Source organism: Gobio gobio (assembly GCF_949357685.1).
Source record: "Gobio gobio genome assembly, chromosome: 5".
Taxonomy (NCBI): domain Eukaryota; kingdom Metazoa; phylum Chordata; class Actinopteri; order Cypriniformes; family Gobionidae; genus Gobio; species Gobio gobio.
In genome coordinates, this window is record NC_137101.1 from 39,748,894 (window position 1) to 39,820,982 (window position 72,089).

At 39.8% G+C, this 72,089-nt stretch overlaps 3 protein-coding genes across 3 annotated transcripts in view; all 3 read left to right on the forward strand.

Moving 5' to 3' along the window:
- Positions 1-22,485: 22,485 nt before the first annotated feature.
- Positions 22,486-25,494, forward strand: LOC307126212 (uncharacterized protein). The gene is made up of 4 exons (XM_079816640.1): positions 22,486-22,519; positions 23,657-23,906; positions 24,619-24,669; positions 24,759-25,494. The coding sequence occupies exons 2-4, from the start codon at positions 23,705-23,707 to the stop codon at positions 25,316-25,318; spliced, it is 813 nt and encodes a 270-aa protein (XP_079672766.1). The 5' UTR covers positions 22,486-22,519; positions 23,657-23,704; the 3' UTR covers positions 25,319-25,494.
- An 8,053-nt stretch (positions 25,495-33,547) lies between these two features.
- Positions 33,548-52,487, forward strand: LOC307127219 (uncharacterized protein). Its single transcript, XM_079818333.1, has 3 exons — positions 33,548-33,628; positions 40,203-40,325; positions 47,716-52,487. Exons 2-3 carry the CDS (start codon positions 40,241-40,243, stop codon positions 49,170-49,172), a joined length of 1,542 nt encoding a protein of 513 aa, XP_079674459.1. The 5' UTR covers positions 33,548-33,628; positions 40,203-40,240; the 3' UTR covers positions 49,173-52,487.
- An 18,234-nt stretch (positions 52,488-70,721) lies between these two features.
- The window catches only part of LOC307126205 (uncharacterized protein), a 14,307-nt gene continuing 12,939 nt past the window's right edge, over positions 70,722-72,089 (forward strand). Inside the window, exons 1-2 of the mRNA XM_079816633.1 lie at positions 70,722-70,778; positions 71,328-71,564. Coding sequence (XP_079672759.1) covers positions 71,393-71,564 — 172 coding nt within the window. The 5' untranslated portion in view covers positions 70,722-70,778; positions 71,328-71,392. The remainder of the gene's footprint in view (positions 70,779-71,327; positions 71,565-72,089) is intronic.

Consider the following 72,089-nt stretch of genomic DNA (forward strand, 5'->3'; position numbering starts at 1 on the left):
CCTGTCTATGTCTGGCCTAACGTGGCTATATCTGTCCGGTCTATCGAGGCCTGTCTATGTCTGGCCTAACGTGGCTATATCTGTCCGGTCTATCGAGGCCATCTATGTCTGGTCTAACGTGGCTATATCTGTCGGCCTATCGAGGCCTGTCTATGTCTGGCCTAACGTGGCTATATCTGTCGGTCTATCGAGGCCTGTCCAGGGTTTTTCCTGGGTCAAAAATGGTCTTCGGTGGTGGCTGACAGACATGGTCATCCACACACAGTAAAAAGTACCATAGTACCCACATGATCTGAAATACTGACAATACATTTAAAATAAATACAAAGAAACAGTTTGTGATTGTTTTGCTTATCCTATTTATTCATGAAAAAAACAACAACAATCACTGTCAGGACAGATAATAAAAGAAAGTGATTACAACTTATTTTACATAAACGCCACCATTACCAAAGTATAGTCAAAACATTTAGAACCGAAATGTCAAACATGTCACAATTTGTCTATTTACAAATATCACAGCCTGGAGATGAGCATTTAACTCGTCTCTTTTTATTAACACTGTAGAACCTTTTTACAAGGTCTCTGTAGTCAATTTCATCCTGATGGGGCCCATCCACAGCCACCTTGCAGCATACATCCAAATGCTGGTCCTTCAGCCTGTTCCTCAGAGCTGTTTTCACCTGTAAAGGTATACAATTACACAGATCTCTCACAAATATTTAACACTTAAATCAGCAACATTTTAACAAGTTTAAATACCAATTTCAGGGATGAGAAAAGCCTCTCTACATCCACAGTCTGGACAGGTGCTGTCAGGGCTATAGCTGCAGCTAAACTCAGGGATGGGTAAATGTCCTTGATATCTTCAGAAACAAGCCACAGAAATGTCTCCTCTAGTGATTTCATCTGTAAAAAGCATGGTAAAGCATGGGTTATTTCCTCAAATACACTGCAAAGGTGGCAAACTGCAATTGTTACCGTAAAAAACTATTTGTACTTGATATAAAATAATTTATTGGTATAAAGACTGTATTTAGGTTGATTTCAGTGATATAAGAATGTGATGGTACTTGATAGTACTTTGACCTGAGTAAAACTAGCTCATGTAAGTAGTGTATTATTTTACACCTACCTTCAAATCTGGACTTTGAACTCTCTGTTTGAAGGTATCCCACTCAGAAAGTAGTGGCTCCTCAGACAACCTAGGAATCTCTTTTGCAAGAGCTTTCATATCCTCATCACCATAATTTGGTTCAAGGCTAGTGAGGATAGACCTTGGTGTCATGACAGAGAAATGATTGAGACTGCCCATATTTGGAAATCTCTCACTGACATTTTCAATCAGCATGTCAATGAATGGGTTCATAACCTATGACAACATACAAACTGTATTATTTAGTAAATAATGTTTTAGTGTTATATATTAAGTTATTTATAGATCATTTGTTTAAAATTGTAATTTTTATTGATCTCACAGTCTTTTGAAATCTTTCCCAGATACCATCCTGGAAATATGAAGGGATTTCCTCCTTCATTGGCTTTAGGCCTGTCTCTGAAGTGAGCCAAGACTCCCACCTATCCTTCACTGTGCTTTTGATTTTGAGATCCCCAAGGGATGACTGAAGTGCTGTCACCTAAATACAGAAAAATAGCACAGCTCTAAATAGGCTATACAATTTTTAAATGAGCAAGTCTGTGGTATTGTGTTCAGACCTCCTGTTCAACTTGAGAAAAGAAGAGGTTGCGTCTTTGGAACACTTGAAACTGTCTGTGCAGCTTCTCATGCACAATCTGCATGAGGCAAAGTGCTGGAGGGAAGAACTCTGCCTTGGCAAAGTTGTAAAGGCCTTGGGCTGTTGGTTCTGTTCTAGCCTGAAGTGACAGGTCTGCCAGAAGGGCTGGGAGGATCTTTCGGACTACATCAGTGGACTCTTTGTTACTCTCCCATCTAGTTTGGTTACCACCCTATTTTAAATAACAAAATTTACTTCAAAATGTATTTATATTACTGTTCTACAATTCAAATATTGCTTACATTTCTCAAATGACTTTTTATTTATTTTTAGTCTTTTTATTCTATAATTCAGATTCATACCTGCAGTTTTAGTTGTGGAAGCTCAAATAATTTCTCCATCTCTCTGAGACTGCTAGTTCTTGTACTGCTTGCTTGATAGAACCAAAACATTGTTGACATGGTTCTGCAGTATTTGGTTAGGTAAGACACCCCCTTTTTGTTCATGCAATCTGACACTGCAAGATTGAGGCGATGGGCAACACAGTGGACAGAGATAAGTCCAGGGAAATGGTCTTTAAGCCTCTTACTCACTCCAGATTTCTTTCCTTGAAATTAAATTCAAAAGTTAAAATGTATAACATTAAATGTATTCTAATAGAACTATCAACACTTACCAATCATAACAGAAGCACCATCACTGGCAAATGATGCAAAAGTGGCCGTAGGAAGGCATTTTTCTGCTATGATGTTGAGTATGGTTTCTGTTATGGTCGCAGCATCTCCAGCCTTAACCTTAGCCACCTGTAAAACTTTTGATTTTGGCACTGTCTGACCAACATCATCTAAACCAAGAAAACTGAAAAGATTATTAGTTTGTGCATAAATTAAAAGTGAATTGACAAAGAAAAACTGACAAAGAAAACGTTCTTTGTCAGTTAAGATGACTAAAACAAATCATACTTGATTACAACACCAAGTTGTTTTTCAACGGAGATGTCTGTGGTCTCATCCACCATAAGGCCCCAGGCAGATGACTTTGCTACTTCAGTCAGTAGCTGGTCATCCATCCACTTCCCTATGATCTCTAACTGCTCATCAATAATGTGGCTGCTAGTGTATGTTGTGTTTGAACTAGCCTAAAAGAAGTGCATTCGATTCATATTAAATTATACACTGATTAAAAATAGAGGTCTCAAGTTAAAAATACCTGCAGTCCCTGAAAGTAAGTGCATCCAAGTCTTTTGCTCAGATGAATAAGTGGTTCATAACTTGCATGATGGGGCCATTTACGCTTCAAACACTCATACATTATTTTAAAACAACCTTCGAGTGCTTTGTGCTCCATATCAACTTGTGGTGCAAAGGCCTTTTCTAAAGTTTTCCCTTTTAAAAGAAAAAAAATATAGATGAGATCTAAAATGTAGAGATAGAAAGGCAATGTAATTATATAATATCACAACTCATATTTTGGTAATATTTTAAGAAATTTAATTTACATTTAAAGCCAAACAATACCTTTTTTGAGGAGCTCTTCCTTCTTTGTTGCTTCCATGTGAATTCCTGATGCTGTGTGGCTGGTCAGTGCATCTAGTCTGTAGCAAGTACTGGGTTGTTTTACCCATACACCTGTCTTGTAGTGTTTTTTGCATAAAACACAGGTCATGCCATATTCATCATGGCGAAGCCATGGATATGTTTTCAGCCACTCTGTGTCAAAGCCACTGGTACGATGTTTACTGTTAATAATAAATATATATTAGTCAGAAAACTAATAATTCAAGCTACAATCAAAGGCTTACATGCTATGTCATATAATGTAAAATCTCTTACCTTGACGTTTGTTTCTTTTGTTCTTCGTTGTTTACATTTGGTTGTTCATTCTTTTTTTTTTTTGGCCCATCATTTTCTTCCGGACTATGGCTAAGAATTATTCAGTTTTACAACCTCTTCCAAATTATATGCAGACTATGCAATTATCAGACACCGATATTACCTGTCACTCTCAGTGTCATCCTTTCTTGCCCTCTTTGCAAAAAAAGCTGTGATTTTTCCACTGGCTTTCATAGCTTTGAAAGATACGATCCTTTGATAGACCTGATAATTATTTTGGTATATATATAAATATCAATATTAAACATTAAAAAGTTTAACTAATAGTCAAATGTTCTACTATTTACAATTGAATAAAATTAGCAGCTAGCTAACAACAACTTGCTTTGTTCTGGTTTCATCTCACTCCAGTCTAAACTAAATGATTTATAAGTAATTTACTACACATTGTCAATATAAATGACCTGAAAATACTGTGGATTATTAGGCTAAATGTTACTAATCACTCTTGCTAAATGGGGTAAGCACACTTACGTTCTCATTTCAGAGATGTAAATCATTTGTTATACACCGATTCAGACGGTGACAACCCGGTTGTTTTAACCATTCATTAAAATGAATCGGTTCAAAGGAGTCATTATTGTGAACCAGACTTTAGCGGACTCGTTGTGTATAAAGCCGGCTGTAGAACATCGCAAAATATTTGTCAACAAAGAAAACACTATACCACTGGATAGGATTTTTTTTTTCGTTTATTGAAAGTGTGGTTTATATCAGATGCATGTGCGGAACGCGTGTCACAAGTTCTAAGAGAAGATAAGGTGAGGTTTTTAAGCACAATTCACACCCAGCGGCGGTAATCAGGAAAAAAATATCTTAATTCGCCGCGTGAAACATGGATTCGGTCTTCCGACCTTTTTACCATCGTGTCAGTTGATTTTGATTAATATGTGCGAGGGTGACCGCGCAAATGCAGTAGTTAGTTTGAAGACAGAGAGAGTGTGCGCGCGGTGGGAGGGGCTCTCTACTCGTTCTCTCTGTCAGTTAACGTCTACATCACTCATAATTAACAATAACTGGTCAAATAAGGCTTTGGCGGGACAAGAAATCGTTTTGGCGGCCGCCAAAAAAATTTCAATGTAGGAAAAACCCTGCTGTCTATGTCTGGCCTAACGTGGCTATATCTGTCGGCCTATCGAGGCCTGTCTATGTCTGGCCTAACGTGGCTATATCTGTCGGCCTATCGAGGCCTGTCTATGTCTGGCCTAACGTGGCTATATCTGTCGGTCTATCGAGGCCTGTCTATGTCTGGCCTAACGTGGCTATATCTGTCGGTCTATCGAGGCCTGTCTATGTCTGGCCTAACGTGGCTATATCTGTCGGCCTATCGAGGCCTGTCTATGTCTGGCCTAACGTGGCTATATCTGTCGGCCTATCGAGGCCTGTCTATGTCTGGCCTAACGTGGCTATATCTGTCGGCCTATCGAGGCCTGTCTATGTCTGGCCTAACGTGGCTATATCTGTCGGTCTATTAAGGCCTGTCTACGTCTGGCCTAACGTGGCTATATCTGTCGCCCTATCGAGGCCTGTCTATGTCTGGCCTAACGTGGCTATATCTGTCGGCCTGTCTATGTCTGGCCTAACGTGGCTATATCTGTCGGCCTATCGAGGCTTGTCTATGTCGGCCTTATGTGGCTATATCTGTCGGCCTATCGAAGTCTGTCTATGTCTGGCCTAACGTGGCTATATCTGTTCAGTCTATCAAGGATCAGTCTATATCTGGCTATATAAGGCTAAAGCAGTAGCGCTATTTAAAAAAAATAAATAAAAAAAAATACTAATTTTTTAAAATAAAACCAATTTTATTAAACCGTCATAGTAACCCCTATTTTTCCTATCTTTCAGGAACCTCAGGATCACGTCCGGCACGCATTCTTTTCATTTTGGGGGTAGGCTGGCCCCGTCCGGTGGATCTACAATCCACCTACTTTTGGGGGTCGGCTGCGCCCCTGCCTTCATCTTCAGGCAGGGATATGCTGATCCGCTACCCTCGGATTACTAACTATGGACGGGGCCTATGCCAAAACTTTATTATGCTTGCTGGGCTGTTAATAAATGTATGCTTCATTCATCATCCTATCTCTGAGTCTTTCTGGTAGAACTATTTTAACAATGTCTTTAGTACCTTTCTGGACCTCAAAAGGTGCAATGACGTTGCTGCCTATGTGCTTCAGAAATCCTTGGATTTCATCAAAAATATCTTAATTTGTGTTCTGAAGATGCACAAAGTCTTATGGTTTTGGAAAGACACGAGGGTGAGTAATTAATGACAGAATTTACATTTGGGTGAACTAACTCTTTAAAGTGACAGCTTAATCCTATTTACAGACCTGATAGTGATAGTGATACCTAATGACCTTAGAGCTTTATAAATGACTGCTCCTTTCAAAGCATTCACCTGATAAAAGGTAACATATTTAACAAACCTAAGAAAGGAAATGAAGGTACTTAATTGTCACATACACATAGCGAAATTCATTCTCTGCATTTAACTCAACCCTCTAGACCAATTCCCTTTCTCTGACTACCTACTTGCCAATAAATCTGATTCTGATGTTCCATATCAGTATACTCAAGTATACATTAAATAGAACTAGAATTCATGTTAGGTCAAACATAAGCCTTCTGACAATAAGCCACCCCACTATGCATCAGAACTCAAACATTCAACATCTATGCAAACCTACAATATTACAAATTACATGGGTAAATAATAGCTGACCATAATACTAATAATTATAACTGTTCAGGCCAATAGGTTTCAGACCTATTGTGACGACATCTTGGGTAAAACACTTCAGAACCCTAACCTCTACTATAATTGCCTAGTAGACGTCTCCATCATGACATGCTCTGATGTACACCCTTGGTTGGGTTTATTAGACAAAGCAACTGTAACGACAACACAGAAGATAAACATTTTATATAGCATAAGTCACATGTTCTTTACAAATTCCCTTTTAGTGTATATTGCTACAACTTTCCAATACGTAAAAAGTGTGTGTATGTGTGTGTGAGTGTTTGATGCTCACCCTCTAATTCAAAGACAATCTCATCTAGAGATTTTCCTTTATAAACAGAAGATCCACATTCTATCGCCATTAGCAGTTTGCTCATTTTTGCCAATTGGAGCTTGTTCTCAGTTAGGCGATAATACTCCCTATGAACATGGATATTATGTCCCATGAATTTTGCCACCTGATCCAACTCATGATCCTTTAGGTTCATTATCTGACAAAGAGTCGCAATGTGCTTCCTAAATTGAGTGGAGATCAGGGTCTCAGGAGACAGTCGGAACCTCTCATGAGAGTCTGACTTTGGTCTTGTAAAGTCATATTTGTTGGTGTCAAGAATGCCATTTTCCTGCGTCATGTGCTCAATGAGAAAATACAGTATTCTCGTCATCTTTCTGGTTAGCAGGACTGGTACTTTTCGCCCTCTTTTAGTTTAGTTTATTAATTTATAAAGCACATTTAAAACTGCAGAGGTTGTAACCAAAGTGCTGTAAAAGAAAATTTAAACAAAATCAAAACAGAATTACATATTTGATCTAAACCTTGAGGGCACATGAGAAAACATTTACACCATCAGTTAAAACATAATGAATACAAATTAGTTTTTAAAGATGATTTAAAAGTAGCAACAGAGGGGGAAGATCTAATATTAAGAGGGAGACTGTTCCAGAGTCGAGGAGCCGCCACAGAGAAAGCCCGGTCACCTGTATTCTTATAGCGAGAGCGAGGAATAGAAAGAAGAAGTTGATTAGATGAGTGTAGGGATCTTGAGGCATTGTACATGACAAGAAGATCACTGATATACTGAGGTGCGAACCCATGCAGGGCTTTAAAAACAAAAAGCAAAATTTTAAAATCAATCGGGACCTAACCGGCAGCCAGTGGAGAGAGGCCACAGCGCTATTCTGCTTATCAAAACCAAGATTCTTGATACAGTCATGAACATTTGAAGAGAGAGAACCAAGCTGATGGACTGTCCGAGGTCAGATCTGATGGGGCAAAGATAATGATTTCAGTTTTGTCATTGTTTAGCTGTAAGAAATTCATGTCCATCCAACATTTTATGTCACGCAGACAGTCAAACAGAGTAGACACAGAGCAGTTGTTATTTTTGATAGAAAGATAGAGCTGAGTGTCATCTGCATAACAGTGGTATGATAAATTGTGTCTCTGAAAAATATGCCCAAGTGGAATTATATTGAATGCAAATAGAAGAGGTCCCAAAATGGAACCCTGGGGTACACCATAAGAAATTGGAGCCTGAGATGAAAAACTATTTCCTACTTTCACTGAAAACGTTTTCCCTTTGAGGTAAGAGGCAAACCCCTTCAGCATGGGGCCGGGCCCCCGAAACTACATGTTCAAGTCTGTGTTAAAAAGACTTTTCCCTCTTATCACAATTCTTGTGAAATCATTCCGTTTCAATTTTGAGAGGCATTGCATTACATCCTCATTTAGTGCCTCATTTTTTGCTCTCATATGTTTCAAGTAGCATTTTTAAGCACTGGTTAAACAGTATGATTTGTGAGAGGATGGTTTCACTTAGCATGCTGTATTGTTTGGGATATTCTATCAGTTTCTCTCTGGCATTTTCTTCGATGGCCATCAAATATTTTTGAAGTTTAATTACGTCTGAGGTGATCTTCGGTCCCACTTTGTTTCACTTTCCCTGCATCCTGATTGGCTAGTCGGCTGGTTCGCAATTGGTCGGAGCTGTGTTCCACTTTTTGAGCTTCCCTATATGGCCATTGCGAGTAGTGTGCCATTGGTCCTTCGCAGATGTTCCACTAAGCATGCACTTCGATTGGCCAGTGGGCGGAACCACAGAGGCGCGGGCGATGTCATCACTCTTCAGTGCTCTTTGACAGCAAGCGATCGATTGTCATCATTACCATCTCACTTACTGCTATTAATTCACAGTTATCGTCATCATTTTGCTGATATTTATCCACCTGTTCGATTTTGAGAGGTAAGAGCGCATGGCTTTACTACGAGTTGCTTACTGTTCATGTGGTTCGCCGCATCTGTGCCTGTGAAGTGACATTTACTGTGCTTTTACCATGTTAAAATACGAACCCGTAGTAAAGCGTCGGTAGTTTCGTGGTTATTTTTTTATTTAACGCGTTGTCATAGTTACGTAGTTGTAGAACTGTAGCTACTGTAGTAAAACCATGGTTATAGATTGAAAACGGCCCCCAACCTGTGGCTGGGGGACACTGGTGACTATGGTGATGGCATTTGATCTTTTGCTCTTTTTGAGTAGATAAAATTGGGTATGGGTGTATATATATATATATCTATATCTATCTATCTATCTATCTATCTATCTATCTATCTATCTATCTATCTATCTATATAGATATATAGATATATAGATATATATGTATGTATGTGTATATATATTTATATGTATGTATGTGTATATATATTTATATGTATGTATCTGTATATATATTTATATACATGTAGTCATGTGTATATATATATATATATATTATATATATATATATATATATATATATATATATATATATATATATATACATATACATATACACATATACAGTGAGGAAAATAAGTATTTGAACACCCTGCTATTTTGCAAGTTCTCCCACTTAGAAATCATGGAAGGGTCTGAAATTGTCATCGTAGGTGCATGTCCACTGTGAGAGACATAATCTAAAAAAAATGATTTTTTAACTATTTATTTGTATGATACAGCTGCAAATAAGTATTTGAACACCTGTCAATCAGCTAGAATTCTGACCCTCAAAGACCTGTTAGTCTGCCTTTAAAATGTCCACCTCCACTCCATTTATTATCCTAAATTAGATGCACCTGTTTGAGGTCGTTAGCTGCATAAAGACACCTGTCCACCCCATACAATCAGTAAGAATCCAACTACTAACATGGCCAAGACCAAAGAGCTGTCCAAAGACACTAGAGACAAAATTGTACACCTCCACAAGGCTGGAAAGGGCTATGGGGAAATTGCCAAGCAGCTTGGTGAAAAAAGGTCCACTGTTGGAGCAATCATTAGAAAATGGAAGAAGCTAAAAATGACTGTCAATCGCCCTAGGAATGGGGCTCCATGCAAGATCTCACCTCGTTGGGTCTCAATGATCCTAAGAAAGGTGAGAAATCAGCCCAGAACTACATGGGAGGAGCTGGTCAATGACCCGAAAAGAGCTGGGACCACCGTTTCCAAGGTTACTGTTGGTAATACACTAAGACGTCATGGTTTGAAATCATGCATGGCACGGAAGGTTCCCCTGCTTAAACCAGCACATGTCCAGGCCCGTCTTAAGTTTGCCAATGACCATTTGGATGATCCAGAGGAGTCATGGGAGAAAGTCATGTAGTCAGATGAGACCAAAATATAACTTTTTGGTCATAATTCCACTAAACGTGTTTGGAGGAAGAAGAATGATGAGTACCATCCCAAGAACACCATCCCTACTGTGAAGCATGGGGGTGGTAGCATCATGCTTTGGGGGTGTTTTTCTGCACATGGGACAGGGTGACTGCACTGTATTAAGGAGAGGATGACCAGGGCCATGTATAGCGAGATTTTGGGGAACAACCTCCTTCCCTCAGTTAGAGCATTGTTCTCAGCGACAGGCCAGAAACCCCTCCTGCAGTGTGTGCAAATCTGGTGAAAAACTACAGGAAACGTTTGACCTCTGTAATTGCAAACAAAGGCTACTGTACCAAATATTAACATTGATTTTCTCAGGTGTTCAAATACTTATTTGCAGCTGTATCATACAAATAAATAGTTAAAAAATCATACATTGTGATTTCTGGATTTTTTTTATAGATTATGTCTCTCACAGTGGACATGCACCTATGATGACAATTTAAGACCCCTCCATGATTTCTAAGTGGGAGAACTTGCAAAATAGTAGGGTGTTCAAATACTTATTTTCCTCACTGTATGTATGTATGTATATATATATATATATATATATATATATATATATATATATATATATATATATATATATATATATATATATATATATATATATATATATATATATATATATATATATATTTATATTAAAGATTCAGGGCTTAGCCCAAATTTAGTTTGTTCAATGACATTTTAATTTGGCTTCATCAACTTTACTGACTTTGAGGAACATTGTTGTTCTAGATTGGAGTAAAGTTCACAATGATCATGATCAGTCTTTCCCACAGGATTTTGTAAAGCTACGTTGGGTGGACATCTGTCCCTCTACGGGGGTTCGGGGGAAGCCCGTTGTGTGTTGGAGAGCACCAAAAAATGTGGATGACAAATAAACCAAAAAATCTCAGGAAATTGGATCAAAACAGGTCAAATACATTAAAGAGAATTAGCAAATATGACTAAAATGCCCAGGTGGAAACTGTCAAAACGGCAATCAAGAAATTGACTAAACCCTCAGAAAAACATCATTTTCAATGTCAACCGTAAGAATAAGCTAATTTATGTGCAAAAAGTACAAATATAAGAGATCGGAAAAAACAATGTAATTCGCAGGCATTTCACACCAGGGCCATAGCCACGAGGCCCCTTCATTTACATGTCTGACCCCCCAGATTACTGATTGCTTAAAATAAAATAATGGATTGAGGTTAGTTTTTTTACTTTCACTTTGAATAATTGACTGGCGTTTAAGACCCTCACTGGCATAACTCTCGCGCAAAGTTTGCACATTGCGATATGATATCCACTGGCCTGCCCTCATGGTTTAAGATGCAAACATTTTCAATATTGACGTGGCATTTTTCTTTATGGTCACGCAAAATGGACAGACAATGATTCATATTTCGAGCGCATCATTTCCTGTGATTGAACAAAATTAAGTAGGCTAAATTATTGAATTGTATATATATATATATATATATATATATATATATATATATATATATATATATATATATATATATATATATATATATATATATATAGCGGTCCCCTATTTTTTAGATGGGACCCTTCAAAAATAAAATTATGGCTAAGCCACTGTTTCACACACGTTAATTCACACACCGCCAAAATGCGTCATGCATTGATCAGTTAAAACTGAATAATCGCTGATTCAAACCTCTTTCAGCAGCTGTGGGGGATGAGTACAGCGCAGTCTATGGTTTAAAACTTGCAGATGTCCTGGTCAGTGGTCACACGATGATGGACAGAAGTCATAGTCACTTCGTCATTCAATTAAAGCCATTCAACTGTGCTCTCAGAGTTGGTTATGTTTATAAAGAGGTGTAATCCACGCTGGATCACTCTCCCAATCTTTACTCTAATACAGATACAACTTATTTATGCAGATGTATATTTATGCCACTTTAGCATTGCGATCACTTGAATATACAAGATATTGCGCTAAAATCCCTTCAGTCATGAATGAGCGCGTCTGCCTGTTGATCGCTGATTGGCTAGAAGTGCTCGTCGGCGACGTCAATGCCAGATGACTCTGCATGTTACTCTCAAACCATTGGTAGGCGAACTCATGAACTTGAACGTGATATCAACACAGTTTTTTATTTATAGAATTTTTCTCCGCAGCCAAACGCCGCACGCCGGAGATCCAGCACGGTGCCAGAATACTTTAAGCCCTGTATATATATATATATATATATATATACACGTAACAATATTTTTTGTTGTTGTTGCCAAATAATTAATGAAATACCTCAACCAATATATTCCTTTTATTTTGATGGTTTAATTAAACTGGTTAATAAAAGCAAATGTTGTGCAAATATGCAAATGTCCCCTTGGATATCACCTTTGGCCACTACTGTAGATTTGACAAGTGTATTGTGTGAATTTTAAAAGCAATGTGGCATTTGTTTCTTTTGTGTCTTGTAGAAGATGGATTACAGTGCCCAGTTCCGTATGGAGGTCACCGGTGAGCTCACCCTAAAGCCCTCTTGCCACTGCCTACAGAAAAAACCCCACACCGGGACGCTCATGGCCTGCTGCAAGGGTCAAGGAGGAGGCCACTGCTCGTGTGGCAGCAGCGGGAGGTGATGCGTCCAATCACCAGCTGGTGCTGAGCGAAAGCGCCCTGCAGTTCGGTCAGTACCGGGGCAAAACCTTTAAATGGTTGCTCCCCAACGATGTTGGTAAAGAAGCCATGGTGCTGGCCGTATATCAGCAGGAGCGTGAGGGCGGCGACACCACCCAGTCTCCCGTCATGGGCAACAAAGATGCGTTGTTGCGGTATGCTGGCCTGTTTCCGAAAATGGTGGCTGCCATCCGCGAGCGCCGGGTCAGAGAGGGACATGGTACACCAGCCCAGGAAGACTAGGTGCTCGTTGGATTCGGCAACTTTTCCACCATGTCTTTCAAGGACATTTATGAGGCGACGGACCACGACAGAAAAGGGTATGGGTTCACATCTCTAACAGAGACAGTAGAGAATGTGTAGTGTTGGGGCTTGAGCTAATTCTGTGTCTCTCCATTTCAGCTTCATCAAGTGAGTGAGAAAGCAGATTGCCAGGCCGGGCACAAAAATGGAACTTTTGCAGAAGTACATTCGGAGACGAGACGCTGAGACGCAGTCAGAATCAGCGCCTCCAGGCATGACTTTTTGTTGTTTTTGTAGGGTTTATATTACAATTCTTGCATGAACTTAACACAGTTATTGAACTGAACCCATACTTGACTTGAGATGATAATCTTTTCAGAGGTGCTTTAAAGCAGAGTTTGTATTTGTCTCTTTAATGATTTTTGCATTATTTTTCCATCCTTCTTTGAAACAATCTGAATTGTGTTAAACATTATGTTAATAAAGACGAAGACTTAATTAACACTGTTCATCCTGATATTAACAGTGACTGCCTCCAGCTCAGCTTCTGCACTGGAACCATCAGATGAAGATCTGCTTTCTGCAGCGGCCCACATAGATATTCCAGGTGAGCGCTATCTTCTCTTTAGTGGGATTAAATCTGTGGTTGAATTTAAGAATACTGTGCGCGTATGTACACTATATGTATTATCAGCCTTCAGATGGAGGTTTTTGGAAACAGTTAAGGTAGGAGGTGTACTACACCTTCTGGCCGTACCAGCTAACGGGGCTTTCTTTGGTCTTTTTCCTGCTTTTAATAAAATGTAATGACACCTTTTAACACTCCACAGCTTTTTTTTCCCCCAACACGGCTGCCATTTTTCCAACCTGCACAGCTTTGAGCATCTATCTTTTTATCATCACATTTTCAATCATTAAATGGATGGCTACAGCTGCAATCACTAATCTTAGAACAATACTAATGTTAAATAGTAGTACTAGAAAATAACACTGATGGTGCCACTTCTATGTATCTCATTTCCTTTTTCCTTTTATGCCATGCAGCTGATGTGACTCAACAACCACCCAGTCAGCCAGAACCTCTGCCTTCTGCCATGGGATCTGCTGCGCCAGCGAAGCAGCCTCTGCCCACAGAAGAAGTAAGTAAAATGCTCAGATGGGTAGCCAAAATCAGAAAAAAACAGACACAATATTTCTCTTTTTCTTCCCCTTACAGCTGCTGCTGCCTGAAGGCTGGAGACAGACCCTGCCCAAAGAGCAGCATCTGTGGGTCAGCAAGGCTCTGGTCTGGGACAAGTCTGGGAGGCTGGCGCTGACTAAAAACTTACGTCTCTGGTGGCATCCTCCTGGGCCCCGTCCTCTGTATTCCCAGCCTCCTTCATCACCTGACTCCTTTTATCATGCCAGGCTGTGCCTGTGGGTCCCGTACCGCTTGTGGTCATACAGGCTGCTTTGCTCACAGCCCAACTGTCACCATCTTGGCTTCCCGCTGACAGCATGCGGAATGTACAAGACCGCCAGGAGGGTCTTGGCTATCAGTGGCTGGTACTTCATGGCTACAGAGTACCTTGAGTGCCGGTCCTGCAAGAAAAAGCTAACAGCCTGGTCCCAGGATATTCTTAACCAGCTAGATCCTGTCCACAGGGAAATGTTTCCTGCGGTTTTGACCTACAGGTTGGTACACAGTTTTTTTTTACGTTTTAACATGAGAATGTCTCTAATGCTCATTAGTCTGATATTGAACTGTGCTTTTTCTTTTTTTTATCGTGCAGGCTGTCCTGTGATAAGGAGATTGTCAGGTGGATGCAGGGGCGCTCATTGGGGAACAGTGCGACTTCGGCGTACCGAAACCTGTGTCTCAGGCACACGGAGCAGTGGTTTGCCCAGACAACCCATTATCTCTCTGTGATTGGACAGTTCACCCACCATGCCACAGACCCTAGCAGTCTCGCTTTCCGCTGACAGCATGCGGAATGTACAAGACCGCCAGGAGGGTCTTGGATATCAGTGGCTGGTACTTCATGGCTACAGAGTACCTTGAGTGCCGGTCCTGCAAGAAAAAGCTAGCAGCCTGGTCCCAGGATATTCTTAACCAGCTAGATCCTGTCCACAGGGAAATGTTTCCCGCGGTTTTGACCTACAGGTTGGTACACTGTTTTTTTTACGTTTTAACATGAGAATGTCTCTAATGCTCATTAGTCTGATATTGAACTGTGCTTTTTCTTTTTTTTTTATCGTGCAGGCTGTCCTGTGATAAGGAGATTGTCAGGTGGATGCAGGGGCGCTCATTGGGGAACAGTGCGACTTTGGCGTACCGAAACCTGTGTTTCAGGCACACGGAGCAGTGGTTTGCCCAGACGACCCATTATCTCTCTGTGATTGGAAAGTTCACCCACCATGCCACAGACCCTAGCAGTCTCGCTGCCCAGCTTCTTCAGATGACACCTGTGCCTTTTCCGGCATGGCTGCTGTCAGTTTACGCCAAAGACGTACTGACACGGCTGCCGGAACTAAAGGCAAGGGTGACTTCTATATATGGATCCATCCTGAAGATGGATTCCACCAAGAAGGTAAGAAGACACATGCTCATAACATCACCATTAGTAGAGCTTGGTGTAGGCTGCGTCACCTTTTTATTCTTGTGGATTTTTCTGTCACAAAATGATATTTAATTCAATGTAAACAGATGGGTCTTTCCATATTAATACTTTTTTTCTTCCCATTTCAGGCCAGGTCCTCATCTGTGTCCTCACTGAGGCGGAGGGTGATGGCGTGCTCCATATGTGCTCCAGACTCGTGGAGCGCTACCGGAGAGCTGGAGAAGCTCCTCCCCAAGTTCTCTACGTGGACCGGGACTGTTGCTCTGCCACTGGGAAAGGAAGCAGCAAAGTTTACGGAGTGAGACTGGCTAATTGTCAGGCTGGATGTGTGGCACTTCATGCGGAGGTTTGCAATAGGAGTGACCACAGACAGCCACCCGCTTTATGGCCCCTTCATGAAACGCCTCACTGCTTGCATTTTTTAATGGGATGCTTCGGATGTGGACAGGCTGAAGGAGGCCAAGCGGTCGACAGGATGCCAGCCCACCCCCAAAGAACTTGCAAATCATTGCCGTCGCCGCACTCGGGGGGCCCAGGAGACCGAGCAGCTTATTGAAAAGCTGCTTGAAGACTTCGGGGAGGCAACAGACACCATGGGCATCAAACTCCTTGACCAGGGGAGGATGCAGGAGATCTGGAAGACCCAGCAGCGCCACATAGACTGCATCCAGGACCCGTCAGGTGTACAGCTGTACAGGAAGACAGGACAGGTGACCAAGGAAGGGGTCCTTCTTCTTTCGTACCGCTGTGCACGTGGCTCAACATCTCTGGAGTCGTTCCACCTGCACCTGAACCGCTTCGTGCCAGGTTTGCATTACTCAAAAATACAGTTTGATGTTTATTTGTGTGTGTTTGCACTATATATTTTTTTCATTTCTGAATTTGTTTTTTAGGTACAAGTGCAAATGCTCTGCATTTCCAAATGTACCTGTTGGAAGGGCTGGTGCAGTGGAACAAGGCACGTGGCGTTGCTGCAGTTGAAGGCGCCAGTAGGCAGGACATCTGCTATGGCGGCCCACTGCTCCAGTACTGCAATGCACTGAGCCAGCAGCTTCTGGGTCTGAAACTGGCTCAGGATTACACCAGCCCTGGTGAATACACAGGTATTGTATTCATGCAGACATTTTACTTTAGCTATTTTTCACCCGTGTGTTATTAAAAACATGTATGTGATACTCTCTTTATTTCTACTATTTCTATTTCTATTTCTACAGGAGAACTCATTGGTGTGGAATACCTGTATTCCCAAACCAGCAGAGCTTTGCAGGAGGACTTAGGTGCTGATCCTGACATTCCGGATGGGATTCAGGATGAAGACCTGCAGGGTGATTTGGAAGGGGATGAGGGGTTTGAGGACATATGCCTTGATGAGCCCATTGAATTTATGGAGCTCGAGGGCAATGTCCTGCAGCCCCTTCAGGAACAACCTGCGTGTCTGTCTGCAGCTGAGTCTTCCTCTCCTGCCTCGTCCACTCAGAGCCAGGTAAATTAATACCCATAAACACACTGTATACACTGAGATTTTATGCTGTGTGAGGTTGTTGCTATTTTGTACAAATGAATGGCTGACTGTAGATTCTCACAGCTAAATGAGTGGATATACAGTCTTTTTTGTTTTGTTTTACATTTATAATCGAGTATATTCTTTCTTTCTTTTTTCCTGTACTGATGGAGAGTGTTGGACCAGATGGCCAAGCTGGTTATGATCACGTCATTAGGCTGGCTGACAGTCTGGTTGCCCTGCGAAAAGAGGGGTTTGTTACACAGAGTAAGGTGAACGAGATCATCATGCTCTGGAACAACCTTTCTGATCATGACAAGGGCCCTCTCATCTATACCCCCCGCCACCGTGACAGACTATTGAAGGGTCGCTTTAAGGTCAGCCATTCTAGGACCAACGTGACCCCTGGCACCGATAGTCTGAAGAGGTCCTGGTTTCTGTGTTTGTCTTACTTGCTGTCTAAGTTATCATTTGATTCTCTTGAAAGTTATATTTTGGCTATAATCATAACCAGTCTCGTAACCAATGTTATTCACTTGTTTGACCGCTATCTGTATAATAGTCTGATTAACTGTACCTTCCTCCTTTTTCACTTTGCAGATGCTTCCTTGGTGAAGGTGGGCCAGCTCAGTGCCACAGCACAAGCCGTATAGTGGAAGCCATCTGCCTGGCTCTGTGCCGGATTTACCCTGCTGGTCAGACCGTCGCCGGAGTCCGGGTCAACCGATGGGCTGCCATCCTGAGGGATTACAGGCTGATCCGTGATGTAGTCCTGGGCAGCCCCGGTATCATGGCTCAAACGAATTTAAAGCTCTTTGAGCTTAATCAACTCACAATCTCCCAGTGGTAGGTTCAGTAATTAATTGTTCATGTTTTCATAATTGTCTGTTTTCATATCCATAATAATTTTTACACACATATACTAATTATTGTCTTTTCTGTACATAGGCACAATGCACGAACAAAAAAGCAGGAGAGGGAGGTGTTGCAGCAGGACATTGAGCCTTTTACGGCTCCTTTGGTGGCCCCTGAACAGCTCCCGCTGGTGCTGCTAAAACTACCGGAAGCCATCCAGCACGGACACTGGTCCTTTGTGTTTGAAAGGCCTGAGGATGCTTCCGGACAGTCAGCACCACGTTCTCGAGGCCAGCCTCCTCCAGTGGGCTCAACGCCAGCACCTACACCACCTCAAGTCCCTCAAGTACCTGCCTCTGCATCTGCTACCTCACATGCCGCTTCTGCATCTCTTGCCACACCCATGCCTGTTGGTGCTGTGCCCCTACCTGTTGAAGGAGCACCTGCACCAAATGAGAAGAGAGTCCCCAGGACCACAGCGTGGCGGCATAAGAAGTTGGCCGAGGCAGCCGCGGCAGCTGAGGCTCGAGGTTTGAACCCCAGAAAACGACAAATACCTCAGCAGTTCATCTGCCAAAAGTGTGGCCAGCCAAAGACGAAAAATGTACAGTACAATCATTACAGTTACAGAAATGTTTCTTCAGGTCTTTAAAAGGTTGGAGCCAAAGGGGTGGAGGGACGAAATGCAACTGAAAGACCAAAAGTGTGTGGCGCAGGCAGAGCGACGTCTGATCAAGGCTTCAAGGTGAAGCCAGGGGACGGCAGTCTTAGGTGTAGGCAAGGGAAGAGCCAAAGTATAGCTAACTGGCCAATGGGCCGAGGTGGAGTGACGGGCTCGGCAGCTGGAGGCTGAGTTGGGAATCCATTTGCGAAGGCGGAGCAGGAGACTGGAAGACCCAAGGCAGATCCACAATAGAGTGGAGTCAGAGGCTCTCAGAGGCACTCTGCTTATTACACACACAGGGATGTGCAGCGCACACAAACATTTTTAAATATTAAAAATAAAAGGATTGCTCTCTGGAGAAACGTTCAGTCTTTCCGCTCGCAATTTCCGCCATGTAGTAAATAGCAATCCGCCATGGTGTAAGCGTAACTGGCTTTTAAAGGGAATGGGATTGGTTTATTGCAAGTTACGCCCAAAACACTACCATGACTCATAAAAAGACTAGATATTAGGGCTGTCAAATAAAAATTCGAATTTCGAATATTCGTAGAATTTACAAAAAAAATGCACATTCGAATGCAAAAACCGTGCATTCACATTTTTGGTAGAGGCGCGCGAGACATGACGGTGACGGAACTGACGCGGTTTGTTTATCCAGTACAGCGCGGTGTGGCTGTGTTGTTCATTTGAAAAAGGCAGAAAAAACAGTGAGGACTCGGAGTCAGAGAGAAAATGGGCGACGGCGTATTCAGTCAGACACAGAGCAGTGCAGAACAAGGCAATCAGGGCTTTGGAGCATGAGATGGATATAAATGAAAGAGAAGATTCGCTACCGGCTGACGAAAATCATCTCAGTTGGTGGCAAAATCATGCGGTATAACGTTATGTATCCATATATTGCGCAGCTGGGAAATACATAGATACCTGATCATACGTAGATGTTTAGTGAGTGGAAATTGATTGTTTCTGAATGTCAGTTTGCTATTTTGTGTTCACGTTACGTTCTGTTGAAGCGCGATTTCTCAGGTTACTGATGCACTTGCAGTTTTATTGCATTATACTTTTTTGTTACCTAATTTTCCTTACATGCTCATTAATTAAATTATATTTTATTTAATAACAATTGTTTGAAAAGTTAATGCACTGTAAAAAGTGAATGTCATTTAATTTCAATAAAAGACGCGATGCTTGATTTGGTTTACATTTGCTTGTTGTGCTCGCTTGCGCCCTCTTATGGGCATAGGAGACAATACAGTACTTTTCCCCTCTAAAATTAAAGGGGTGGTAAAACACATTCTTTTGAAGGCTTGATTGTGTTTGTGGGGTGCACTGTAACATGTGTTCATGCTTCGTTTTTAAAAAAATTGCATTATTTTTCATATATTTGAACTTTATTCTACACTGCTCTGTCCCTCCTTGTAAAACGGTCGGATGGTTTCCGGGTTCTATGAAGCCAGTCCCTCAAAAATACGCGATGGGCTCAGATTGGTTAGCTGGCCCAGTGTGTTGTGATTCGCTAACCGCAGTGCACGTTTGTCGGAAACGCCACGCCCCTTACCTGGAGGCTGTGCTTTGGTCAGTATTAGAAACAATGGCGTCAATAAAACCATACCAATCTGAGCCCGAATCAGACCCAGAACATTTTAGTGAAGATGATCGAGCAGAACTTGTTCAACCTGTTCAGTCCTCAAGAGTAAAGACTGCGGATCTATAGTGATCGCTACTGAATGGCACTTTTGTATTTTTAGAACGATTATAGCCAAATATCTGTGGCAAGAACTATTAACCTAAAACGAACACTAAACACTGGCTTTACTAGTAGCCAAATCACACACAGAACCATGTTTAGCATGCCTGTAGATAAACAATGCATAAAAGCTCTAATCAAAGAATCATTTACACTAATGCCAAGTTCGCTGTTGAGATTTTAACGTAAGGTGTTTGTAACGTTAGGTGTTCGTCGGATAACGTTAAGTATGAATGAGCATTTAACAGACTGGTTTGCAGAACAGCGTTGTCATCTGTTTACTTCCTTGCTACAACGTACAATTAACAAACCAAACTATTACAGGAAAACACATTGACAAAAATAAATCATACTTACAGGTTGTGGCCCGTAAACAGCTTCTGTTTGTAAATCCAGCTTTCAGGACAAGCCGTGGTGCAAATCCTGCATTGAACTCGAAGATTGTGGATGTTTTCCTCCGTTAAATGTGCAGCGGGAGCCCCGCGCGCGTCGTGCATCCACGCACTGGCCGTGTTTGTCTCGCGCAGCTGACGTTTTGCAAATCCGGCATTGAACTCGCAAAGATTGTGGATGTTTTCCTCCGTGAAATGTGCAGCGGGAGCCCCGCGCGCGTCGTGCATGATTCACACTGGCAGTGTTTGTCTCGCTGAACCGTTCATGAATTGCAACGGACGAATATTGTCCATTATGTCGAATTTTCCAGTCTTCTCCTCCGACCCTGTCTGTCTCGTGCTTTATGATGGGCAGCATATACCTGAGACCTGTTCCCCTCTGTCTCAAACACACATGCATATAACATGCTGTATGTATCCCCAGACCTGCAATCCGGATGAAAATAACAGTGTTTCGTCGGCATTGCAGCAACACCACTACTGCCTATACCACTATACCACAACAACATACAAAATGGCCTCACCCCCCCTTATTTAATATTAATGGAGGAGGGGTTAAAGTAAATATTGAGGCTGGTGATGTCACCAACCCTGGAGGAATGTGTGTAGTCGCCTACCGGCCGTTTGCTGTGGTCCTTAGAAATGTATTTCTTTAAAAGCAAATATCTCCCTTTGCTTTAAACTTTGAACGTTGTAACTTTGCAGATGTTGTTTATGCTCAAGCAGCAACATTACACGCTAGTATTTAAGCCACCCCTTTAAGTATTGCCTTTAGAATTCGAATATAATTCGAATTTTGATATTTAAGAAAGAATTTCAAATGTAGCTTTTCAGCCATTTTGACAGCCCTACTAGGAATGACCCTTTTAGACCATGTGCCTGGCATACAGTGTTTTTTCTGTTGTTAAACTAGCAAAAGTGGATTCAGACACGCCCTAAGTGCACCTGTGCCATGCACTTCAGACCATGAGCTCAGATCGATAATAAGGCCCATAGTGTTTCTAATAAACTGGTTATTGAACATTGTATCTAGAAACCAAAAACAAATTACTGTTAATAAGGGTAGATGATGAGTAACAACTGAATATGATGTCATATTTTCTGACAATTGAAGAAACTGAACAGGTACTGCAAAAAAACACTTTAAACAAATTGGCTCATATAAAAAAGAAAGACCATTATGTTAATTTCCATCCAATCCTTATAGAAGTCAGATTTGTTACTTTTCAGTATGCATCTGTTATTATGGGGAGAATGCTATGTTTGTAAATCAATTTCCAACAGAAAACGAAATCTATGAGTTTAATAGATAACATTTTAGCACAAATTCCACACTGCTAATTTGAATAAAGATAATCTGAGGAAATGTAAAGCAGATTTCATTGCCATTTACAATATTTTTTTTAACAGTTTTAATTTAAAAATTAATTTGAGACAGACTGAATAAATTGTTTTAAGTCCTTCAAATTCCATTTTGATCTACACATTCTTAACGAGTTTTAAATATTTAAAAGTTATTTATAATTTTTTGTATTTAATGTGAAGGACAAGATACTTGATGATTTTTTTAAGAGCAGTTCAAACATGCTTACATTTAACTGTAAACCAGAATCTTTTGAAATAGTTCAGTGTTGATGATTTTTTTGGGATCTGTGAAAGAGGTCGAATGTTTTTTATATTATTTTTTTATGTGTTTTCATTGTACATTTCCGTGGTTTTGGCGCGTGGAAAAGACTTTTATTTTGGTCTAATGGTTTGTCGTCATACGTCTGCACCGCGTACTCCTGCGTGTAGCGTCGGCTGAGGAAAGGTTTGTTTTTTAAAAGTTTCTTAAAAGTGTTTCAGTTCAGACAAATTATAGAAAACAGTGAAATTAACAAGTTATTATTTAAACGTAACACGGTAATGCTGTAGATAACGTTAATGATTGTTGCTGTGCGTTCACACCGCCGCCGGCGAGAGCGTCAAACTTCGCTCTGGCCGCTCTGCCATCGACGCTGTAGAAAGATTCGTGGACGCGCTGCCGCTCTGACGTAGATCGAATGCTTGGTCTTTTTTGAAACGGCATTTAAAGGGACTGCAAAGCAAACACTCATGTTGATCTGCGTTTGTGCAGACTAACCACAGGTAGGGTATAACCGTATAATATAACCTCATGAAATCATTTAAATGTGAAAGTTTAAAAAAAGCAGATCGATGGAAAGAACTTAACAATTATAGTTACATGTTTGCTAACGAAATAAACCAATTAAAAGCCATTTGTGTGGTGTATAAATAATGTTGCGCGTCTTCTTATCAAACCCGCCGCACCAGCTGTGATCAACCTCTCCTCTATTTTGCTTGGGAACTAATGTGGTAGGAACCGAAGTTTACAGCGCTGCGTTCTCTAGAATCATCTCAAGCGGAGCACTTCTACATTCCCATTGGTTGCCGCCGAACCGCGTCATAGCTCATTACCATAAAGTTGACCTGACTTCAACTCTCCTTGACGCCCAAATCGTCCAAGACGCGCCGCGCCGCTCTCGCCGGAGCTCGCTGCCGGGCTCCCATTGAGAATGAATGACTTCCGGCCACTTTGACGCTCTCGCCGGCGGCGGTGTGAACGCACAGTTATAGAAAAGGTGCGTCTCGTTTCTCTACCTTATCATGAATCAGTTTATCAATGAACACAAATTTGGTCACTGGCATGTAGTGATGAGAGAAAAGGAGAAACTATTAGTTAAATGGATCAAACGCTTTAAATATAAAATATAGGTAACAAAATGTCAATTTGCTTTCTTTTAATAATAAGTAATTTCTTTATATCTAATCAGATTTAAGGACATTAACAAACTCTGACTCTCTTACCAGTGCGCTGATACTGAACTAGAGCTGATTGAGACACACACAGAGATTTGTTTGTATTAATTTCCCTCTTTTAATTATTCTCATCTTAAACATGACACAGAACAACTCCTGCAGAGGTAACGGAGATCCATGTGACACTATTTTAAAGATGACGTTTATTAAAGATGAGAGTGAAAACGTGAAGTTTGAAGAAACATTCAGAGTGAAACAAGAAGACATGAAGATTGAAGAAGAGATCCGTGTGAAACAAGAAGACGTGAAGATTGAAGAAGAGAACCGTGTAAAACAAGAAGATGTGAAGATTGAAGAAACATTCAGTGTGAAACAAGAAGATACTGAGGAACAAACAGGTTGGTTTTATTCTCAAAGCTGAACTCATTTGATCCTTATTAAAATGTCCAGCTCTACAGAAATGAATGATATTTTTGAAGGATCTCATATGAGTGTCCTAACTAAGGTGGTTTTATTTGACATGAAGTGGGTCACTCATGTGGACAGACATGTTGAGATCACATAACCAGACAAATACTAATGCTGCCTTCAAGAGAATATGAGAAAATCCTACTTCTAGTCATTATTACAATGTCACACATAAAAATAAATGGAAGTAGCCTAAAAAAAAAACTATTGTTTTCTGTAACATTAAACTTGTCTACTTCTGAATTGAAAGCAATGAAAGTAATTTATTCAAAACCTTGCCTCCTGTCAAGATGCCTAAAAGCATATAATCAGAAGAGATCTCTGTAGATGATGAAAGCTCTTTTATAGGAATGATAGGAATGCCATTATTCACCTTTTAATGTGATTCACATGGAAGCTACCATAACAATTTAAATGAAAGCCTCATAAAATTCAGTGCACCAGAAACCGTTTACAAACCAAATATTATCATATAACACCTGTACATAAATAGCATAAATACCCACTGACACAACATGATAAAGTTACAGCTGCTGTCTGCATTGTTCTTCATTTAAAAGATTTGATGAGCATGTAAAACAGCCAGTAACTTTGACATTTTATTTGTATTTTAATTCTCTAACCTTCACCATGTCTCTTTAGAACAAAGCACAATAACTACTATGAACAGGAGAACATACATCATTCCACAAGGTAAGCAACTAATATGCAATTAATAAACATACAAATTTATTATTCATATTATGAGCGCCGTAAAAACATTTATTTCTTCTCTCTCGCAGGACTTCAGGTCTGCTTCCTCACAGACTCGATGTGTCTGGGTATTGAGGACTACTTCCCAAATGCTCAGTGCTGGGTTCATCCAGACACGATTCTCGTGAGATCCGTTCAACAACACATAAAACACTTTGAGAAACTACACAACTACACAATAGTGATTCTCCACATAGGAACAAACGACATTACAAGTGGAGCGCCTGCGTCGACTATCGTCCAGCGAATGAAAACCCTCGTAGCAAGAATCTCACTGGTCAATCCACGCGTTCTGTATTTCGCAATCGGCGCTATATTGCCACGAGTGTGCGACGACTCCGCAATGAAAAGTACAATCAAACAATGCAACAGCTTGATTCAACACTGGACTTCACAAACAGGGAATATTCTGTTTCTGAACACTTCAAAACCATTTCTCAAAAATGGAAAAATAATCCAAAGCCTATACAAAGACGACGGACTTCACCTCAATCAAGAAGGAAAACACAAACTTTTTTCACACTTTCAGCGTTTCCTCTGGCATTTCTGCCAGTTTTCATCCAGGCAAATCGCATTTAAACATCTCTAATGAAAATCTTTCAACACGACATAAAAAATGTAAAAAAAAATTTTTTTTTACATAGACTGTCTTTACGTACAGAGACAAACTGTTTTAGAAGGCTGTAAAACAGTTTTAGTTATGATCGCACTAAAACTTGTGTGAACTGTTTGATGACATTTAAATAAAAACATTTTTTTAACATGAAAATTTCCATTTGGTCTGTTACAGGGTTGAGAAAAAATGTAAACAAATGGTCTTTAATGCATGAGGTGGGCAGGAAAAAGCTCACACTTTACCTTGGTCCTTTAGTCATTAATGTCACCACGCAAGCAAGGAACCTTGGGGTGATTTTTGATTCTGAGCTCAAATTTAATAGACAAATTAATGCTGTGGTTAATGGTAGTGTCCTTTAATTGACGACCATTGCCAAATTGAAGACCTTCTTGACTTTTAAAGATATTGAGACTGTGATTCAATTCTGTATATCTGGGGGTGTCAAAAAAAAGTAGTTTGCTTGGTTGCAGAGACCTACACAATAAGAAACACAATAAACACATTGTAGAGTACAGCGTCAGCGTCTTCTCGACGTGATGCTATCCAGTATCCACTGCGGCATGTGGAAGCAATAAGTGGACAGGCAATATGTTTGTTTCATCATGACGTCACAAAGAAATGGCATACCATAAGGGTCTCTGGTAGGGTTGGGCTTTATCTTAGATCGGGCTCAAAAAAATCAAGTCCCATTAAGTCGGCATGTTCCTTTAAGAAAATTCATTTTAGGTTGGAAAAATCACAGGAGTGACTCAGATATAAAACGTATAAGGCAGTGGTTCCTAAACTTTTCCTGCTGTGCCTCCACCAGTGCCTGGTGTAGACGCGTTGTTTTGACGTAGATTCATTGTCTGCTTTATGTTTAAAGGGTAACTAAACCCTGAACCAACTTTTTTTAGTTAATGATCTGTAATACTGGGGATTTATTAATGCTGTTCATTGATTTGAGTAAATGTTTTGACATTTGAGTATAAAGTGTTTTAATTCTATAAAATATGGTGTAAAACCGCCAAAGTGCTGCCCTCTTAAGGTTGAATGGTGGCTACTGCAGTTGAATTTTCCCATTGGACGTGTGGTACATCGTGACGTAGGATGGTACCTCCAACGGCTCACTATCCGCGCCCCTAGCACGAGCTCACCACGCCCTCAGAAATGTTTCCCCCAATCACACAATGAGAACGGCTTCACTCCAGTATGAACTGTCATATTACATGAGGTAGAAACATTATGAATGAAACTCACTTGACACTTGCTTTAACATTGTAATGAAGAAAATACGGTTAAATAATGCAGTTGACAGTACATGTCAGGCTTTTCTTGCGATATTATTGCCGCCCGTCATGTGTACAGATCATTTTCATACATGAGACACGCTTTCAAACCCTGACACGCAAGTGCCTCGGTAACGAAAAACAATAATACCGTTACGTGCTGGTGTATATAGTCTAACTTATTTGAGGAAATCCGTTTATAATAGGCTTTTAGGTCTGAACTTATTGATTCAGTTAATTTGAATGAAAATACATCGTATGTATATCAGATATCTGATCTATTTTTAGTGGCATTCAGTGAAAGGATTTGACTGTTCATAGATTAGGTTGGTTCTCTTGCGCTGCTGCTTCACTGGCATCGTTGGCATCGGGAGTTAACACAGTTTGAGCAGCGGCTCGCATTGATAAGGCTCTGGGTCTGTGTCTACAGACCTTTCACCCTCCTCCACTTCAGGTGAAGGTGGGGGAGAATGACCGCTCTGTTGCAAAGCTGGCGTCACTCCAGTCATTCTCCATCTTTGCGACTCGCGAGTCAGACAGCTGTCAATCAATCCGTCACTGCGGGTCTCAGGTGCACACCCTCCGCTCAGCCCCGCCCTCGGTTCATCCCCTCTGTCTCCGCTGGGCTCTGCCCCCTTTTCCAGCATTTTTCAAAAATTGCCAGTGGGTGGAGTTAAGCTCTGAGCAGGGGTTTACTTACCCTTTAAAGGGCATTGGAAGTCCTTTCATGGACTTGTCCATGCTAAATGCAGAACCATGCATCTTTCATCTATAGTTTTACTCGGCTCCCTGTTTCTTTTGCATAACAATATGCTGACTGTACACTGTTAATTATTTCCCTGTTAAATAACAGGAAATTACTGGCAGCAGGTTTACCATTATTTTGCTGTTATTTAAACGGTTATTTCCTGTTAATGTTTTTTAACAGTGCACTCCCGTAATGTTTTTCAACAGGAATTTACTGTAAATCATAGAAAAAACAGGGAACAACTGGCAGCAGTGTTACCATTATTTTCCTGTTAAATCACCATTTATTTTGTTTCCATTAAATATTGTTTATTAGGGTTAGCATATAACATGTACTGATTGTTATAGACATATTCTAGCTTGAGTCAATACAAGAATAGGCATAATCCATCAGATAACACTTAAAGCTACACTATGTAACTTTTCCGTCCACTAGAGGTCGCCTGTTCAAAACAAAGGCGTAGTTTGATGACGCCACGTTTGAGCGCAGATTCTCGGGACATGTGGTCTTCACCTCACAGCCGGTGGGAAACAGTCAGGATAGGACTCGGGCAGAAATCATGTTCATGGATGCGATTATTAACATTACTGTAGTCTGAAGCAGAGCAGGAGCGAGTGTTGTGGAGCTGAGCAAGGCCGCAGGAGCGATTGAAGAGCGGGACTGTTATTATGGCATAGTCGCTGGCGGGACTTTTATTATGACACGGTTGCCGGCGGCACTTCCTCTTCTCCAGTGCTGAGTGTGAGGTAACCTAACTCTGTTTATCGTATTAGATATATCTGAGTGTGTTGAAAAGGAAGTTATGACGTTCGCTCGGCGGCTGCTATGACACTTGTTCACACTGCAGTGAGAGTAAAGCGTTTCACTGAATAAAACCGGAGACCGAGGGTGACGCAGATATGACGCAATCGACAGGCGACTCCCTCACACGCATAGCTCACACGTCCCGGTTCCTTGGTTAAAATAGCAATTTTCTCACGATTTACAAATAGTTGAAAACATTTGGGATATTCTAAGTACTCAACTGAACAAAATATATAACACTGGCCTAGTGGTTTCTGGATGTTTTACTGCAAAAATCCTACATAGTTCACCTTTAAGTGAAAGAAAACGAATTGTTCCGTGTTGAAATTAACTTTTTTATTGTAATGCAAACACTGAAAGGTAAATTCTTACAAATGTAGGCACACATGGATCAGACCAATCACAGAAATATCTCATGTTCATTGCTGACATCTGTGTTCGTGCATCTTGAACAGCAGTGTGATCAGGGATGGAAACATTACCCTGCATCATCTGCATAGATCTGTAATACAAAAAAAATACAAAAAAACAAATGTAAACATTTATCTACAACTCAATGATAATCAAAACAGCAAAAAAAAAAAAAAAAAAAAAAGCACTATGCCAATGCAATTAAAAGACAATAGCTGTTCACATAGCTAGATACTGCACTAGCCGGGTAATGTTAGTAACGTTAGCTGTTTTTGCTGGATTTAACTTACATCGATAGGCTAAAACCTGCACATAAAATGTCAAACCAACATATCTGGTAGCCCAAACAGCTATAATACATTAAAGACAAGCAGCTGACATTAATTCATCAAATAGTCTTAGACCAACTATCTAGCATCATAAACAGCTATCAGTAAATAGATTTATGTTGGCCGTTTGATTTTTAGGATGAGTCTGCTTTAACCAGACGTGCACATGGCAACGAATGCCACACAAATTTGACCACGGAATTACTACTTAAAAGTTATATGCCTAATGTTAGCCTATTGTTTATAGATTTAGATCGTATACATAAATGGACATTAAAATAAGCGCATTGTTTCTAAAATTAATGGGCAAACTATCGAAATGTTGCTAGCTTGAAACCATGGCTCATTGGCTAAGTTACTCATTTGATGTGGTTTAAATCCGTGGCGTTTAGTATACATCAACATCACTGATAGATGTTAAAACTATGCATGACTTTCAAGAAACTCTTTAATCTCACCGGATTATTGTGATTTTGGTCGATGTAACCACCGCGATCTTCTGACATGGATCTCCGTGTTCGTTGCCGGTTCAAATGCCGCCTTCTTCTACGCTCCCGCCCAGAATGCAAAAAAATACTGTATGAACATGTTATTTCAGATAGTGGCGCCAATAGAGGCGCCTGCCAGCGTGCTGCGTGTTATACCGATATTTACACCGTGTTCAGAAAGAAGAAGAACAACACACACACACACGCGCACACACACACACACACACACACACACAACTAAATGTATAGGCCGTCTCGCGTAAAATCCGGAGTTAAGGGTAATAAAAAAGGAAATTTCACCCATGATAACAAACACATTTGCGCATGCACAGAAAACACCGCAAACTTTATTATTTCTGTCTGTGGAATAGCCTATGCAAGATTATTTTTGATAACATTTGCAGTAGAGAAACCAGGTGTTTAATTTGTCTAATCTTCATTCAGTAAATGCATACAATATTTAGTTTGTTAATGGATTGCACCGTCGACTATTGATTGAATCAGTCGTTGTTTAGCAACCTAAAAAAAGAGAAAGAAATAAATTAAAAATTAACTTTGTCCACTGATAAATAATAACTTTTTTTTTTATTACAATAAGCATAGCTAACATTGCATATGAACTTTCGATTTTGCTGTTAAATAACAAAAATGAGGTGTTATTTAACAATGAGTGTTAAATAACAAAAATGAGGTGTTATTTAACATATATTTCCTAAAATTAACAGTAAGGCGCAGTTATTAAAAATAACAGGTTAATCATGTTGAAATTTGGGTGTAAATTAACAGAAACATTTAACAGTGTACACTATCCCTCAGCCTTGACAAATATCTTAATTTGTGTTCTGAAGATTGGGGTTTGGAATGACATGAGGGTCAGTAATTAAGGACAAAATTAAAATTTTGGGGTGAACTATCCCTTTAAAGCGTTGGATTCTCATGCCAAACATGGCCAAAATTTTAAAAAATGAGTTGGACATATGATGGAGTATTTCTGTGCCAAATACATTCCTTCAGGATTCTAACAAGCTTCGGAAAGTTTTTTTTTTTAGTATGTCCTAAGAGGCCTTGATTCTGCTTTCTGAGTGTTAATGTAAGCTTTGCTTAATGTTAATATAATATCGTATAATGTATATTAGCTCACATCCACTTAATAAGTCTGAAGTCACTGCCTCTCTCAAAGTGCCACACTAACAGATTGTTAAAATAAGTTATTAGGGCCCTCGTGAAGCTGGACAACTTTCACACCACAGACATTAGCTCCAACCAACAGGAAGTCTGCCTCTTTTTTTTTTTTATATGACGTGCTGTAGAATTTCAAATACTTCTCATTGGGGATTCTTCTGACTGCCATCAAACATAGGTAAAATCCTGTCAAGACACATAATTAGAAAAGGATTTTTAGTAACTTGAAAGATGTTACATTGGCAATGTGATAAAGTAACAAAAACAATTGTAAAGTGAAGTTTGTCATATTCTACATACATGTGTGATTTACATTAAACTTGACGCAAATTTTTGGCCTTTTGTGTGAACATAAATGTAAAATCATGGTAAATGAGTTTGTCACCTTTTGTCTGTGATGCTGTTGGAGTTTCTGCCTCATTTCTTTAAAGGGGTGGTAAACCACGATTTCACTATTCTAACTTTAGCTAGCGTGTAATGTTGCTGCTTGAGCATAAACAACATCTGCAAAGTTACAACGTTCAAAGTTTAAAGCAAAGGGAGATATTTGCTTTTAAAGAAATCAGTTTCTAAGAACTACAGCAAACGGCCAGTAGGCGACTACACACATTCCTCCAGGGTTGGTGACATCAACAGGCTCAATATTTACATAAACCCCTCCTCCGAGAATATTAAATAAGGGGGGGTGAGGCCATTTTGTATCGCGGCGCTGTTGTGGTATAGTAGGCTGGAGTGTTGTTGCCGCGATGCCGAGGAAACGCTGTTATTTTCATCCGGATTGCAGGTCTGGCGTACTTGCTCTGTTCAGCCTTCCTTGGGACGGGGGTGCGTTGCAGAGCGTTTAACATACAGCATGTTATATGCACGTGTGTTTGAGTCAGCGGGGAATCAGGCGCGCGCAGGGCTCCCTGCAGCACATCTAACAGAGGAAAACATCCACCGTCTTCGCGATTTCAATGCCAGATTTGCACAACGTCAGCTGCGTGAAAAAAACACTGCCGGTGCGTGGATGCACAACGCGCGCGCTGCACATTTCACGGAGGACAACTTCCACAAACTTCCACAAACTTCGCGAGTTCAATACAGGATATGCACAACGGCTTGTCCTGAAAGCTGGATTTACAAACAGAAGCTGTTTACGGGCCACAACCTGTAAGTCTGATTTATTTTTCATCGATGTGTTTTCCTGTAATAGGTTGTAGCAAGGAAGTAAACAGATGACAACGCTGTTCTGCAAACCAGTCTGTTAAATGCTCATTCATACTTAACGTTATCCGACGAACACCTAACGTTACAAACACTAACGTTAAAATCTCAACAGCGAACCTGACATTAGTGTAAATGATTCTTTGATTAGAGCTTTTATGTATTGTTTATCTACAGGCATGCTAAACATGGTTCTGTGTGTGATTTGGCTAACTTACTAGTTAAAGCCAGTGCTTAGTGTTTGTTTTGGGTTAGTTCTTGCGACAGATATTTGGCTATAATCGTTCTAAAAATACAAAAGTTAAAGTGCCATTCAGTAGCGATCACTATAGATCCGCAGTCTTTACTCTTGAGGACTGAACAGGTTCTGCTCGATCATCTTCACTCAAATGTTCTGGGTCTGATTCGGGCTCAGATTGGTATGGTTTTATTGACGCCGTTGTTTCTAACACTGACCAAAGCACAGCCTCCGGTAAGGGGCGTGGCGTTTCCAACAAACGTGCTCTGCGGTTAGCGAATCACAACACACTGGGGCAGCTAACCAATCTGAGCCCATCGCGTATTTTTGAGGGACTGGCTTCATACAACCCGGAAAGCATCAGACCGTTTTACAAGGAGGGACAGAGCAGTGTAGAATAAAGGTCAAATATATGAAAAATAAGGCAATTTTTTTTAAAACGAAGCATGAACACATGTTACAGTGCACCCCACAAACACAGTCAAGCCTTCAAAAGAATGTGTTTTACCACCCCTTTAATTCGGTGTTTATGTATGGTTCATGATTATCAACACCTGATTTAAGTGTGAATACAATAACTGAAGGAAAGGTGTGACGTTTTCTGATCTCTATGGTAATAATGGCTATAGTTATGCTGATTGTATTAGAGCTGGTGAAACTTTGCATAAGGTTGTGATCAAGTGCTTTGTCTTCACCTGTAAGGCGACCTCATAAAATGTCTATAAAACTCCCATGTTTTAGTCAGACTTGATGACTGTAGCACGATTCAGTACGATCTCAATAAAGAATCAATAAAGTCTCCTGATCTTCACTTCTGAGTGTCCTGCAGCTGTAACTGGATATTGTAGATATTTTATCATTGTTTCTAATAAACTGGTTAATGAATCTTGAATCTAGAAACTGAAAACGATTTACTGTTATTAAGGGTAGATGCGGAATATATTATATTCTGAATATAATATATTATATTCTGTGCCCTTATATTCTAGGTTGAAACTGAGATGGAATAAGATGGATATACAGTGCATCCGGAAAGTATTCACAGCGCTTCACCTTTCCCACATTTTGTTATGTTACAGCCTTATTCCAAAATGGATTAAATTTATTATTGTTTCCTCAATTCCACAAACAACACACCATAATGACAACGTGAAAGAAGTTTCTTTGAAATCTTTGCAAATTTATTAAGAATAAAAATGAACAAAACCATAAGTTAGATCTCTCTAAAAAAACACACATTTAATTTTGATAAACAAATTCTTAACGAGTTAAAAATATGAAAAAGTTCTTTCTAATCCGTTGTTATATGATGAACAAGATGATGACTTTTTCTGTTATGAGAATATCACAAATGCTTTGCAGTTCAGTATTATAAATGCATTTCACACACTTTTTAGATATAAGCCAGAAGCTTTTGAAAATTTGTCAAATATATTGATAGCTTTGGGAAGCTGTGATTCAAGCATTAAATTAATCACTTATCATTTGAAATGTGTTTTCTTTGTGTGTTTTTTTTTTGCGTGTGAACAGGACTTTTATTTTGGTCTTGAGATGTGACGTCATAAGATGGCGCTGTGCGCTCCTGCGTCTGTGATTCGGCTGAAGAAAGGTTTGTGTTTTTAATCATTTCTAGTGTTTAAAACATAAACCGTTCAGGCAGTGAGTTGTGAAATCAATTATATGTTACTGAATGTAGCATTGCAATGTAATAAATAACATTAATGAAAGTTTTCAGTAAAGTACATCCATGCATTTGTAACAGAAAAGCTGCATCTCGTTTCTCCCTTCCTTAACCCATTTAATCCCCACAATATTCCTCATGTTTTAGTGTGGTATTAAAAAGTAACTTCTATTGTGAAGCAAATGTTCATTTATAATGCAAGTTGAAGATGTCTACATGAGTTCTGGTCAGGTCTAACATTGTTGGGTAGTTTGGTCATGTGTTTATACACATTTATTTCTTGGTACTGCCATCTTAACACAATGATGACATGAAAGCTCAGAAATGACAGGCAAGTTTTCTAAGTTCATTTTAGAATAGCTCATACATTGAATAGCTCAGACATCATCATGAAAGGGTTATCTATTCATACATATTGAATTTATAGTAATACATGATTTATTCTGTTGTCAGACTGCAGATAAACAAAGACGGTCACAATTGTGACCGGTGGTATAACACAGGGAGTCATCCCCTATATGTCATTCTGTGTTATTCTTGTAATATCTGTCGTTCTGTCTGTTTATAATTCTGTCTGTTTATAATTCTGTCTGTCTGTTGCTCTTGACTGTTCAAGTTGCTTCTATTGCTCTCATTTGTAAGTCGCTTTGGATAAAAGCGTCTGCTAAAATGACAAAATGTTTATCTGTCGTTTTGTATGTCTGTCTATAGTTCTGTCTGTCTGTTTATCTGTCGTTCTGTCTCTCTGTCTATAATTCTGTCTGTCTGTTGTTCTGTCTGTCTATAGTTCTGTCTGTTTATCTGTCGTTCTATCTATCTGTCTGTCTATCTATCTTATCTGTACTTATTGTTTTGTTTCAGTTTATAACAATTACCCTCCGTTTCCTATAATTTTATGTCATTTTGCCATCATTTTATTTGATTATTTGTGTTGAATATGAATGCTATTTTGTGTTTTTTGAAACTGGGCCAGACAAGGTTTACTACTTTGCTAATGGACAAGGTTCCCACGCGCCTTGAAATTACTTGAATTTCAGACACATGAATTCAAGGCCTGGAAAGTACTTGAAAACAGATATTGGTCCTTGAAAGTGCTTGAATTAAATTTGAAATACATTTTGCGAAAATTATAACATGGCCCCCTTAACCTAGTATATTTGTTTATACCTTAAAAGGTATAAAGTATATTTAAAAGTATGTAGTGAATATACCTTTAACTGTACTTTAACTAATTTAAAAAAAGTTTTTATTATAGCTTAATGCATCCTTTTTTTAATCAACACTTGAATGTGGGTAAGTTTCATAAAGAGGCCACTTTTTAAACAAAAAGTTGAAAAAAATGGCATTTTTGTCAAAGACTACGCCTTGATCAGATTCAGAGTAGATTGAGTCTATCAACATCCCCAAAGCTTCACAGTCGTTTCCTCTTCATGAGTTCGACATTTCATTCAGTAACATTGGGCAGTTTTGATTTAGATGCTGTTTAATGTTTGATGAATGCGTTATTTTACATTCAAGATGGGAAATCTTCAGCTTATTCTCCTCCTGTATTTTGAACCGGACATTCTGTACTATAACATGTCATAGCGCCCCCTTACCGTATAATATGGATAGCTGGAAAATTAAGTCAATGGCGGAGAAAGAGTAAAGTAGATTTTAAGTATATTCCTATGTACACTACCAGTGGACTAGCCTTCACAAAAATTCCCCCACTCTACCCTAAATTCACAATTGTAAGTTATAAAGTCCGAATTGTGAAAACTCAATTTCCTCCGAATTGGACATCATGCAATTGCCAGTTTATATCTCGCTTTTCTCAGATATAAACTCACAACATCAAGAAAAAAAGCTTGCGAGAAAAGTCAGAATTTTGTTGACTTGTAACGAACTCACAATTGCAAGGGAAAAAAAATCACTTTATATCTTGCAATTCTGACTTTATTACTCGCAATTCTGTGAAAATAGTCAGAATTGGGAGAAGTTGCGTTTACCTTTTTTATTTAGTGGCAGAAACAAGCTTCCATATAATCATTTTTTAAATATTTTTTTTATATTATAATGTTTTTACTCAAGTAATGATTAATAAAAAAAATCAAAAACTGAAATTGATCAAAACTGAAACTACTGTGGAATAATTCTTAACATTAGGGACAAGAAAGCTGCAAACGGTTTTAATACATTTACAAAATTTCATTTTTGTAAATTATGTATTTATGTGCAAATTATTCTGTACCTCCTCCGGGTTAATATGGATGCAAATGCAATTGGATGGTTAAAATGTTAAGTACTGTAAGAGGTCTTTTATGATGCTCCATATGCTGGGATGTGAATTGATAGGTGCTTGATAAAATAAAAGGTGCTTTAAAAAGTCATTGAGGGTGCTTTCACACTAGCACTTTCGGTGCAAACCCAGGTTCGATTGACGTCAGAGTTTTGTTTGTTTGGATGATGTGAACGCTGTCTTCCGAACTCAGGTGCGAACCCGCAAACTGTACCCGAGTCCTCTTGAAAAGGTGGTATGGGGTTCGGTTCATGTGAACTCCGGTACGGTTCCCTGCTGATGTGAATGTAAACGTACTAAATCTCGGAAGTGAACCGCTATTAATGACTTATGATTTGATAAAAATGTGTGTTTGTGTGTGTTTCACTCATTTTCCTGACGGGCATTACTAACGTAGCCTAGAAATCTTGACCCACCCTAGCGGCAGCAAATCTAATTTGCCGCGAGTGTAGTCTAGCAACTCTCTGTAGACCTGCGAGCTTGAAAAACCAAACTCTGGGCAGGCCAATCACATCGTGTTTAGAGTCTTAACATAATGACGGCAGAGTTGCGGCGGTTCCGCGTGCTACTTGTAAACAAAGAAGCTGGCGAACAGCGGTCTTTCGAATTGACTTTGGCCGCGACTCTGGAAGACTTTGAGTTAAGCTTTTCTTTGAGAAAAAAACAAAGAACGGCACTGAAGTCATTCTTAAGAAAGGAAGATGTGTTCGGAGTTTTGCCGACCGGATACGGTAGAAGTTTAATCCTTCAAATAACTCCCCTTCACATTGCTCTCTGGTTGGTTGTAGCGCTATCCAATTGCGTGCAGAGGGAATTTGAAAGACAACCGTTTGTCCCGCCCCTCGGATTGAGCCCTGTCAATGGTGAGTTGCCAGACCCAACATCTTTGATGTGGGTAACACGTACTGCAAGGAGAAAGCTGAAGATCTCATTTCTGCTCGTCTTTAGCTTTATTTAGAGCATTTGCAGGGCATTCGCGGCAGATAGATGCAAGTGCCATTACGTACTGAAGCTTTGGTAACAAAACCAACGGTTCAGAAACAAAAATATAAAAGTGAAGTGAGCAACTGTTTGCATTCATCACCAAGCAACGGGGTAAACAGCTGCTTTGATGACGCAAACGCACCCCGGTTCGGACCCAAATAATATAATATGAACACAGTCCAGCGGGGGCAGGGGGAGCAATCGAACTCAGGTTCGGTCCAGGAAATAGAACCAAGTGTGAAAGCACCCTAAAAGTCCTTGAATCTGGTGTTCATGAAAGAGTGGGAACACAATTTTTTTAGAGCCCGACCGAAATGGGTTTTTGGGGACCAGTACCGATATTAGGGAGTAAAAAAAAAGTCTGATATCGATTAGAGATGCTCATTTCAGTTAATTTTCCTCTCATTATCCGAATATTACCCGTTAACTGATAAGATTATAATATTGAATTGGCATTAAATGAAAATACAATTGACGAGTGTCTGTGACCCATTAAAAAGACACAAACAGCAGCATACAGAACAGATCAACAACAACAGAACCTGGATTCACACATTATCAAATTTTCACGCACCTGCAGCGTTTCTGACAGCAGAGAAAAACAGAATAAAATATAAATAAAAAGCATAAAATAAATAGGCCTACACTCAACATTTCCCTTTTCAACGAAAATACACTGAATCCGTTTGAAGCTTTGAAGAAGCTTTTTTGTTTTGTCAAAAAAAAAAATAGCAGGCCTACCTCAATCCACACCTTATATGTTTTTTTTTTAAAATTAACATGTCTAAGTGATGTGGGTTAGTCGGCAGAAAACACCCTCTCAAGCAGTTTTGTATGGCTCCGCAGCGCGAGCCTTGTCCATTTGGGGACGTGTTTATACTCAACGTGCTCAACATATTTTTCTTTAACCATGCAGCAAAAAAACCCCACCTTTTTAACCGTCAATATGAGCATCCTTAGTATCGATATATCGGGTGATATTATTTATATGTATATTATAGTAGCGTACCAGCTCACACTTTCCCATTGATGTGTCCAAACTTTTGACAGGTACTGTATGTATAATACAGTATGTACATAATATACATACATTGTACATAAATACAACAGAACAAGCAGATCTTTCCAGGTTTTTCATAGGTCTAAGCTAGATTTTCAGGTAGGCTAGAGAAATAGTAATCAAATGTAAAATATAATTTCATTGTCTTCACTGTATAAATATAGATGAACCATTATTAAAGTTATTCAGGCAAGAGCAGTGAGTAATTTTTTTCTGTTTTTTATGAGAAAACGCTTTCCTTGTCATTGACAAGATTTTCTGGCTTTCCATGTTTTCACTGTTAGGGCGCACTATTACGAATCTCCTAAACGAGTACAGAATCTCCTGATCAAAACAGAGGAAAAGAAGCAGCAGAAGCAACTGATCTCATATAAGCAGATGCATATGTAAAATAACACTGTCATCAGCATTAAACAGCATATAAATCAAAACGGCTGTGTTATTGAATAAAAAAGTTGACCCGGGACGAGCTATAGGACTGTGAAGCTTTGGGGGTGTTGATGGATCTACTCAATCTGTGTTTTGATCATCGTTCTGAATCCAATCTGTATATGTGTAGTCTTTGACAAGAACACAATTTTCTCAGCTTTTTGCTCAAAATATAGATTTTTTTTCATGAAACTTGCCCACATATCAGTGTTGATAAAAATATTTGATATATTGCATGTTCAGATATTCACACAAGATATCCTGTGGGCCGTGAAACTTGTGAAAATGCTGGTGGTGACTGGCAAGTTTCAAATTGCATGTTTACGTTCACTTAAGACATAGCCTAACGGACTATGTTTACGATGATACTCAACAAGAAGGCATTTTGACATAATTTTGTGTGAATATTTGCACACTGTGAGACGCATGGGCATGCTTGGGTGTGCGTTCATATCCATATCGGCCAAAAAAACGGCAGACTGATAAATCAGTTGGGCTCTACTAATTTTTAAATCTTTAAGTAATTGCTGTCGTTTTGGATATGCATTAACACCATAGAACTAGATTCCCTGTGTTCTACCACCGGTCACAATTGTGACCAGACATACTTTTTTTTTTCTTGTACATAATGGACAATGATTGTTTAATATCCTTACAAATACCATACAAATTCATATATGTCATCTCTGGGGGAAAAAATGGTATTAAATGGGTTAATGGCAGTAACAAATTGTTATTATTGATGGGAGAAACAGAGCTTTTTGAAATTCAATTGAACCAAATGTTATGCTAAATGATTCAGTGAGTCACATGCTGGTCAAAACATTGTAAATGCAACAAGAAAACAAGTGTGTATTGACAACTTTAACAAACCAACTGCAAATGCAAACCGCAAATTATAATTACAGATTTTTGAATTATATTAAATATTATACTAAATTTAAAGTGTTTGTAAGTATGTGTTGTTCAATAATTCGCTTTTTTGGCTAATCAGGCCATTTACTCTCACTCTGACACCGTGTCCTAACTACACGCGATGTGATAAGATTCCAGCGACAAGCAACATGACTGTCCACACCAGACGCAACAAATCAATCAAAAACCACAGCCAATCAGAACAGCTTGTGGTTGGGCTCTCGCGGCAAGTGTACAGCACCAGAGATTAATCTTGACGACAAGGAAATGGATAAGTAGCCTACAATAAACAAATTCACAAATATAACACAATTTAAACATTGCCAAAATACATACTGAGTTACTAAAACAATCTTTGTCATAGAATATACTTGTTTGTTCACAGTTTGAACGTTCTTGTTTCCATTTGTTTTAATTTCAAGATCTGAGGTGAATTATCCATTGTTGCTTTTAGTACGACTACGTTACAAAGCTGGGAGCACTAAATGATATTCAAAGTCACATTACACGCTTTTAACATTAAATAAAGCACATAAACATTACCTGAGATTATTATTGCCATGTTTTGTGTTGTTGTTCTAGCCACGACGACGCAGAAATAGAAACCGTTTCTAAAATAGAATCATTGCGTGTCGTGGCTGGTTAGGAGAAAAACTCGAATTAACATGGAAATGATAACTTTTATCGCGCGTCGCGTGTAGTTAGAACACGGTGTGACTCTTACCAGTGCACTGACTACTGAACTAGGGAGCCGATTGAGTATTTAGTTTGAATTTATTTTTCTTCCTGTTAATTACTCTCTCTTAATCATGACAAATTGTCCAAACACACAGGAAAAAGGTGAAGCTCCACGTGACACACTATTATAAAGATGGAGTTTATTAAAGAGGAGCGTGAAGACGTGAAGATTGAAGAAACATTGAGCGTGAAACATGAAGATACTGAGGAGCAAACAGGTTGGTTTAATTCTCAAAGCTGAATTCAGTCATTTGATCTTTATTAAAATGTCCATCTCTACAGAAATGAGTGATATTTTTGAAAAGATGTCATATGAGTGTCATAATTAAAGCGTTTTTTTTATTTAACATGAAGTTTAGCCTTCTGCAGTCTAGCTCTCTAATACACAATAATAACGTGTCATCATAAAAACATAATTACAATGCCTAGTAATCTGTTTAGTCATCAAGGTCAATCGCCACATTAGCTAATTGTTTTTTAGCTAAAAGAAAATTTTGCAGAGTTTCCCAATCTTCAGACACAGACAATAAAGTCCCGCCATCACGCGTCGTGCGTGGCTATTGGCTGGAGCAACACGCTCTCTGGCCAAAGGTTACAGCCCAGAAACATCACAGCAAAGCAAATAGAAAACAAGAAACCCATAGCCAGCTTAGTGAAAGGGGGAGGGGTTATTTTTTTCAAAAAGTTGACCATCTTGCAGTCCCCCCGCCCTACTACAATGTACTACAATGCTGTCAAATTGCGTACCAAGATCATGCACCACCTTTTTTCAGTTCAAACACACAGACACACACAGTTCGTTAACCTTAATTTAACCAGGCAAGTCAGTTAAGAACAATTTGTTGCTTTCAACAACAGCCTGGACAGCCAGATGACAAGTTTAAAGACCACACTAACAACAGAATACATTTAAGGAACTTTAATGGAATATTATTAAACTACAAGTTCAACTCCACTCATCATCATCAATTCATCATCATCATCCCCTCCCCTCTTGTCTCTCTGTCAATGCCTCTTCGATTGTTGCTGTATTTGTCTTGACACTTGTGCAATGAGGACACCGGTCAGTTCCAATTCTTCAGATTTAACTGTTGTGTGACATAAAACATTATCTTAAAATGAAATAAAACCACTTCTCTTGAAAAAGAACATATGGTCTTCTTTTCAATGAATGATAGGCATTCTTTATAACTTGCATGCAACATTATTCTTTCAAGGAGACATTTATTTGTATAAATTAAACATAAGAGCCATATTATCTCCACTCTAAAAAGTTTAACTATGATTTACTCACTCGATTTGAGTGTAAAAAGGTTTCATCAAAAAAAAAATAAAGTGGTGAAATCTATGAAATGGACTATGAATCGAGTAAAACATTTTTAATAAATCTGAATAACTCAATTTTTTTACATGACAAATAAAATTGAGCAGACATAATCAAAATTACAAAACAAAACGCAAATTTTATGCCAAAAAAAAATCATAATTAGTAGATAATAATAGTAGATAAATTAAACGACCAAGATGGCGGCGCGAGTAGATCGCGAGGCTCAGCGTCTCTCCAGATTCTGCAATTTTGCGGTATTTTTCTTGTTCATCTCGGGTCTGTTCGTACAGAACAGTTGTGCTTTTACATCGTACACCCGTTGTGAGCTTTTGGATATTGGTTTGCGAATTTCCGACAGTTTTATGGACAATCTTCAACTCCTTCCTGAGATCGCTAGGACGCCCGAGGCGATGCGCTCTGCCCGGCCGGGCGGAAGTGCTAGAAGGCGGCGCTGTGATCGTAAACAAAGGCGGGGTAAGCGTGGAGGTCTAAGAGCTAAGCTAAGGCTAACTCCTTACCGGCTCTCTTTACCCAGCATTTTCCTTGCCAATGTACGATCGCTAGTGAACAAAATGGAGGAGATTCGACTCAGCATTACACACAGTAAGAAACTTTTGTACTGTAACGTCCTAACCTTCACTGAAACCTGGTTAAACAGCGGAATACCGGACACCGCTATTGAGCTAGCGGGACGCCACACACTCCGGGCGGATAGAACACTAGATGGCTCCGGGAAGAGCAGAGGGGGTGGATTGTGCATTTATATTAACAAAGCTTGGTGCACAAACTCTGCTATTGTTGGGAGTCATTGTTCAGCTAACCTGGAGTTTCTCATGGTTAAATGTAGACCGTTTTATCTACCGCGGGAGTTCACCTCCACTATTATCACTGCAGCCTATATTCCCCCGGATGCTGATGCCAAGCTTGCTATGAAAGAACTTCACGCAGCCATCAGTAAACAACAGACTGATCACCCGGAAGCTGCGTTTATTGTTGCAGGTGACTTTAATCATTCAAACTTAAAGTCAGTGCTACCCAAGTTTCACCAGCATGTTTCCTGCCACACCAGAGGAAACAAAACCTTAGACCATGTATATACAAACATGGCTGGAGCTTACGTTGCGACACCCCTCCCCCACCTGGGACAGTCAGACCACCTCTCTTTGTTTCTATCACCCAAATATTCACCCCTCATCAACCGTGTGAAGCCATCAGTAAAGACCATCAAGGTGTGGCCTGCGGGGGCAGACTCCACACTCCAGGAAAGGTTTCTAAACACAGACTGGAGTATGTTTGCTTCTCAAGCCACCAGTGGCGCTCACACGGACATTGACTCATTCACTTCCTCTGTATTGGATCATATCAATACCACCATCGACAGTGTTACAACCCAGAAACAGATCACCACATACCCTAATCAGAAGCCTTGGATGAACAGGGAAGTTAGACTCCTGCTGAAGTCACGCAATACTGCCTTCAGATCAGGAGATGCACAAGCCTACAGTACGTCCAGGGCAAACCTGAAGAGGGGCATCAAAAAGGCCAAGCACTGCTACAAGCTAAAGATAGAGGGTCACTTTTCCAACTCTGACCCTCGACGCATGTGGCAGGGCATTCAGGCTATCAGTGACTACAAACCCACCCACTCCACCCCCGCAGCCACTGATGTCAACTTCCTGAACGAGCTAAATTACTTTTATGCTCGTTTTGAAAGAGACAACAGAGAAACTGCCACCAAGCTCAAACCCTCAGCTGACCACCCACCAATCACACTCTCCTCCACAGATGTCTGCAAGGCACTGAGCCGGATCAGCGCACACAAGGCTGCTGGACCAGACAACATCCCTGGATGTGTGCTCAGGGCATGTGCGGAGCAGCTCGCTGGGGTTTTTACAGACATTTTCAACCTGTCTCTTGCCCAAGCAGCTGTACCTTCATGCTTTAAACGCACTTCCATTGTGCCAGTGCCAAAACACTCTAACCCGAGGTGCCCTAATGACTACCGCCCTGTAGCACTCACACCCATCGTCATGAAGTGCTTTGAGCGGCTGGTCCTGGAACACCTAAAAGACTCTCTACCATCCACATTGGACTCACACCAGTTTGCCTACCGCAGCAATAGGAGCACAGAGGATGCCGTTTCCATGGCACTGCACTCTGTGCTCACCCATCTGGACCATAAGAACACGTATGCACGCATGCTGTTTGTTGACTTCAGCTCCGCATTCAACACTGTCATCCCATCCAAGTTAATAGCCAAACTTGGAGACCTGGGCATCAACACTTCAATGTGTAACTGGATTTTGGACTTCCTAACTGACAGACCCCAGAATGTTCGTTCAGGATTCACCTGCTCCACATCCATCACACTCAACACTGGTGTACCACAGGGCTGTGTGCTAAGCCCGTTTCTCTACTCCCTCTTCACCGCCGACTGCAAGCCTGTGTATGGATCTAATTCTATCGTCAAGTTTGCGGACGACACTACGGTGATCGGGCTCATCAGCAACAACGATGAGACTGCCTATAGGGAGGAGATCCAGCACCTGGCCACATGGTGCGCTGATAATAACCTGCTCCTCAACACCACCAAAACGAAGGAGCTCATCGTGGACTTCAGGAAAGAGTCAAGAGGCACACACGACACCATCCACATCAATGGAATGGCTGTTGAGCGTGTCTCCAGTTTCAAGTTCCTGGGGACCCACATCTCGGCGGACATGTCGTGGACGACCAACACCTCCAGCCTGGTCAAGAAGGCTCACCAGCGCCTCTTCTTCGTGAGGACACTGAGGAAGAATCAGCTCTCCTCGGCTATCCTGGTGAACTTCTATCGCTGCGCAATAGAAAGCATCCTGACCAACTGTGTGGCAGTGTGGTATGGGAGCTGCTCTGTTGCGGAGCGCAAGGCACTGCAGCGGGTGGTGAAAACTGCCCAGCGCATCACAGGGACTCCACTGCCTGCCATAATTTATTGCACTACCCTAATCCACTGCTATTCCTCATATTAGCCTAACATATTATTGTATACCTCTATCTGTAAAATTCTGTTTATAGGAATAGCCATCTGTATATTGTATTCATAGTACATATTCACCTGTAAATTCTGTTTATAGTAATAGCCATCTGTATATTTATTCACTGTACATATTCACCTGTAAATTCAGTTCTGTTTATAGTAATAACGTCTCTCTATTTATACATATTTATACATATTCAGTACATATCCATGTCCTGCACTTACGCATCCATTGTATATCCTGCACTTGCTGCTATTGCACTTCTGGTTAGACCTAAACTGCATTTCGTTGCCTTGTACTTGTACTTGTGTAATGACAATAAAGTTGAATCTAATCTAATATAATTGATATATTAGATGAAATCTAACTAAACAAATGTGGTAAATTTACTTAATGTAAAAGGGATTTTAATTTACTATCGGACTAACAATTATCAAAATGTTACATTTACTTTTTTACACCGTATTTACCCTTTATTCCAGGAGTATTTATTTACAATAAATATAATAAAACCAAGTGATAAAGAAAGCAACTGTACACACATTATTTTAATTAAACATTTGTTTCTATAAAACCTATTAGATAAAGTCTAAAATCAACCTTGCATATTGCCATGTGAAAATGTAGTAGTGCCACGAAAACTGACTTTAACGGAACTCTACTTAAGAGTTAACTGGTTTCTCAAACTGTTAAATTCAACTAGAAACTACTCTTTAAACATTTCATCAATCTTAATATTTAAGTAGATTTTGTTTCCCAAAGAATGTAAAATATCCATGAGAGAAATTACTAAACCATACTTTGAATATGGCTGGTATGCACTAGGAACAGTCACACTCAACATTAAAGCAAAACATTTAATAAAAATGCAATTTTAACTAACGCTTAGATTAACATTAATGGAATAGTTTACTCAAAAATTAAAATCCTGTCATCATTTACCTGCCCTCAAGTTTATTTGAAGAATGTTTGTAACCAAGCAGTTTTTGGAGGGGGGGGGGGGGGGGGTAATCAGATCACCTTTCCGACAGGAATACCCATGAACTTCTTAAATAGCAGTCTGCAACTGTGCATGCAGGTCATTTTTTAGTCTCTGAAACTTTACAGAAAGTCTTGCAGGATCCAGCTTGAGAAAGTTTTTGGAACACCTCAAAAATGTATCTGTGAGTCTTTGGATAACTCAGGTCCAAGGCATAAGTGAGTCCCAACAAATAGCAGCAGGCCCTTAATCACAATTCCTACATCGGTGACTGCCCCATCTTTGTTCCGCAGGATGTAGATTTTGATCTCCTCCTCTGCTAACTCCTCTTGTACACAGACAGGTACAAACCATATGACAAAGTAAAATCTCAAAAGTTTTCCAAGTCAAACAAAAAGAGACCAACTGTGAGCTTCAATGCTGTAAATCAATGCAATATGCTTTTATTGAGGTCTGCATTATTTCAACTAATTTCTTTTTAAATAAACTGTTGTAGACAAGCTGACTCATCATTTGAGATTGATGCCCCCCTGCCATAGACAAGTTATTATGGCAATCTATAATATTTCTATTATGTGGTGACAAGCTACACAATAGCTGCGTTTCAATCTGGTTCCTAGGTCGTGAATCAGAATATCGTGTACATCAATTTGGACACTGGCAAGGACCCTGACTTTCCACACACTGATGACTATTTCCGGCGACTTGGCCACAACCTCAATATGTATACCTTTACTAATGATATTATCATTAGTGATGTTAAAACAAACATTTGCTGAGTTCTCTGACAAAAATAATGCCAGTTTTCTTTTAATAAATCATTACATTCATTTGCCGTACCTGAAATCGCTGCATTTTGGCTGCTGTCTGTAGATTCCTTCATGCACAACTCGTATTCTTTCAGATGTTTCATATGCAAATGTTTTAACAGCTGCTAATGTTTAGGGTCCGTCACCACGAGACAAATTGGCATTGCAAATTGAACATATAGCTCGACTTGAATCACCTTCTTTTGACTGAAAGTACTGCCAAACAACACGTTTTCTGCTAACGAGTTCCATTTTCACTTTCTCACAGCTGACTGCATTAGAACGGTCCACCTATTAAACACCTTCCCGTAATCAACAGCGGCGCCATTCCATCAACCAGTGTAGCACGCATAGTGCAAGCCTAGGGTTCAGCAGAAACCGAACCTCGTCAAAAAGCCCAATATTAGGAAGAATCCTGGATTCGTTGCATCCCTACTATAAATCTATGATATTTGTTTGATAAAAACAGTAGCCCAAACATTTAGTATACCGTAAATGCAGAAAAAAAAGAAAAAAATACCTATGCTTCTAAACAGAAACATACCAATCTATTACTCATCTAACACAATTAATACATTTATACATGACTATACTAATCCAGCAACATTCGATTTGAATATATACCAAATTTCTGCCAAAGCAGTTCGTTTTACTAAAATAAATACATGAGATGTGGTGTGATGTGTCTAACTGGTTTGCTCTTGGAACAATGTTTCTCCTCTTTTTATGTATATGTTGAGAATTTCAGCGCTGTTTCGTCTGGCTCAAAACTAGTCATATGTGGGTTTATAATAAAGAGAGAGGATTTTGCGCTGAGAATTCAAAAGACTTCTCACTGGATCACGCACAGTTTAAGTGTGAAATCAGCCGGCACTCCAACGCAGCTGATTTTGGCCGCGCTTACTGTTTCCAGTAATGGTAAGCGCTGCGCAGTACAAAAAAGTTTTATTCCATTTATGGAGCATTTGCAAGTTTATGTTTTTTTTTTAATACTACACGTAATCAAAGAGGATTGGGTAACTCTGTAGTAGCACCAGTGCAAAATTTTAGTCGCACCGGCACAAAAAAAGGTTGCAAAATTATACCATTTAGTCGAAGACTGGAGCCCTGATTTACAGTGCATCGCTAAATTGGGGTTATTTATAGAATGTGCTTAGCGGGCAACCCACAGGCTCCACGGGCACCATGTTGGTGCCCTAGAAGATGTAGTTAATGGGATCTTGAGATCAGTCTATAACTAATCTGATCTCCTGGGTCAAAGTTTTTTGGACAAGTCCTAAAGAAAGTGAAGATTTTGTAATATTGAAAAGGGGTTCTCCGATGCACCACCTTTAACACCCCTTTTAGTAGCTTAATGGGTATAGGATTTTGTGTATGTTGGTATTGATGCTTTACATGTCTAAACGTTTTGATTTCTGTTGCTTTGTGCCATTTAAACTTGGATTATTTTTAATATCATTTTTTTCTCCCTAGACCTGATGGCACTGAAAGAAGAGAGTTATGAACATAATGTAAAGGAAGAAAAAGATCAATATGGGAATGATCATGATTTCTTATCTGGAGAAACATCTTTTAGTTGCTCCCAGACTGAAAAGACTTCCTCACAAGAAAAAGCTCAAAAGAAAAGGACTAGTTTCAATCAACAAGACCACATGAGAATTCATACTGGAGAGAGCCCTTTCAGATGCCAACAGTGTGGAAAAAGATTCACTCATAAAGTAAGCTTTAAAAGGCACATGAGAATTCACACTGGAGAGAAGCCTTACACCTGCAAACTGTGTGGAAAAAGTTTCAACCGAAAAGGACACCTTAATAACCACATGAGAATTCACACTGGAGAGAAGTCTTCCATATCACATCAGCATGTAAAGAGTTTAGATCAAGACGAGAACCTTAAAGTCCACATGAGAATTCATACTGGAGAGAGCCCTTTCACATGCCAACAGTGTGGAAACGGATTCACTGAAAAAGGAAGCCTTAACAGGCACATGAGAACTCACAATGGAGAGAAGCCTTACACCTGCCAACAGTGTGGTAAGAGTTTCAGTCAACATGGAAGCCTTAAAATCCACATGAGAATTCACACTGGAGAGAAGCCTTACATATGTCAGTGTGGAAAGAGTTTTGATCAAGAGGGCAACCTTAAAGTTCACATGAGAATTCACACTGGAGAGAGCCCTTTTACATGCCAACAGTGTGGAAACAGATTCACTCAAAGAGGAAGCTTTAACAGGCACATGAGAATTCACACAGGTGAGAAGCCTTTCACCTGCCCTCAGTGTGGAAAAAGTTTTAACCGAAAAGGAAACTTTAATTATCACATGAGAGTTCACACTGGAGAGAAGCCTTACACATGCCAACAGTGTGGTAACAGATTCACTGAAAAAGGAAGCCTTACCAGGCACATAAGAATTCACAAAGGAGAGAAACCTTACAAGTGCCCTCAGTGTGGAAAGGGATTCAGTCAACATGGAAGCCTTAAAAACCACATCAGAATTCACACTGGAGAGAAGCCTTTTACATGTCCTCAGTGTGGAAAGAGTTTTGAAAAAGACTGGAACCTTAAAGTCCACATAAGAATTCACAAAGGAGAGAAACCTTACACATGCCCTCAGTGTGAGAAGAGTTTCAGTAAACAGGGAAGCCTTAAAATCCACATCAGAATTCACACGGGAGAGAAGCCTTTTACATGTCCTCAGTGTGGAAAGAGTTTTGATCAAGATGCCAACCTTAAAGTCCACATGAGAATTCACACTGGAGAGAGCCCTTTCACCTGCCAACAGTGTGGAAAAACTTTCACTCTAAAAGGAAGCTTTAACAGGCACATGAGAATTCACTCTGGAGAGAAACCTTTCACCTGCCAACGGTGTGGAAAAAGTTTCAACCGAAAAGGAAACCTGAATTATCACATGAGAGTTCACACTGGATAGAGCCTTATCACCTGCCAACAGTGTGGAATAAGTTTCACTGTAAAAGAAAGTATTAACAGGCACATAAGAATTCACACCAGAGAAAAGCTTTATACAAGCTTTCAGTGTGGACAGTTTTGATCAACATGGAAATCTTAGGCCCTGTTTACACCTAGTATTAAGATGTGTTTGGTCGATCAGATCACAACTATACAATGCAGACACACCCATTTACATTTGGCATTTTAATTCGTCTCTTGTCCACTTTCATCCACTTCTGTCCTGATTTATTTGCGGAAGAGGGTATATGGGCGGGTAAATGAGTTTGCTTGGTATGTTTTCCATCTTTAAACCAAACTTGGGTCATAAACCGACAGCTTAAATCCCGCCTGGCTAGCACGCTTCCCATAATGTTTACATATTAGGTCAGCAGACGGAGAATAGGCGGTCTTTTGTGGCTGTTTGAACACTCGACCATATGAGCGTCTACACTACGAAAGCAGTCCGGTCTAATGCATTTACGACTACCTCTGGAAGTGGTTGAAAGTGGACAGGCTCAAATTTTTTGTCTCCATTTACACCTGTATTTAGCATCATCCACTTGTGATCCAATTGACCGGAACGCATCTTAATGCCAGGTGTACCCTTGTAAGTCATGCAACAAATTGTAATTTAAACAGTCTAGGCCCATTTGAACATTCTGTGAATTATAAAAGCTCCAGCCCACTAAATCAGTCCAGTCTGAAGTTGTGACCTGATTTCAATTTGTTATCGCTTGTCAATTTGTATGAACATTGCTAATATCGGGATGTGCAAAGTCAAAAGGAATGAGGACAGCTTTCATGAGGTTTTTGATAAAGCAGTGGCAATGGTTGACTCCCTTGGGGTCGAGTCCATTCAGATTCATCTCCAAAGACAGCCACCAAAATAAGTCGGCTAAGGAGCATTACAGAACAGAGTTCTATAACATGCTAAATAGTGTTGATGCTCAGCTTTAAATCTGGTTGGTTGAAAAACCTGTCCTGGATGTCTTGCAGAAGCTAGAAGAAACTGGGAATGACATTGTTGATTGGTACTCAACTGGTTGAACTGAACAGGGAGAATCTAAAAGTCCAATTAGCCATGTTTCGGTCCAAAATAAACTTTCGAATGTATTATTGAATTGGCTAATATCATGAAAGGAATAGCTGAAGTGTGAGGCCTGTTTGATCAAGTTGAAAACATTTTCAGGCTGACTTTAGACTTTATCCCAGTCTCAGCGTAAGCTGTAAGTGTCATTATTAGTTACCTGTAACATTACAGAATTCAATACTTAACATATTGTTAAAGGGGACATATCATGAAAATCTGCCTTTTTTCATGTTTAAAGCTGCAGTCCGTAACTTTTGGTGCTCTAGCGGTTAATAAACAGAACTGCATGCGTCTTGCGGAAGAACATTGCAGCCGGAGCTACTTCTCTCTGTTTATGTCTATGGCGAGTCACGCAGGTACTGTGCTCCGGTTCCTTCCAGACCGGTCTGAAATAGTCCCAATATAAACACTTATTGTAAGTGTACCATAATGATTCAGGTTAAGACAAAAACATGGTTTGGAAAATGGATTCATGTTGTACATTCTCATTATATAATTTTGTAAATCTTGAACACAAAAAAAGTTACCGACAGCAGCTTTAAACGCTATAATCGGGTTGTTTACTGTGAGCTTACAAAACCATGTGTACATTGTTACGTAATGATATTTTGCAGCGTGCAATTTTTTTGTGGGAAGATTTGATGCTTTTACTGAGAGTAAAATAAAACTCTGAATCAGAAGCCATTGCCGTCATAGATATGTATACGGTTGCCGTGTTGTCAGTCAGTATCCCCTCATCCCCCTCCACTCCTCAGCTTAACCACACCCACTTTTACAGAATTTTTCAAAACTGTGGTGAGAACATACGCCTGTTAAAACAGGGGGTTTCATTAACCTTTAATGATGAAAGAACAATGCTAACCGCATCTGTGAGGTATTTTAAGCTGAAACTTCACATACACATTCTGGGGACACCTGAGACTTAAATTACATCTAAAAATGGGGATAATAGGTCCCCTTTAAGGTTTAATATAGACTACAAACCTTTACATTATCCTATTAATTTCCTGAATCCACAGCTTCCGGAGATGTCCCCACCAAATTCAAAATCAAATCTACGCCCTTGTCGGGTTTATTCAAGTGCTCCATTAGTATTCTTCTTTTAAACTAAAAATAAGACAGTATACTTTCAGACTACTTTTTACATACTTCTCAGAAATATACTTTATGTACTTCTCAGAAATATCCTTAAAATTGCACTTAAGTATACTTGACTTATACGGACAGAAAAGTCTAAGTATATTTGGCCTAATTGTAATAAATTGTACTCAATCTTTTAATCAAGATTTACTTAAAAGTATAATTAAGTATTTAAAGTATACGTGGCTTGTAATTGTGTTTAATCTTTTGATTGAGTACCCTGTTAAATATAAATTTTAATCATAGTTTTACATACAGTCTTATTAAATGTATATTGCTTGAAAATATTGATTTAAATATTGATATAAAACAAACATGTTCCTAATTCTGCGTATCTGATTTTTTGTGTAGGCTAGTCCACTGGTAGTGTACATAGGAATTTACTTAAAATCTACTTCACTCTACTACACTTGACTGAATTTTCTGTGATATGTTTCTGCATGAAATGTGTTTCACTGTTATACGGTAGAGAGCGTTATGACACATCTAGTACAGAATCTCCATATTAAAACACAGGAGACGAGGAAGCAGAAACAAGTGATAAGAGATTGCTCATCTATTAAATGTAAAATAACACAATCAACAAACATTAAACAGCATGTAAATCAAAACTGCCTAAATGTTACCAAATTAAATGTCAGACCCATGAAGATGGAAATGACTGAAGCTTTGGGGTGTTGCTGGACTCAATCTATTTATCTATGTTTTGATCATCGTTCTGAATCGGATCAAGGTGTAGTCTTTGACAAAAATACGATTTTCTCAACTTTTTGTTTAAAATGTTGCCTTTCTTTATGAAACTTACCCACATTCAAGTGTTGATAAAAAAGAATGCACAAAGCTATAATAAAATGTTTTTACAATTAGTCAACACCTTCAGACCTGAATTATATTTCAAGTTTCTGAAATATATAAAAGTACATTATCCCAGCTTATGAGGATATGTGGGATTGTAAAAATACAAATTTCAAAACTCTTTAATTGTAATTTTTTTTTGACCATTTCAATGGATGTCAGGTCAAAACAGGTGTACTTCACAAAAATGTACTTTTTATTTTATGAATTAAAATAATAAACATAAAAATGGTTGGTCTATACTTTAAGCTTCTCAAGGTCAAAAACTTGAACAGTATAACATTTGAGGTTTTTGTTTTACAGATTTCACATTGTTTGTAACAAACAAAATATTTTAGAATCAATCAATATGGTCATGATAGAGTCCTTTTCTGTGTGCATCTTTCTTTTCTTTGTTTTCTTTCTTTTTTTAGACAAAATATTTTAGAATCAATCAATATGGTCATGATAGAGTCCTTTTCTGTGTGCATCTTTCTTTTCTTTGTTTTCTTTCTTTTTTTAGATCAAAAACTTGAACGTTATAACATTTCAACTTAAAGATTGCACATTTTTTTTATTCATAACAAAATAAACCTAGGAATCAACCAGTGCAGTCACGTTAGAATCATTTCCTGTGTGCATCTTTAAAACAATTTCTGTGACACAAAGCAATAGTGCACCTTGCACTTATCACAGAAGAGGTGTGTTTTCTCTGAACGACCTTCCAATTAGCATCTTGTTCCTTCTTTTTTTTGTATCATAATTTGGCAGGTGTTCCACCATATCTTTTTGGACTTCAAGAACAGGCCGCCATTCCCTTGCCCCTCTCTTTTGTCCAGCTTCATCATGTGGAGTTGGAGAGGTACTGGCTGCTTTAGAATTGCTTGGCCTCCCTCGTTGCTAATAATTTAGTCAACATCTGAGACATTTCCATCAGCTATATGTTCAAGCACTTCAAGAACTGTATATTCTGCATATGAAATGGTTTAAAAAATGTATTAGTACTGTGATAATTTTTTTTATATATATATAAGAAATTTCAATCAGCATTACTGGACATGTGATTTCAGTAACGGGCTTTTGAACCCGCTGTACATTCTAATGGACAGACACATTTGAAAAAAAATCCTGATTTAAAACTTGCAATTCTACAATCGATTTTTAACTTTAATAAGTCCAATCCTTCTATTTTACATACAAACTATGAAATACTGGCAAACATTTAAAAAAGAGTAAATAAAACCATAGAAAAATGTTGCTTACTTCTGTTTGGAGTGAAGTGCTGCCATGGGGGTGTCTAATGCTATTTCATGCATTCTGACTTATTTACACTGTTAAAGAGTTCGATTCTACGGAGCCCCCCTAGTCCCACTTTTTCAAAAAAAATTATTATAACTATCTTGTGGCCTCAAGATAGTAACTCGTGGCCTCAAGATAGTAACTCGTGGCCTCAAGATACTATCTCGTGGCCTCAAGATAGTATCTCGTGGCCTCAAGATAGTAACTCGTGGCCTCAAGATACTAACTCGTGGCCTCAAGATACTATCTCGTGGCCTCAAGATAGTATCTCGTGGCCTCAAGATAGTAACTCGTGGCCTCAAGATACTATCTCGTGGCCTCAAGATAGTAACTCGTGGCCTCAAGATACTATCTCGTGGCCTCAAGATACTATCTCGTGGCCTCAAGATAGTAACTCGTGGCCTCAAGATAGTATCTCGTGGCCTCAAGATAGTATCTCGTGGCCTCAAGATAGTAACTCGTGGCCTCAAGATAGTAACTCGTGGCCTCAAGATACTATCTTGTGGCCTCAAGATAGTAACTCGTGGCCTCAAGATAGTATCTCGTGGCCTCAAGATAGTAACTTGTGGCCTCAAGATAGTAAAGTGTCTGACACATGGACCCTTTGTTATTAAACTGGACCCTGCACAGTAAAATCCCCAGAGTTAAATTAACACTGCTCAGAGAACATTTGGTCCCGCTCTACAGAGTGTTAAAGTAACACTGAATCAGTGTTAAAGTTAATGAGATAATTGAGAGATTAATTAAGTGATGATTGGCCATTAGTGATGAACACCTGATGATAATGAGTAGAATCACTGAAGGAAAGAGAAAAAGAAAAACACAAGAACTACGACTGACTATAAAAAAGACATTAAATCTCTGAAGATCTCAGCAGAGGAGGATTAAACAACTCCACAAACAGCATTACCAGCTTCACACATTACTAACCAGACTGACTTTATTTCTGTCAGACGTCTCTTATTGAGAATTAACAGATTTTTTTTTTTATTCTGTTGTGAAAAGTGTTAGTTTTTAATGTGACCATCATGGTGATCAGTGTTTTCTTTAGTTGGGCAGTTTGATGACGTTTTAACGTTAGTGTTTCTCTGGCTGCTGTAACTGAGTTTGTTATGGCAAGAAAAGCAAGAGTAAACACAATCAGATGCTGTCGGCTGCTCGATGTTGAGAATATGATCATTGTATAATGATTTAATTCATTGATTTTACGACTGAGTATGAGCAATATCCTATTAACTTTTTTTATTGTGATTTTAGAGAAGATCCAACACTGTTTTACTCAGAAATGCTGAATAAGATATGAAATCGATTGTACACTAATCACTTCTACCTCCTGCGAGATGAACTCACACACAGACATCAAGAATCTGCCTATGAATCTCAACAATGGTGACATGCTTCATGCCACAATGCATTCTGGGAGCCATAGATGAGTTTTGCGTGATGCACCCAGAATGCATTGTGGCATGTCACCATTGTTAAGATTCATAGGCTGATTCTTGATGTCTATGTGTGAGTAAAACTCGCAGGAGTTAGAAGTGCTTATTGTGTGATGTGTTAGTAAACCGCAGTACAAATCTTATGTAAAAATGTTTTGATAATTGTTTAGTTTCTCTGATGATAACATTGCTGGATCTTCTGCGAATTTCTTACGACGAATCACAAGTCTCCTATAATCAATGACTTTCAGGGGATCAGCAAATAAGGCACTATATGATGATAACAACTGTATCATAAACAACAAGCGTCAAGATTTTCTTGCCATTTTCACCGTAACGAACAGTTACAGCAGCCAGAGAAAATCTTATGTTAGCAAGTCAAGGGTCAAGAGCCCAATTAAAGCAAACACTAATCACAATGATGGTAACTTCAAACAACTTTAATTTTCAATAAAACATCAACATCTAAACCTCAATAAGAGCTTCTGTAGTCGTCTGATAGAAATAAAGTCTGTCTGGTTAGTAATGTGTGAAGCTGGTAATGCTGTTTGTGGAGTTGTTTAATCCTCCTCTGCTGAGATCTTCAGAGATTGAATGTCTTTTTAATGGTCAGTCGTAGTTCTTGTGTTTTTCTTTTTCTCTTTCCTTCAGTGATTCTACTCATTATCATCAGGTGTTCACCACTAATGGTCAATTATCCCTTAATTAATCTCTTAATTATCTCATTAACTTTAACACTGATTCAGTGTTACTTTAACACTCTGTAGAGTGGGACCAAATGTTCTCTGAGCAGTGTTAATTTAACTCTGGGGATTTTACTGTGTGTAGTGCAATACTTCCCATTCTGTGCAATATTCTCTGTTTTAATATTCAGTGTGCAATATAGTTTGCTGCAGTTCTGCTTCTATTTATTTCCTAGTACTGTTCATCACAATTATGTTAATACAGTAATGTAAATCTTGTAGGCTGCTTATCCATAGTTCTTTATAATTCTTCTTCATATTTTATTGCCTATATTTATACTTTTTACATATATATACTTGTTTATTTACTAACTTCTATTAATATTCCGTTAAATGTCTTTATATGCACATCAACTGTGACACAAGAATTGTTCCCCGGGTTATCAATAGTATCAATAAAGATCAATAAAGTATTTTTGATTATGATCTTAAGTTAACCTATATTGGAGTGTGCAGACTGGTTCATTAATTATTGAAGTGTTTCACATTGTGGTAGTTTTGAATGTAAGAAAAGCATGTGTCCGTGTAGCCTACGAAAAAACGCCAGCAGAGGGCGTTCTAGGCTTAGGTCACGCTACCTCCTTTACTAAATCGAAATTATGACTTTAAAAGTTATGACTTTAAAAGACTGAACAGTGTCTGAACCAGGTCTACACCAGGACTAAAGTGGATCTGAACTAGGACTAAATTAGGACTAAAGTGGATCTGAACCAGGTCTAAAGTGGGTCTAAACCAGGACAAAAGAAGGACTCAACCAGGTCTAAACCAGGACTCAGGGTTCAACCACGATTATACCAGAACAAAATCAGGTTTTTGGGTTCAAGGGACCATGGCGGTTCTGGGAGTTCAGATTGCCATGGCGGCTCGGACCCTTCAAGGCCAGCCCCCTTGGAGGAGTAGCTCCCCCCAACATTTTCTAGGGGTGGAACCACAGGAGGAACAAGAGCCGGAGTCCTCACTGGACTGGAGACTGGAGGCGAAGTCCACTCTGGACTGCAGACAGGAGGCGGAGTCCACTCTGGACTGGAGGAAGGTTGTTGAGTCCACTCTGGACTAGAGACAGGAGGCACTGTGACCCTTTGGCTAGGTGGCGCTGTGACCATTTGAATTGGCAGCGCTGAAACCTCTGGACTCACGGGCTGGAGCCCTCTCTGGACGCTGGTCTGGGGCTGGAGATGTTGCTTGGCTCTGGACGTGGACTGGGGACGTCACTGGGCTCTGGACGGAGACGGGGGACGTCACATTCTCTGGGCTGAAGATTACTTTGGGTCTTGGGGCTGAGCAGGGGCGTTTATAAAGAAACGAAAAGAAAGAAAAGATTCTGAATTTTCATAACGATTCCAAGTATAGGGACCGGTTCTCGATGCCCAATACTAACAATGTTGCTACCAAACATTCTAGAGCGCTCTTTAGTTCCTACTAAATTGTAACATAGCGTGCCTTTCACTTGCCCATTTATCTAGTATTGATGGTCATTGCAAAAACTGTCATGCAGATCGGCTGAGGATATGAACCGATGATGGTGAATTTAAATTTTACTGTAACTGTAATCATAGCCGCGAGCGAGATGATTGACAGGACGATAGCGGAGGCACAAGCGCAAGATCACTTTTGTTAATAACAAAAAACACAAACCACAAACTGAGGGTTCCCCGTTTTAAAGGGGAATTTCCAAATATCTTTTATTTATTTGTTATAATTCGGGTATAGCTATTTTATGTCATCCGTCTTATTAATTTTTTAACAAAAGTTTAATATACACAAGTTTTTTTACTGTACTTTTTTATTGTTGTTGTATTTTCATTAAAAATAGGCTAATAACAAACATAAAAATTTGTTTGAAAGTAATTAAAGAGGAAATTATGAGTTAAGCAATATCATACGAGCAAGAGTGCTATTTTCCAGAGTAGCCTATATCAGCACGATTGCAAAATGCGATATTAATTTTATACAACAGTTCAATAAACAACAAGTTGTCATTTTTTACAGTTTTGCTCTATTTTTCCAACAAAAATAGATTCAAACAAAGTATAGGTTTCGTTCTCGAATAATTCACCGTTTTTGAACAGGTTAGAACGAATTAGTTGAATGATTTTAGAATCCACTCACGCCGCCAACTATACTGGCAGTTTATGGTTTCATAGGTCTTGAATTATTTCATATTTCTATAATTTAAATATTATATTTAGAACATAAATCTAAAAGTCTCATTACATTATTTAGGCAATTGTAATTACTGTGTAAGTGGATTTTGATAAATGGTAAGATGGATTTTGTTGATACTGATATCAGCCATAGTGTATCGTGATAAATAGTGTAATGACTTAAAAAGATGGTCAACAATATGTAACTTTACTTAATAAGAGGTGTGCCCTAAAAAGTAAGCATGCAGTTTTGAGAACACCAAGGAAAGAGCATGTTCTTTAGTCTGTTTGGATACTTCAAACTAGGGCTGGGCGATATGGAGCAAAAAATATATCTCGATATCTTTACAGGAAAAATAACCCCCCAAAAACTACTGCAAAAACAAATATGCCAAATACCACAAAGTGTTTTTTTTTATTGAAGTGCAAAGAGGTAGGCAGTTCATGTAGGAACAAAGTAGGGATGCAACAATACAGTAAGTCCACAGTTCAATACATATCTCGTTTTTTTTTACCACGGTTTTTGGTTCGGTTCGGTTCTGATGGCTAGTCGCATCAGATTTTTTCTATTCTATTCTTAGCCGAACAGCAAGAGCTTAAGGAGGAAAAAATACGATTTTTTTATTGCAATACTCTTTCTTTATTTTACTTAAAAGACTTGAAAAACCTTACTTAAACTTAAAACTTTACTTTTAAAAAACCTTGTACACATTCCTAGTGTACTGTATAATATAAAATAAATATATATTTATAAAGATTTACACTGGCAGCTCAGAGCTGTACAGCAGCATTTAAGTATGAAATTGAATTAATAAATGTAAAAATAAAACACTACATAGACTTCCCTATAAAATATACATTGATTCTTATTAAAGCTACTGTATTAGTTTTTCAGTCAAGAGCCGTGAGTGATTTTGTCTTTGTCTTTTGTTATATTATTAACCACTAAAGGAATAGTTCACTCAAAAATGAAAAATCTGTCATTGATTACTCGCGCTCAAGTTGTTTTAAACCTGAATAAAGTTCTTTCTTCTGTTGGACATAACATATATTTTGAAGAATATTGGAAACCAAGCAGTTGCTGGTCCCCATTGTAGGAAATAATATGAATGTCAATCGCTACCATCAGCTGCCTGTGTTCAACAGAAGAAAATAATACAGGTTTGGAACAACATTAGAGTGAGTAAATAATGACATTATTTTAGAGTGAACTGTCCCTTTAAGGACAAGCGGCAGCGTGTTCACTAGGCTGCCCTGCTGTCAATTTAAGACTTTCACGCATCTAATGCTGCCTTCACGTGCTCTCGGAATTATCGTAAATACGAGTTTCCTAGGTAAAAATTGCACATGAATGCCCTCACATTTTGAAACTTGAATGCAATGAGCTCGTAATCACGACGTCGGAATGACCAAATTTCCGATAGCACGTGAAGGCAGCATTATACAGACACACGCCGATTTTACTTTCACTTTAGACATAACCGACTGTGTTTATGTTAACCTTGTGTGTATTTGACAGTATTAGCGCAGTAAGATTTAGTCCAGTAATCACTTGTTTGACAGGCTTTTAGTGCGCGCGCTCGGGAAAGCGCATGGTGCCCTACGCGCAAGGCTTTAAAACGCATGCAAATAATGAATTTTCATTCAAAAATAAAACAACTCAAATCAAGGGCATAGTAAGTAACCTTCTCCAGCAAGCAAGCCGTTCTCTCTCCGTAGTGTACAGTCGCGGGAGTTCTTGTCTCGCAAAGTAATGCTGCCTAGGTAAACTGTATCAAGTGTTTGAGAACCAACTGTCGGCATTCATGGCAGTAGACATCTGTCTGCAGTTCGTCCGACGCCTTAAAACCGAAGTATCTCCATATAATGGAGCCAGTTGTTTTTAAGACGAGTTCCGTAGCCTCCGAGCTGGTTGCGGACGCCGCCATGACAACACGCGAAGGGAGGGGGAACAAAAGCGAGGAGGCGGGGGGTGAGGAAAGCACAGAGAAGGCAAACAAGCAAAGTGGCGGAATCAGAATTAAATATAAACAATATATCGATACGATATGTCAAAATCCATATCGTGTTTAAAAAATATCTCGATATATTTTAAATATCGAGATATCGCCCACCCCTACTTCAAACACAAGTTTGCACAGTCTGTTTGGTTTACATGTTTAGCCTAGGCTACACCTTAATAGGGCTCGGGCGTATGACGTCATTACTTTGCGTGGCGGCCATGTTGATGGCCTCATTTGCTGCTACTTGGACTACTGCGCACTGTTTATAGACGTGCTCCCTCTCAGTCGTGTGTCTTAATTTGGCGTTATTATTGGAAACCATGGTAAACCGTTGCTGCATTGTGGGGTGTAACACTAGATCACATAATCGCCATGGGAAAAATTTCGAAAATGGATTAACTTTCCACCTCTTTCCTGCTTGGAGACGCAACCACGGAGACCAAATATCCGAGGTAACAGAGTCGTCGGCTCGCTTGGATCGCGCTTGAAAGACAAACTGTTACCTGGGGATATGGTGTTGGCTGATCGCGGCTTTGACATAAAGGACAGTGTGGGACTTATGTGTGCCGAGGTAAAGATCCCTGCTTTCACAAAAGAACGCTGTCAGCTGGATGCAAGAGATGTGGGGAGCACAAGAAAAAATGCCCACCTCCGAATTCACGTGGAAAGGGTGATTGTAACCGTCCGCAACAAGTACACTATTTTGTTAGATAAAGTACCGATTCACATGGTGTTGCCAAGCAAGGACGAAGACATGACATTCCTCTATAAGATTGTGTATGTATGTTGTGCTCTGACAAACATGAGCCCTAGCGTTGAAATAAAATAAATGTGCATTAAATACAGCCATAAGTGTCTGTTGCATCCATACCCACAATCTTCAAAATAAATATACTTAAATCAATATAATGTGCAAAAGCAAGAAGTGTCACACAATCGCAATAACCGTATAATGTGCAAAAGCAAGAAGTGTCACACAATCGCAATAACCGTATAATGTGCAAAAGCAAGAAGTGTCACACAATCGCAATAACCGTATAATGTGCAAAAGCAAGAAGTGTCACACAATCGCAATAACCGTATAATGTGCAAAAGCAAGAAGTGTCACACAATCAGATATTTTTCAGTGTTTATTTACAAGTAGTGCAACCCGAGAACACAGAACGGTGCAGAATGCTTCAAGGTAAAAGGTTAACGTTACATAGGCTTCATGATCTGCAGCTGCTGAACCCATCCATTTGTGAACTGCAAATTTCATATGAATCCAAACCGTTAATAGTTCCAATTTTGTCCATATACCGGTCCCTGGCTTCCCTATTTAACGTATCCCGGTAAATTCCACATCCTTTTCGGGATTTTAACATAGTTTTTCTTTCTCCCAACTCTGCTTCTCCTCGTTCGATTTGCTGTATGTTTACATTCGCGAGGCCATCAACATGGCCGCCACGTCCCAGAATGCAACGCAGCGCCCGAGCCCTATAACGTGCGTTTTGTCCGACTCATAGCGCGCGTCCTCGACGCGTGATTGACCATATAAGTGCGCGTTCTTAACGTTCTTAACAGTGCTCTGGGGTCACGCAAAAATAGCAAATCACGCGTCATGCTTTTTAATATAAAAAACCCATTGGCGTTTTCCTTGACCCCAACGCGCACGTTAAGAACGCACATTTTTGTGGTAAATCACGCATCAAGGACACGCGTTTTGCTGTCAAATTGCACGCTTTTGACGTGTCAATGAGCAATCAGAGGCCCGCCCAAGCATATAAGAACACTTTGGCTTGCCACCAGCGCCAGGCGCGCCCACTCGTGATATTCCATTATTATCCAAAATTCTATTATGGAATCTTATGAGGGCGCCTACTCTAGCCTGTTAGTCCTCTAAAATGTTCTATAATATTGAGGAAATACAGAAACTATTTAGAAACGCACAACAGCAGCTACATATAGAAAATACAAACAAACAAAAAAAATTCATACCATCGCTTTGGCGCCCCCAAGGTGCTGCGCCCCTATGCGCCGCATATAGCGCAGACCCACTTTTTGCACCACTGGGGCTGAGGACCAGGGAAGGGAAGCTGATTTCAATCCTGCCCGGACTGATGTCAACGCAGGATCCCGCACCTTTGCCCCCAGGTCCTGGCTGTTGGAGACCAGTTTTCGGGCCCTTGGAAACACGGGTGGCCAGGAGGGGAGGCGACCCTTGGAGAGGCATATGGAGAGTACTGGCTTGGGGTGAGCTGGAGTGATCACATGCTTCCGGATAGGAACTGAATGACAATCTTCCTTAGCTATATCAACAAGGAAACCAGAATTGAGGACATAGTTAATAAAGTCCACTACAGACCTATAACAATCGCCAGGAGACAGGAATCGAAAAAGATAATAATCATCCAGTTCCATCCAGAAGCAGGCATTAATCATAGTATCACCCCAGCTCACCAGATGAGAAATATGCAGGATCTCCTCCACGTACTCCTCCAAAGGCCTTCCATCCTGCTGTATGTTAAGACGATAGTCTTCCGCCCAGTTCTGAGTAGGGATGGCTGACGTGAAACTGACGTTTCGGCGCTTTGTCGAGATCCCGAAGCGCAGATGTTTTGAAACACTGCTCCGAACTATGATTCGAAACAGGCTGGAGAAATTATATGTAAAAAAAAAAAAAGAAGTCTGCTAAGTCCTTCAACAGCAGAGCAAATAATATTTTTGAATAAAAATGTTATGTAACAAATGTGACACATTGTGGCTTTATTTATTTTTATTAATCATTTTTATCAATCATTAATAATTTTTCATTACCAAAAAAACCTATAGTTATCCACAATGAGTAGGCTACAGGTAAAAAAAAACAAGATCATGTAGTTGTCAGACAGATGTTAAAAATTTTTTTTTTTACATGGATCGTTAAGGTTATTTCAGATCAACACATGCAAGTGAACACTAGGTGTCGCCGTAGAGATGGGTGTCGGATAGATTCGAAGCTTCGAAACAATATGGCACATTTGCTTCAACTGTTTCAGTGCTTCACAAAGCCTCGGTCTTCCCATCACTAGTTCTGAGTTCCTGCAGTAGTTGAATTTGGAGGCACTGAGACCACTGTCCTTGACAGGTTGGATGTGGCCAGGGATGTAGTGGAGGCTAAACGCACGTAAACGCCGTTTACGCACCTCCCAAAATTCGGAAATAGCGTTTACCCACCTCCAAAGTGCGTTTATCCACCTCTAAATTGAGTTTATCCACCTCTAAATTGCCTACAATTCCTAAGCCATTTTAAATTAAGCTTATGTCGTTTTAGTTTCATATTGTTCATTTTCATTGGTTGTTTGTTGTACAATTAGACGAAGTCTTTCATATTGTGCTGCAACTGTCAGTGTGAATAGTGGGAAGTTTGGATCATTTTACTGACACGGATCTTTGAGTCTCGTTCAGCAAAATGAACTAATCTTTTCTCTTTCCGTCTATGGGACTGACAGGAAGAACAAAAGACTCTGATCTCACCTGTCGATTCAGAATCAGAACCCATATGTTGCGTAATGCGCTCAGAGCGTGATTCGTTCATTTTGTGTTGACCGTGTGTGGTCAACACAAAATGAACGAATCACGCTCTGAGACAACTCGGTAGTCCCGAGTCATATTAAAGATTCGTTCAAAATGAACGAATCAATCATCAACGACACGCAAGTTGACGCAACCAAGATTCAAAGTTTCAAACATAGATATCCGGCAATTTTTTTAGCGCCGTCAAGACAGCAGCCCTCCTCCTAATGCCAGCAAACGGGCTCGGCTACAAGCCAAAAGTGAGTGAGCTCGGGAAAACAGTACTAAACTTTATGTTTTTGGGGTTAATTTGGTTCACGGTTAGATTCATGCCACTGACTCAACAAGTCACCTCTTCCTTTTCCCATTAGCCAATGTAGGCCTACAAGTAAAATTCAGGATACATTATTATCAGATAAATAACTGGATGTAATTATATGCATTCTCTGGTATTTAAACCACTGAAAGTTTGTGACAACAAGCTCCCTTTGCTAGTCAGCTAGCTAGTTATTGTTATCGCTACAGCCGTTCGCGGGTACAGTAAACGTTTCTATGGTAATAACAGCGAGTTGGACCAATCAGAGGCGTCGCTGTTAAGCTTAGGGCTGTGGGTAGTGTAGTTTTTCTTACAGACCTCTAGCTACAGAAGCAGAAACTTTCGTTTCACAACTCGTGGTCAGTCTACCTCAGATGTTTTAGACATTATGGCTGATAATCTAAATCCTTATGGAGAAAAATCAATGGGAGTTTTACTTCCTGTTTGCGTCTGTAGATTTCTCATAAATTCATCAAAAGTTTACATTCTAAATGCAATCGCAAGCGATCGCTGTCTGCACCCTGTCATCATCAACACAAAGCTCTCGCTCTTCTTCACCAAATTCATCCTTCTGTCGTTAATCTGCACCTGCCTCATTAGCAATTGGCAAAAACTGTAATCGACAACTATTTTGATAATCGATTTGTCGGCTTGAGTAATTTTTTTAAGACAAAAGTAAAATTCTTTGATTCCAGCTTGTTTAATGTGAATATGTTCTAGTGTGTTTTCTCATATGTGACAGTAAACTGAGTTGTGGACAAAACGAGACATTTGAGGACGTCATCCTGGGCTTTTGGGAAACACTGATCCACATTTTTCGGACATATTATAGACCAAACAACTAACGTTAATCGATTACTTGAGAAAATATTCCCAAATCTAATCATTATGTACAAGTGCATTGCATTGGAACCCCTGGATATAAGCCTCCCCTCTCTCTCTCTCTCTCTCTCTCTCTATATATATATATATATGTATATTTTTTTTGTTCTCTCTGAGAACAATAGCCATCATCAGGATACGCTATACACCGGTAGGCAGTGGCCCACCTTACCGTGACCACGATGCGGTCACCCAGAATTTATAGTTTACCCACCTCTTTTTTTACCACTACACCTCTGGATGTGGCTGTTTAAAAGCGCTCGACTCAGGAGGTACATAAACAGTCCTTTAATAGATCAATTAAACGAGGAGACATGTAGGAGAAAACTTGGAGTAAACTCAACAAACCACAATACCTTTAAACAACATCAAAGCAAGACAAAGAACAGACTGAAACTCAGGGCATTTGTACACATGACAAACAGAGAACTAATGAGACTAATTAACGTACTCAGTTACTCACGTAACCTCGGTTCCCTGAGAGAGGGAACGAGTATTCCGTTATGGGAAAACTCCTTTACTCGAGGATATGAAGCAAAAACTTTATTCTATAAAGTCTATGTAAAACGGAGTGCGGCTGCACAGCAGATAGAACAGCGTGAGCTGCTCCGACTGCCTGAAAGGGGCTGAACGCTCTAGATACAGTCTCAGCGCTCTAACTGGGCAGAGCAGATTTGCGTCCTTTTAGTCTTTGCGTCGCGGCCAGGGCCAAAAGAGAAATGACCTGTGCCCTAAAGGGAGTAGAAAGCACTTTAGGAACATCACCATGTCTAGGCTTGAGGACAACCCTGGAGTCGTTAGGCCCAAACTCAAGACAGGAAGCACTCGCGGAGAGTGCGTGTAAATCACCCACTCGCTTGACTGAGGCCAGTGCCAGTAGAAAAGCGGTTTTGATTGAGAGGTGCTTTATGCTCACAGACTGAAGCGGTTCAAAGGTGGAGCCCTTCATAGCTTCTAACACTGTGGCAAGGTCCCATACAGGGACTGAGGGGGGCCGAGGCGGGTTCAGCCTTCTGGCCCCTTTAAGAAAGCGTACAATAAGCTCGCTTTTCCCCATTGATTGTCCCGCGACCTGAGCGTGATAAGCTGCTATGGCGGCAACGTATACTTTGAGCATGGAGGGGGAACGACCCGCGTCCATTAGCTCTTGAAGGAAGGCGAGCACTTCTGCCACCTCGCACGAGTGTGCGTCAAGGTTTCGTGCTGTACCCCAGTTAGAGAATACCAACCATTTCAGTGCATAGAGCCGCCTGGTTGCGGGGGGTCTAGCTTCAGAAATAGTATTCAGAACTCTTTCAGAGAGGTTTGCGGGTATCCGTTGATGGGCCATACGCGGAGGGCCCACAGTTCGGGACGGGGATGTCAGATTTTCCCTCTCGCCTGCGTGAGGAGGTCTTTACTCAGCGGAATCAGCCATGGGGCTGTGTCTGACATGAGAGTCAGTTCGGAGACCCATATTTGGTTTTTCCACAACGGGGCTATTAAAAGCACTGTGGATTCGGTTTCCCTGATCTTTTTGATGGCCCGTGGCAACATCGCGATCGTAGGAAAAGCATACAAAGGGAGTCTGGGCCAGGCATGGGCCAGCGCATCCCTGCGTTTGGAGAAAAATATTGGGCAGTGAGCATTGTTTTCTGAGGCGAAAATATCTACTAAAGCTTTGCAGAAGGTGCTCCAAATCAATTGAATTGTCTGCGGGTGAAGGGACCACTCCCCGGGGGGAATGCCGCCTCTGGATAACATATAATTTAAGGGAGCTCAGGTAGTGCTCTGCCCATAAAAGGAGGTGTTTCGCCATGGAATGTAGAGAGCCTGATCTCAGACCACCCTGGCGATTTATATAGGATACCACTGACATGTTGTCCGTTCGGACCAGGACGTGGTGACCCTTTATGTACGGAAGGAAAGCTCTCAGCGATAGGATGACCGTTTTCATCTCTAGACAGTTTATGTGAAGCCTTTTCTCTGAAATTGCCCATTGGCCAGAGACTGGCTTGCCCTCGTGCAGGGCGCCCCAACCTAGGTTGGAAAGACCACTTTCCATTTCGTAACTGTACCCATAATAACACCTGTCTGATACTGGCCTGATCGCCATGCGCGAGCCGGAACACGGGAATTCAACCAGCGTTGACTGTCGATGCTGAGGCCATAAGACCTAGCATCCTCTGAAAACGTTTGAGAGGAACATAAGCGGCAGCTTTGAATGACGCCGCCATGCTCTGAATAGAGAGGGCGCGCTGTGACGTAAGCCGCGCCCTCATCTGTATTGAGTCTATGACTGTACCCAGAAAATATATATTCTGGGTGGGAGACATTGAGCTCTTGGCGAAATTGATCCTGAGACCCAAACATTCTAGATGGTTGAGGAGCCAGGACTTGTGTATCGTCAAAAGTGCCTCTGATTGGGCTATGACAAGCCAATCGTCGAGGTAGTTGAGTATCCGCATGCCTTTCAACCTCAGTGGGGCTATGGCTGCGTCCATGCACTTCATAAAAGTGCGAGGCGCCAGGGATAACCTGATTGGCAGGACTGTGTATTGACTGACTTGCTTTGTATCGGGTGCACGGTTTCCACCGCTCCCTTTTCTAACAGTTTCGATACCTCGGCGCAGAGCACGTGACTCACGCTGCTTTTCACTGAGGTTTCGAACACGGCGCGAAAGCCCGGGGGTCTGCGAGCGAACTGTAGCGAGTAACCTCGTTTTATTATGTTTAACACCCAATTTGATATACCGGGAATGGCCTGCCAGGCCTGGGCCCGTGAAGCCAGGGGTTGAATTAGAATCGGGGGCGGGCCGCTTAGTGATAGGGACCCGGTAACCCGGTTGTTTTGTGCTTGTAACACTGTGGAGATAGTGTTTATGCTTGGCGGCGTGCACTGTGTAGTGGGAGTGCGCATTACATTTGTGGCACAGGACAGCGTGTGAGCTGTGTGGGAGGTGTTTGAGTGTAGGGGTGCATACTGTGAAGTGGACACATTGTCTACAGAGAAAAAGCTCTTTTTGAGATTTATTTGGGTCGCCGTGAAAACAGCGTTTGTGTGGAACTGGGAGACCGAGAGTGTGTGGTGGGGGTCCGGCCGAGGCGGGACCTGCCACCTTCTCTTCGCTCTTACGGCTAGGACTGCTTCATTGGCTCGGGTCTCAATGTAGCTTTGGGTCGAGGTCCCCGAGGCTCGGGCTGCCTGCTACGGCTTGCTGAGCGTGAGCGTTGCCGATTTCTGGATGTGGAGCGTGGCCGTGAGGTAGGTGGCGCCGCCTTAGCGGGTTGAGGGGGCGGCGCTTTTGTGACGACCAGAGGAAGAGCTGGAGCGTTTTGGCAGAAAGTGTTTCATCGCTTGCAACGCTTTCTGAAAAGAGTCAGAAAATTTGTTGATCATGTATTGGAGGTAGTTTCCATGACATATAACAATTGGTTTTGCTTGAATGCCAATTTCTCATCAAATGAGAAGTCATATTCATCACCCTTAGTGGAATTTCCTTCTGGGAAGAAAAGTTCTTTACCTTCTTTAAGGATATTCATTGCAACCTTTCTAGTACCCCCTCCTTGTTTTGTTTCTTTGTTATCTGTATGAACCAGCCAATTTCAATCTGTTGCTAACTTAGGTGTCTCTTCAGATTAGGGTTCAGTTGTAGATTGCTTTCGGTTTCATTTTTTCTCTCAGTCTTTCAAACAGACCCAACTTCCTTTTGGAAGCAGGGTTTTGATTGTGGCAAAATTTGAAAAGAGCATGTCTCCATGTGAGGGAATATAGTTGGCCAGAGCTGAATCATCCATTAGCAAGAAAACATCTCTGTCAATCTTTATTGATTAACAAGATAAAATGTAATTTGCCTTTTAAAAGTATAAGCTAATGATTTATATTTTTCTAATGTGTGGACAGTAGTCATTATGACTGTACAGACAATTGTGCACTCAAATGTACATTAAATGTAATATTATGAATTGTTGTGTATTCTTTTGGTCTAAAATTACATTTAGTTTTAGATTTACTATAATTTGTATTTTATTTTTTAACTGTAAATAAAACACTATGGGGCAGATTTACTATCAGTTTGCGCCAGCACAAACCATCTCTTGGCGTTAAAAAACTACTGCCAGGATTTACTAAAGACACAGAGTGAAAAATTAGCACTGAAAAGGCGTGGACAGAGTTATTTTTGCAGCTGACCTTATTGCAGGAGTTTCCCTTTCAGACATAAAATTCATGGGAGGAGAGTATTTAAATGAATAATACAAGGTGATTTACTAAGGTTTGTGCTCGTCAATTTACTGGCATTTGCGGCATTAATTACCGCCCAAAAAGCCTTAAACGAGACACTAATTTGCGCTTGGTAGATTGCGTTGGTTAATACGGAAATTATCCGGCTGTGTCTGTGTTCTTTAATTTGCGTCTCGTCAGTAGATCAAGCACTGAACTTTACCATCTGTGCTTTTATGAAATTACGCTAATTTACCCTGTTAAGTAAATCTGGCCCTATAATACAATGGCTCCCTGTATAGCAAACAACACTGACTTTTCAATAAAGTATTAAATATTAATGCAGTATTTTAAGTAAGCTTCCAGTAATCTACACACCTTTTCTTCCTCCAGAAGTGAAAGTATGTCCTCTGAAATACCGCTGTCTGCTTCCTCTGGGCCTTTCAAACGTAATTATTATGTTAGAAATACCTTGGTCTTGTAAATTTTACTTGCTTAAACATATATAAATAAAATGATAAACGGGTCTAGCGTTAAAGTTAAATCAATCAGATTTGTGTGTAATTTGTGTGCTTATGAAGAAAGCAATGAAAAGTGCTCAGCAGTGGAGCCAAAATTATTCAATCAAAATTATTCAAAATTATTCAATCAAAATTATGATTATTATCCATTGGTAGTTATTGATATTCTGTATAGAATAATGAGATACAAACCTGTACATATTCAATCGCATTTACTCTCATTTATTTTTGATCACAGTAGTGCGATCGGTACACAATATAGTCCAAAAGTGCATACATTTGGAGAAATATATATTCACACGTTTACCTCATATTTCTTTAGATAGAATAGAACCATAATTTCTTGATGACTCGCAGAAAGACGATTCTCTGCCGATCCATCAGTCAATATCGCATGATATTAATCCCCAGCCCACCTTATGGTGACAGTAAACTTCTGCGTTTTGTCTCATAATACATTTATGCGTCAGTTTATTATATATAATATCTGCATAAGGTCACAATAGAGTAAGCAGAAACATTGTATTAATCTCATACCGGCACTCTGAAATAGATTAATGGTGCGCAGACTTTCTGAAAAGCTCTGATCGTGGCATGTGAAACAGCATCACGGATTCCAGACTGAAGCGGGAGCGCTTACAGTTAAAGTCCATTTCTGATTTTATTGTTGTTTGTATTTATAATTTTTGTGCGTTTTACTTGGCAATGTTTTCAATTATTATTATTATTTTGTTGGTATTTTATATGCTCTGTTGGTGGTTTGTGGAGTAGGGAATTTTTTTTTCTTTCTTTTTTCTTTTTCTGTTTAAAAAGTCATCAATAATCAACAAAGTATACATGCATAAAGTCAAAATTGTGAGTGAATAAAGTCAAAATTGTGAAGTAAATATTAGTTTATATCCTTTATTAATTATTATTTTAGAAAATTACTGCACTTTTTGTCAATTTCAGCAGGTGTTAAATTTTATCTGACACTCATTAGTGAGCGATCTGAATTGCAGCAACACATGACATTGAAGACTTGATTTACTATTAATTTCATTAAAATCTTTAATACTACATTTTAATTAGACTGAACCTTTTTATCAGTACATTTTGTAAATGATTCACATTTGTACTTGATATTTATCTTCTACTGAATCTTGGAAGATCTTACATTTTAGACATTTTATACAAATTATCGTTATAAGTTATATATTTTTAGATTCAAATTATCTTTATATGTCCACGTTTTAATATTAAAAAACTGACTTTTATATGTGATTTTAAAACAAAGATTTATGATGTATTCCTTTTAGACAAAATCTCCCACTCTCGTAGTTCCTGCATAATATTTTCAGCACAATATTGTTAACGTGTGGACAGGACTTTTATTTTGATGTTGCGATATGACGCCATATTGCGTCGCGCTTCAGCATCTATTGTGACGGCTTTAGAAAGGTTTGTGTTTTTTTAGCCATTCAAGTGCTTTAATAGATAAAAACTGTTAAATCATTTTTATAGCTTTTACTAACGAAATGAATAATGTATTGTTGAATGTATATTGAAATGCACTATCTAACATTAATGAACGTTATGTATTGTGATCAAAGCACATCCACAGACGAGTAACAGAAAAGGCACGTCTCATCTCGCTCCTTATAGTGAACTAGTTTATCGTAAATACCAATTCAGTTACTGACAAGTGGTGATGGAAAAACGTCTTTTTGGTACTACAGGTCAATTTAAGCACATATTTTGAATAACAATTCAGTGATTCCCTCACCACCGCATGCTGGTCAAAACTGTCCTTTAAACCAATAGCAAATATATATATTTTGTTACATCTATTAAATATAATCTACAAATAATAAATGTAAGTACGCAAATGTAAGGCACAAATGTGTAAATATGAACCTTCTGTATAATTGGTGTTCTGTTATTTGTAGTACCAGTTTTGGGTTTTTATGAGTGATTAACTATCACTTATTCTCATCTTAATCACGACAGAGTGTCCAAACACACAGAACAACTCCTGGTGAAGCGCCTCAGATCCACGCAACACTATTATAAAGATGGCGTTTATTAAAGAGGAGAGTGAAGACATGAAGATTGAAGAAACATTCAGAGTGAAACCAGAAGATACTGAGGAACAATCAAAGATGATGTTTATTAAAGAGGAGAGTGAAGACATGAAGGTTGAAGAAACATTCAGTATGAAACAAGAAGATACTGAGACACAAACAGGTGGGTTTCATTCTCAAGGCTGAACTGTCATTTAAAGGTGCAGTGTGTGTATTTTAGCGGTGAGGTTGTGAATTGCAGTCACCCACAGGTCACAGCTCACCCCTCACTTTCGAAGCACATAGAGAACACACAGCGAGTAGCCAGCGCTCTGTAGAGAAGTTTGTCTGTTTAGGGTTAATGTAGAAACATGATGGCACAAAATGGCGATTTCACTGAATTTCACCACGCTGTATAGAAATGGCTCATTCGAAGGTAATAAAAACATAACAGTACATTATGTAAGGTCTTTATACTCTACTGACAACATAGTTATGTATACTTTATTGCATTTCTGTCAATAAAGCCTCATAAATACTACACACTACACCTTTAACACTTATTAAAATGTCCAGCTCTTCAGAAATATATTTTTGAATAATGTCCCTATTCGCACGGGATTAGTATTATCTGGGGACCTCTGGTGATTTGTAATAATCGCAGAGAATGTCTGTGATCTTAATCCTGTGCGAATCGGCCATGTCTGTA

Bases quoted from the DNA above. Each gene is read 5' to 3' on its own strand.
- LOC307127219 (XM_079818333.1), top strand. From the start codon at position 40,241: ATGGAGTTTATTAAAGAGGAGCGTGAAGACGTGAAGATTGAAGAAACA. The intron at 40,326-47,715 runs GTTGGTTTAATT...TTTTCTCCCTAG, and splicing joins AGATACTGAGGAGCAAACAG to ACCTGATGGCACTGAAAGAA.
- LOC307126212 (XM_079816640.1), top strand. From the start codon at position 23,705: ATGACGTTTATTAAAGATGAGAGTGAAAACGTGAAGTTTGAAGAAACA. The intron at 23,907-24,618 runs GTTGGTTTTATT...ATGTCTCTTTAG, and splicing joins AGATACTGAGGAACAAACAG to AACAAAGCACAATAACTACT. The intron at 24,670-24,758 runs GTAAGCAACTAA...TCTCTCTCGCAG, and splicing joins AACATACATCATTCCACAAG to GACTTCAGGTCTGCTTCCTC.